General features: G+C 31.1%; 9 protein-coding genes across 12 annotated transcripts; 2 read left to right on the top strand and 7 right to left on the bottom strand.

Moving 5' to 3' along the window:
- The first annotated feature begins 1595 nt into the window (after positions 1-1595).
- On the top strand, positions 1596-7849 carry LOC114185941 (peptidyl-prolyl cis-trans isomerase CYP71). Of its 3 annotated transcripts, XR_003604937.1 has the most exons (14): positions 1596-1877; positions 2009-2094; positions 2397-2485; positions 2715-2954; positions 3071-3192; positions 3846-3921; positions 4058-4165; positions 4247-4423; positions 4592-4809; positions 4953-5085; positions 5544-5767; positions 6738-6891; positions 7123-7463; positions 7555-7849. XR_003604937.1 is itself a non-coding variant. In XM_028073909.1 (13 exons), the coding sequence occupies exons 1-13, from the start codon at positions 1741-1743 to the stop codon at positions 7204-7206; spliced, it is 1848 nt and encodes a 615-aa protein (XP_027929710.1). In that variant the 5' UTR covers positions 1596-1740; the 3' UTR covers positions 7207-7547. The 3 variants fall into 3 exon arrangements, 2 of the variants coding, with proteins under 2 accessions (XP_027929710.1, XP_027929711.1); XM_028073909.1 differs by lacking the exon at positions 7555-7849 and having other exon boundaries at positions 7123-7547; XM_028073910.1 differs by lacking the exon at positions 7555-7849 and having other exon boundaries at positions 1605-1877; positions 2707-2954; positions 7123-7547.
- Positions 7850-9415: 1566 nt separating this feature from the next.
- Positions 9416-10837, bottom strand: LOC114183481 (60S acidic ribosomal protein P2B-like). The gene is made up of 4 exons (XM_028070510.1): positions 10703-10837; positions 10503-10592; positions 9742-9968; positions 9416-9650 (listed from the first exon to the last, which is right to left on the bottom strand). Exons 2-4 carry the CDS (start codon positions 10588-10590, stop codon positions 9624-9626), a joined length of 342 nt encoding a protein of 113 aa, XP_027926311.1. The 5' UTR covers positions 10591-10592; positions 10703-10837; the 3' UTR covers positions 9416-9623.
- A 4277-nt stretch (positions 10838-15114) lies between these two features.
- Positions 15115-18849, bottom strand: LOC114183770. The gene is made up of 7 exons (XM_028070898.1): positions 18637-18849; positions 18132-18233; positions 17821-17970; positions 17011-17084; positions 16700-16818; positions 15969-16052; positions 15115-15549 (listed from the first exon to the last, which is right to left on the bottom strand). Exons 2-7 carry the CDS (start codon positions 18136-18138, stop codon positions 15495-15497), a joined length of 489 nt encoding a protein of 162 aa, XP_027926699.1. The 5' UTR covers positions 18139-18233; positions 18637-18849; the 3' UTR covers positions 15115-15494.
- A 1721-nt stretch (positions 18850-20570) lies between these two features.
- Positions 20571-24961, bottom strand: LOC114183134 (aldo-keto reductase YhdN). Of its 2 annotated transcripts, none has more exons than XM_028070034.1 (9): positions 24559-24961; positions 22701-22785; positions 22405-22521; positions 22056-22120; positions 21867-21955; positions 21703-21782; positions 21466-21577; positions 21101-21220; positions 20571-20999 (listed from the first exon to the last, which is right to left on the bottom strand). In XM_028070034.1, the coding sequence occupies exons 1-9, from the start codon at positions 24869-24871 to the stop codon at positions 20814-20816; spliced, it is 1167 nt and encodes a 388-aa protein (XP_027925835.1). In that variant the 5' UTR covers positions 24872-24961; the 3' UTR covers positions 20571-20813. The 2 variants fall into 2 exon arrangements, with proteins under 2 accessions (XP_027925835.1, XP_027925836.1); XM_028070035.1 differs by lacking the exon at positions 24559-24961 and adding an exon at positions 23048-23492.
- A 748-nt stretch (positions 24962-25709) lies between these two features.
- Positions 25710-27570, bottom strand: LOC114186303. Its single transcript, XM_028074358.1, has 4 exons — positions 26888-27570; positions 26501-26572; positions 25975-26047; positions 25710-25883 (listed from the first exon to the last, which is right to left on the bottom strand). The coding sequence occupies exons 1-4, from the start codon at positions 27208-27210 to the stop codon at positions 25815-25817; spliced, it is 537 nt and encodes a 178-aa protein (XP_027930159.1). The 5' UTR covers positions 27211-27570; the 3' UTR covers positions 25710-25814.
- A 5409-nt stretch (positions 27571-32979) lies between these two features.
- On the top strand, positions 32980-36888 carry LOC114183199 (proteinaceous RNase P 2-like). Its single transcript, XM_028070128.1, has 6 exons — positions 32980-33991; positions 34286-34387; positions 34527-34702; positions 35258-35378; positions 35778-35846; positions 36341-36888. Exons 1-6 carry the CDS (start codon positions 33083-33085, stop codon positions 36548-36550), a joined length of 1587 nt encoding a protein of 528 aa, XP_027925929.1. The 5' UTR covers positions 32980-33082; the 3' UTR covers positions 36551-36888.
- A 764-nt stretch (positions 36889-37652) lies between these two features.
- LOC114183689 (fatty acyl-CoA reductase 3-like) lies at positions 37653-41260 on the bottom strand. The gene is made up of 10 exons (XM_028070801.1): positions 41025-41260; positions 40811-40914; positions 40527-40729; positions 39706-39806; positions 39326-39518; positions 39022-39183; positions 38816-38897; positions 38269-38535; positions 38041-38168; positions 37653-37953 (listed from the first exon to the last, which is right to left on the bottom strand). Exons 1-10 carry the CDS (start codon positions 41101-41103, stop codon positions 37800-37802), a joined length of 1473 nt encoding a protein of 490 aa, XP_027926602.1. The 5' UTR covers positions 41104-41260; the 3' UTR covers positions 37653-37799.
- A 3900-nt stretch (positions 41261-45160) lies between these two features.
- On the bottom strand, positions 45161-51162 carry LOC114184753. The gene is made up of 12 exons (XM_028072064.1): positions 51075-51162; positions 50917-50973; positions 50564-50620; positions 50367-50480; positions 50228-50284; positions 49963-50139; positions 49817-49873; positions 49300-49738; positions 48282-49210; positions 47481-48192; positions 46892-47397; positions 45161-46821 (listed from the first exon to the last, which is right to left on the bottom strand). The coding sequence occupies exons 1-12, from the start codon at positions 51160-51162 to the stop codon at positions 45161-45163; spliced, it is 4854 nt and encodes a 1617-aa protein (XP_027927865.1).
- A 766-nt stretch (positions 51163-51928) lies between these two features.
- On the bottom strand, positions 51929-56459 carry LOC114184752 (replication factor A protein 1-like). The gene is made up of 13 exons (XM_028072063.1): positions 56295-56459; positions 55935-56202; positions 55740-55836; positions 55536-55657; positions 55364-55448; positions 55144-55276; positions 54909-55063; positions 54697-54817; positions 54253-54330; positions 54016-54171; positions 52814-52903; positions 52301-52666; positions 51929-52180 (listed from the first exon to the last, which is right to left on the bottom strand). Exons 1-13 carry the CDS (start codon positions 56457-56459, stop codon positions 51929-51931), a joined length of 2088 nt encoding a protein of 695 aa, XP_027927864.1.
- Between the last annotated feature and the right edge of the window lie 4389 nt (positions 56460-60848).

The following is a 60848-nucleotide window of genomic DNA, read 5'->3' as shown; positions in this document are numbered from 1 at the left end:
GGTCAATGGACAAATTCACATTAAAATGGAAAAAAAAATTAATGTTAGTTGGTAAATAATCTCTAAGTATTACATTGGTTAAAAACTAACTTAGATGACCAAATATAATTCAGATGCCATAAAAAATACATAATTAATTTCAACTAAGAAATAACGTGTTCAATACAGAGAAATAACATGTTCAACACAGAGAGAAAGAATACACAGTAAATAAAAATATTCTTTATAATATAAGATAAGAATAATATTATCATAGATCAAAATAATAACTTCAAAATGTTTAATTAGAAAATAAAACAATTAATTTTGGTACGAAAGAAATTCTAATGACATTACTTAAAAGAAATGACATTATAGATAATACTTCGACTTTAAATAACCTGATGAAATTTCAATTAAGTTTAAGTCATCAATATTTGAAATTTGATTAAATTATAAATATCACGTGTATGATTGAGTCAAATGAAAGAATATAAAGAAAAAGAAAAATATATGTAAAACAAATTCTTAAATATTTTATTAGATTAATTTTTGGAATAAGGTTGAGCAAGAGATATGGAGTATTTTAAGGATGATGACTTTATATGTATTAAGTCTAATAGTGTGGCAACCTTATTGAAATGTGTTTGAAGGGGAGAGTAACCTTATTGATTCACTTTTAATTAAATATAAAATTCAAAGTAATTTAATATATTGTGATTTTATTATATCAAATTGTTTTTAATAAATAATGACTATAATATTATTGACATTTTAAAATGAAAATTTGTCAAATAAAAAATATTTTTCTTAATTTCTTTTGCACAATTATTTTTATTCATAATTGAAATTTTATTTCATAATCACAAATAAATTGTATAATTTTTTAGTTAAGAACTACAAAATGTTATCATGTTTTGGTGAATATAATATATTGCTGGTATAATGTAAAATAAAGGTAAAATATGGCCTTCAATAATCTCACTTGTCAACCATGTAAGTTTGTCGGATCCAATTAATTTAAAACATATAACATTATATTTTATATATAAATAAAGTAAATGGTTTAGTTTAACAACTAATTTTAAATTCGAATCAAATTGGCTGTTTGAGAAAATAAATGTATTAAAAAATATTGAGAAAATTAATTATTTTCTAAAATAATTCGTTTTTGAACATATTAATGATACCTGTAAATTGTCTGTTTTTTTTAACATAAATACTTGACATTCTCGTAACAAACAAAATTTTGATTTTATAATATTAAATATTAAAGGAAATTTTGCGTTTCTATCTACACATATTAGTTCCATAATTCTCTTCTCAATTTCAAAGTTATAGTCTGTTTAATTTATAAGTTTAATTTTCATACACCTATATGATAAAATATTTTTTATCAACCGGATAAACATAAACTCATCTTAGAGTAATTACAATAAAATATTTAATTTTCATACACCTATGAATACATCGATTACATTATTTTGATTGGGCCAGCTACCAAGAAGTAGGTGGTGACGAAGAGTTTTTTTGGTGGTGCAGAAAGAAAACATCCCAACCCAACGTGGGTTATCCGTTAGAATTAAACGACGTACCGTTTTAGGGTTTAGATTGCTTCGGTCTTTTTTCACTCTTTCACTAGTGTTTCAACTCTTCCGAACAAGATTTCGCTCCCTCACTTTGAAATTTCTACATTTAGAGAAAGATACTAAGCTTTGTTGTTCTACCTCATTCAATTACATCTAAGTACTGGTTTTGAAGATGGAAGAACACGAGAATGGTGCCAACGCTGGCGAAGAGGAACCGATGATAGGCCCGGGCCCGGCCCCTCGGGCTCGGCCCAAGCGACCCCTTCAGTTCGAGCATGCCTACCTCAACGCTTTACCCTCCGCCAACATGTCTGTTTCCGCGCCAATATCGTAGTTTTTGAATTAGGGTTTCTTCAATCGAGAAATTGCGCAACTCCAAAAGTGAAAATCTCGTGAATGCTTTGGATTCCTTCAGTTTCTTATTGTTGTTTTCGATGCAGGTACGAGAAAAGTTATATGCACCGTGACGTGGTTACGCATGTCGCTGTCTCAGCTGCGGATTTCTTCATCACTGGAAGTTCCGATGGTATTCCGAATTTCAATTTATGATTAATTTTTACTGTTTTGCTAGTTGTAAGTAGCATACTGAAAATTTGAAGCTATTCATTTGAATAGAGTGATCCTATTAGTTGTAACCTTACCGCTACTTTTGTCCCTGTGTTTTTTTTTTTTTTTTTTTGTAAAATTATCGGTGTCGTGTAACTGTGGAAGCATCGATACAGGGGCAACGTTATACTTATGATAGAATAAAAGTCTTATTTGAATTAGCTTAATCTTTGGAATAGTTTATATGTCTGGAATGACATTGTGGGTACTTCTTGTTGTCAGGGCATTTGAAGTTTTGGAAGAAAAAGCCTATTGGTATTGAGTTTGCCAAACACTTCAGATCTCATCTTGGTCCAATTGAAGGTCTAGCTGTAAGTTTGTTAACCTCACGCGACACTTTTGCTATAAATTTTATATAATTTGTTAAATTAATGTATTCTTGCCTGACTTCTCTGATATATTATATTATTAAACTGTATAGTATGATTTTTGCTGGGCATAGAAAGTATTATTGCGATTATTTTCTTGCTGTATTATGTATTTATATTTTCAGAGTCTCCTTATGCTTGTCATCAACCGTGACTTATTTCAGCTATGCAGGTTAGTCTTGATGGTCTGCTCTGCTGCACAATATCAGATGACCGCTCTGTAAAAATATACGATGTAGTCAACTATGACATGATGGTCATGATTCGTTTGCCATATACTCCTGGTGCTGTTGAATGGGTTTACAAACAAGGGGATGTCAAAGCCAGGCTTGCTATTAGTGATAGGAATTCATCTTTTGTGCACATATATGATGCACGAGCTGGTTCAAATGATCCCATTGTCTCCAAAGAGGTTCAATTCTAAACTAACTTTAATATAAGTTATTCTTTCGAAAAGAATTACTATTATTTTGGTGATGTTGTGCTTAATTTAATTGCATATCTGTCTCATTTCCCTCTTTTGTTCAGATACATATGTGTCCTATCAAAGTTATGAAGTACAACGCCGTATATGATTCCGTACTTTCAGCAGATGCGAAGGGGATAATTGAATACTGGAGTCCTGTAACACTTCAATTCCCAGAGGATGAGTATGTGCTTACTTTTTTCTTATTGTAGTTCTGCCTCTGTCCATTTTTATAAATGAATATCATCATATTAAAACCTGTGAATTCAGAAGCTGCATTTTAACTTTTTTTCAATGAATTATTATAAACACCAGCTGTAATAGCCAATGATATGATTAAGATTATCTCCCAAACTATTAATAGATTTAGGCATCCTTAAAAAAGGCTACTGCATATTCAATAAGATCATTAGATCTTCCACCATAAGATGTTTCACTGAAATCTTGACGGGCAATAACATTTGCTATTCTGTTCAAAGGTGGCATTTTTTCTTAACTTCTGGCTCATGGTTTATATCCTCCTGTTGGCACCATTGTCGACCACTTATAGCCAATGATCTAAGGCTTTTTAATTTTTCTACCTAGAAGTTGTCTTACAGGCCTAACCTATACAAAATGAATCAGTATTGAAATCAGCAATCCCATGGAAGTGCTGATATTTCAAACATTTTGTGGTTATCATACATTGTCATTTTGTGATTGTATTAGTATTTATTATTTATTATACTACTATATAGTGAATAACAGTTCTGGAAATTCTCAATTACACAAGTTTTGATGTTGGAATTTGTGCAGTTACTTATGCTCTTTAATGGTTTCCTCGGGTTGTTGTTGTAGGGTCAATTTTAAACTGAAAAGTGATACTGACCTCTTTGAAATTGCAAAATGCAAGACTTCTGTTTCGGCTATTGAGGTACTTCAATTATATGAACATATTTCTGAACTCATAGTTGATGATTCAACATTATGTTATTTGGGTGGTTTTTGAAAGCTAGATATCTGGTGTTTAACTTTGATGGGTTTTATTTACCACATTGCATCTTTTTTAGGTAAGTCCAGATGGTAAACAATTTTCCATTACATCACCTGATCGAAGGATACGTGTGTTTTGGTTCAGAACGGGGAAATTAAGGCGAGTTTATGATGAATCTTTAGAGGTAACACTTTTATCATAATTTCTGCCTTTCTTTTGTCATTTGTGGACATAATAATATGGTAAATGAATTGCTTTATTAAAGGTTGCTCAAGATCTCCAAAGAAGTGATGCTCCATTATATCGGTTGGAAGCTATTGATTTTGGTCGAAGAATGGCTGTTGAGAAGGAAATAGAAAAAACAGAAAGTGCACCACTTCCAAATGCAGTCTTTGATGAAAGTTCCAATTTTCTTATATATGCAACCTTGCTTGGGATAAAAGTAAGATTTTTTTTTCCTTACTCAAGATTTACAAACAATCAGAAGGACGTTCCTTCTGTAATACTACCTTTCTATGTTATTACTTTTGCTTCATTGTTCACGAATACATGAGGTGGCTACATGGTCTTCCTTTGCCCTTATTTGTTTACATCTTCCATATGCTTGTAGATTGTTAATCTGCACACCAATAAAGTTAGTCGAATACTTGGAAAGGTGGAGAATAATGATAGGTTCTTAAGAATAGCTTTATATCAAGGTGATCGGAGTAGCAAAAGAGTAAGAAAGATTCCTTCAGCAGCTGCAAATGTTAATGAGAGTAAGGAGCCTTTGACAGATCCCACTCTCTTGTGTTGTGCCTTTAAAAAGCACAGAATCTATTTATTCAGGTAAGAATGTACACTCTACTGACCATTTTATCTCTGTTATGAAATCCAAAGTCATATAGTTTTGTTATTCAGGTAGCATTTTTTACCTTGGTACATTTTTTTAAAGTCACGTTATCTAAGTTGTGAAATCTATCATGTATCAGTCGAAGAGAGCCGGAGGAGCCTGAAGATGCAACTAAAGGAAGAGATGTGTTCAATGAAAAACCTCCTGCTGATGAACTTTTGGCAGTTTCAGACATTGGAAAGTCAGTTACAACATCACTTCCTGAGAATGTGGTGAGTCATATTTGTTTGCCTTTAAAAAGTAGGTTGAGAATTGAAACTTATATTCCAAAAGCTTACCTTTCTTATGTTATTGAAGGGGTTTGGATCTTCAAGTCTTAATGTTAATGGAATGATTAATTCCTATTCCTAAATTTTTCTATTTCCCTGTACTATAATTGTTGGAGTCTTGAATCACTCTTAATATAGGATCATAGATAGGTTGGTTCTATAATAGACTACTACAAGTGATCTTTCTTACTCTACTATTATTGTCTTCTTTAAAAGTCATATGATGGTGTAACTCCTTCCATATTGTGGAGGAAAGCATATTGAACACAAAATAGTCATCTCTTCTAAGTGCTTGATCCTTATATCTGAGTTGGTTTTCTTATATATTTTTCTTTTACAATCACAGGGTTATCTCTCTGTTCCCAAAAGTAGCTTTACAATACCAATTCTTCTTTTTGCAGATTCTACACACCACAATGGGTGATATTCACATGAAATTATACCCTGAGGAATGTCCAAAAACTGTGGAGAATTTCACAACACACTGCCGAAATGGCTATTATGACAATCTTATTTTTCATAGGGTCATCAAAGGCTTCATGATTCAAACAGGAGATCCTCTGGGAGATGGCACTGGTGGGCAATCTATTTGGGGGAGAGAATTTGAGGATGAATTTCATAAAAGGTAATTATGTTTGTTTTTAAACATACTATCATATGCAAGAAATATCATCGCAATTTCAGACTCCAAGCTGATGATTATTTGGGGGTTATGAAGCATGGACTAGGAGACAGACACTACACGCTCACAGGGATATGACTACATTAAAAATTGTAGGACATAGGGTCACGGTATATTCACACAGATATACTGTTTGTATGATCAAATATCACAATAAGATATTTACAGTCATATATGATAATTAGTCTCAACCAAAGTACTAAGACATCTTATTTGATAATTAAAAATTTGAAGGAATTTGAGAAACCATTGTTGTAAAGAAAAATCCAGAAAAAGTATCAACCTCCTAAACTACCATGGGGAAGAACCAATACCGTACTTCTAAAGAGTCATACAAAGAATTGCATAAATATCAAATTCCTAAGAATTATAAAATTCATCTTTAACCAGCATGAAAATTTAATCATTTTAAGCAGATCAACTCAAGCAAAACATTAATCAAAATTGAATCGGAAAAGGAAAACATGGGGACATTTCCTGACGAAGAACGTGCAGTGGTTCAACACTGAAGGTGGATGATTCAACAATAGGAAACGGTGACTAGTTGGATGGTTTGATGGCGGTTGGTTCATTGATATAATGTTTGCATATGTAAAGAAGATAACATATTAAGATAGCTTAGGTGGTTCAGAGGCAGATAGTGACTGGTTCAATGTGTGATAGTTTGATGGCAGAGGGTAGCTGGTTGGATAGAATTGTGTGTTTTGGAAAAGAAAACAAAAAGTAAATTTCATACGTTTGGGAGTGGGCTGGCTGAGTCCATTTTATTGGACCACATTGGGCATGTGGACACAGTTTCAAAAGTGGTGCTTCTTAGTTTGGGGAATATGCTAATGGCAAGTGGAAACTTCCTGGGGTATGATTTTTATTCAGATGGAATTTGAGTAATAATTTAATTTTTTTTCTCATACAGTTTGAGGCATGATAGACCGTTCACAGTTTCAATGGCAAATGCTGGCCCAAATACAAATGGCTCTCAGTTCTTTATCACCACAGTGGCTACTCCATGGTTGGACAACAAGCACACTGTATTTGGTAGAGTTGCAAAGGGAATGGATGTTGTACAGGTAAATTGCCTTCTATTTTTGCTTAACCATTTAGGAGAATCATGTTATTCAAAATAACTCGGCAAATACTTTCCATATTTGTAGTGTGGGCATTTTGAAATCAGAACTCAATTTCCTTTTCCCTAATATGGAAATTTTGATAAATGTTGCTCTTATAGGTTTTCTTCTATGTTAAAATATGTTTTTGGTCATGTTGATTAAAGTCCATTTGAGAACTTCTAATGTTGGCAGGCCATAGAGAAAGTGAAAACAGACAAGACAGACAAGCCATATCAAGATGTTAAAATTCTAAACGTCACTGTGCCGAAGTCTTGAAGGTCTTTGGTCTTTTTGGCTGGTGCAGTCATCAGTCATACATTTACCGGTGGTACTTGGCCGAAGAAGATTGAAATAGATATCTTGAAGCTTCTTCCTTTAGCTTCATAGATTTCCTACGAACAGTATGGGTTCATGCTTACACTTCCGTTACAGGTTCCATCTTCTTTTATGTGACTAATGGCTCAAGCTTACTGATGCTGTCTTCTGTCCTCTGCTCTGCCATTATAATGTGCTTTGCACGTCAAAGGAATTAGGTCTGCCAATATCACTTGACATGTAATTTTTAACCTTATTAAAACTGTTTTTAAGTGTGGTATAAATTGTTTTACCCTTTGTTATTTCCAGGCTAATAATTTAACTCACGTAAAACATGGACACCTCTGTTCCCATCCATCTTAATTTGACCTGCAATTTATTAAAGCAGTCTGCAGCAATCCTGGGGCTCTGGCGTACCTGTGTATCTAAAACCTTATAGTAATTATTTTTAAGCTAAAGCCTGTAATAACAACTTAACAAGCCAGTGTTTAGACAAGGTGCAACGCAGTAATTGTTGTTTGTGACATCTTAGTGTTATCGGTTATGCTGCGTGCATTATTAGTGTTAAGAATTTAAGTTATGAAAGCACAAAAGCTTGGTGATATTTGAATAGAAAATGTCTAGGTAGTAGAACAATGCTATCGATCTTTTAAAGAGGTTATGTTTTTCTAGTTAATGAAATTATCATTTTGTTGAAGATGAAAAAAACATGTATACAAAAGAAAATTTAGTATATATTTAATGCGCTAAAATTATCTTTGATGACTAGAGACAAGTTGAACCAGAATTAAGAGTTCAATTTAGGTTGATTTTTTTTTAAATGAATCCATAGCCTAAAACTATTTTTGATGCCTAAAAAAAATCCTTAAATGTTTAAAATACCAATACCAATAACATCAGTATTAAAAAAAAATAAACTTCCTAAGTGATATGTGTTGAGAGCCATTAAATGACGCTAAATGTTTAGCTTTACAAAAATTATAGCTTTTAGGGAGTAAATGCTATACACTTACGGTTCGAAATAGTATTACCCCGGGTCGCCAAGATATTCTCCCTTCTCTCTTCGTTTTACAATTTGAAGTTGAGATATTCTGTCCTCTCAATTGAAACTTACTTTTAAAATGGTCAATTTTAATTTTATTTTCGAATGATGATACATTCAGTTCAAGTTTATTTTAGTTTTAAACAATAATATTAAAACTAAAAAGCAGACAGTGATTAGGCCCTGAAGGAATCAACTAATATAAATACGCGTATGGTAATGGTTAAACAGTGACCTATGATAATGAAAATGGCAACAATAAAAAAGGTTTATTACTTCTCAAATACTGACAACTACATATACAAAAATATAATATCACTGGAAGATCTTAAACAAACTTTTTATCTGGTAATGCGATGTATAGAACAGGAACTATGACAGATAACAGAAATTCCGGATAAAGCAAACTTAAAACATTTCCAGGAAAAGAGTAAAATAAATCTTCATAAAAAATACATTCTATCAAAAGATTTCATACCAACTTCAAAATTTAATTTCGTAAGCTGAGTTATTTTAAATTTTAATTAACGAAGATATACATCCTTTTTCCTTTTTACCTTCCTCAGGGACTCGAGGAAAATGAAGTTAAAAACGCAATTATAATTTGTAACCATACTACAACAATTTCTAGGCAACTTCTTTTGAGAAGAATGATACCTAAGTGCGAATAGTTAAATGTGAAAAAACATGGTTACATGGGAATTATAGAAAGCATCATTTCATTGGTTAATGAAAAGAATAAATAATTGATCATTATATCACCAAGATTGATTAACAAAAGGAACTAGTACGAGGCCGATGGACAAGCCATACTTATATGCTACCCTGCTGCTAATCTATTTCAATAGGTAATTCAAATTATTGAATTTGGTAATCAAGATAAGCAAGAACATGATTAATGAATTCAACGAGTACCCATTGAGAAACACGATTTTAAGGTGTAAACAAGTGATTTTACCTCAGATATTCCTTAGTATTCTAACTTCCGATTTTCATTAGATGATAGAAAACATAGTCAAAATTGATTATATTTTCAGGTTCTTGTCGCTCTTAAAAATTTAAATAAACATATTATGAGTTACTTTTTCCAAATAACATAAGTTACTTTCATATGAAGAAACAAGATAATGTTCAACTTAATAACCGATCAAACAAATTAAATCCAAACGTTACTAAATTATATCAGACAGTTTGATAACATTACATTGTCTCCAATGTGAAAAGGCAAATCTCAAAAACCTAAAAACAATATGTAACTCGAGTAACAAAACCTTGGGATTGAGCTAAAATACTAAATGGAACAGCAAATGTAAGACATAAAAACACCTCAGACCTTTTAGTCAAACAAACTGAAACCCATATCCTGCGAATCAAAGAAAGTAAAAACACATTTATCAGAAGAGAACTATAATTTATCAAACAAACGAAATTAGAGACACAAGTTTAAAACTTACATCATCGGACTCCTCCTTCTCTTCCACTTTCTTTTCTTCCTTTGCTTCGGCGGCAGGTGCGGCACCACCGCCACCGGCAGCTGGCGCAGCAGCAACAGCCACCGCACCACCACCGCCAGACACAGCAGACATCTTTTCCCTTCCGCTGGCGAGTAGCTCGTTGAAGTCTTTGCCCTTAACTTCAGTCAAGAGCAATTTAATCAACTCATCGTCAGCTTCAGCTCCAACTAAAACATTGGAAAGAATATTCAGAGTCAGTATTGCACAACTATATAGGAATCACCAAACATTAAACAAAATATTGCATTCTCATAGTCATTCCCTGGTTAATTCCACAAACCAAATCACACTAAACTTAAAATTAGTAAAAAAAAAAATTCTCAACGTTCTAATCTTCAATACAAATAATGTGACATTGCATCTCATAGTATGATTTCAGTATTCTGATAACTAATTCTACAAACCAAACAACACGAACATTAACATTGAAAAAGAAAAACCCTTTAGCAACATTCTAGTATTGAATACAGAAATTTGTGACATTACAAATCCACATCATAAATCTAGCGAGCAAGAGTACAAATTACTGGATTCAACCACCGCAGAAAACAATCCCAATAACAACAATTAAAAGTAATAATATTGATAAAAAACCACTGTGGTAGATGAAAATAAAGCATAAAACAACTACGGCGAGTGAAAAATGATAAAAGATAGTGTAAAAGTAAAAAGGAATGAAAAATTGGGACTGAGAAAAATACCTGCACCAAGGATGTGTTTGATATCACTTGCAGAAGGGTCTGGGTTCCCTCCCAACACTGCAAGCAAATATGCACCCACAACCTTCATATCTGAATTCAAAATCACAAAACACATTACATTTGTTAGTAACACAGATCAACAACATAGCACAACACAACACGTGCAAAATTAGATTGGGTGCGAGAGAGGGAAAACCCACTTTCTGAATTACGTGATTTCGCTTCTGAGCTTGGGATTAGGGTTTGAGCAGAGCGAGAGGCGCAGAAGTGAAGAGCGGAAACCTAATATATAACTAGGGTTTTCAGCTCTTGCGGTTCCATCTTTCTTATTTCCAGTAATGCCCCTATTAACAATTAAGTAAAAAGATTCTTAAAAAAAAATTAAAAGAAAAGATAAAACATAATTCTACATTCTACATTATTCTATAAAAATAAGATTTAGTATTGTTCTCTGTAAATTTTAATTTTTTTATTCTTTAGATATTTCTTTCTCTTTTTTATGCTACATACATATGTTTGAAGTCCTATAAAACTAGTGATTCTTTTCTTTTTGTAACAGATTTTTGCTTTCATTTCTCAAGAAACGAACTAAAATTTTGTATACTATCTCTATAATATTCGTGGTAGGAGGTGTAATCTAAACGTCTCATGCTTAAAAAATAAATAAATTCTAAAACATTTTTTTCTCATCTACAAAACTTCACGTACCAAAGATATTAATTTTAAATTTTAAAGAATTAAAATTAGAGAAATGAAAATTTAAAATATCAAAATTCTATAAAAGTTAAAATCAATTACATTATTTTTAAGGAATAAAAAAAATGCAACAACCAAAAGTAAAATTCGTCAATAGTAACTATAAATATAACTAAATATATTATTTTAATTATTTAGTTTAAGTTTAAATTAGGATGTCGACAAGGCGGGTAGGATATGAATATGGGTAGTAGTTTTTCTGTACTCTATCCACTGGATAAATATGTGTGCTGTATCCCGTACCCATATCCGTTATGCGGGTACCCGCATAATTTTTTAGTATACACGGACGGGTACTGCGGGTATTTACAAAAAAATAAAAATAAATATTTGACAACATATTTTAATCGTAAATTCAAATAAAATACAATATATAACATTCATAAATTTTAAACAGAGTCCAAATAACCTATTTAAATAGTGTTGAATGACAGTTTACAAATAAATGAATTTTTTTAAACTAATTGATAAAAAAATAACTCATTCAAAATCAATATATTAATATTTTAATCATATTTTTTTATTTATTTTTAATTTAAAGTAGAGTATAGATATTATGATACTCGTCGTCGTCAACATGCGGATATTAAAAATACTTATACCCGTTTTCCAGGTACCTATTTACAATATTTATTTTCTACCCCATTACGAGTTTCACCCATAAATACCTGTGAGTACGGACTTTTTTGACATCCTTAGTTTTAACAAATAATTATTTATATTATAATCCCATGTTTTATATTTCTTTACGATTAACTTTGTAAAGTAAGTTTCTATTTTTATTTTATTTGAAATAAACATAAAATACTGATAAAATGGTTTGTTTAATAAATTTAGTATTTGCAAATGCGATTCTGATTCAAACAACCCTAACATCATATATAGAGTGATTGAATGATACATAACTAGTATTTTAGACTTAGTAATGCACACGACGGGACTTATTTTAGAAAATTAAAATTCTAAAATAAAATATATGTCTAAATATACAATTATGTTGTAATTAAAAGTTTTTTAAAAATATTGTAAACATATAAATTATATTTTATATTTATAATAAATAATTTATATTTTGAGATAATACTATTTTAAATATTAATAATTTATTTTGAAAATATTATAATTTTATTTTAATTAAATATAAAAAAGATAGAAAATAAAGATAAGAAAAATAAATAAACAACCTTATATGAGTATTAAAAAAACTAAATAAAATCCCACAATACATAATTAGCTAAATTATATATAAGATTATATTTTGAAAATATGATAAAAGAAGAAATATTTTTCTATTCAATAGTTTGGTAAATTTATATATCATTCCTTGTATTATGAACTTCCCTGTAATTACGAGGTTAATAAATCATATAAGCAGGTTGTCAGGCTTTTCCATGATTTTTACATCATTACTTAATTAAAAAAAAATTTATATTAAATCAAATATTATATTAATGTGTATCATATATATATATATATATATATATATATATAATTTTTTTCTATCAAAATTATAACAAAAAGTTATATAATTTGAAAGGATAACTAAATAAAAGTTAGAACTTAAGTTAACAGTACTTAAAGCATGCCTCTACATAAGAGTAATTTAAAAATAAATCTTATAATTACTTTAAAAGATGTGTAAGTTGTAGTCATTATTTGTGTACAATAAATATTTATTTAACTTTGTATTTTGATATGAAAAGTTTGACGTGAACTTAAAATGCAAACTTATGAAATTTCAAGTGTTACATAATTATCATACGAAATAGTATGAAATATTAATTTCAAGTGTTATATAATTACAATATAAAATAGTATGAAATATTATGAGTATTGAGAATTTTAGAAATTATAAAATATAAATAGATATGTTATATAGAAAAACTTGTGATTCTATTTTATTTATATACTCTTTATATATATATATATATATATATATATATATATATATATATATATATATGATATATGATATGATATGATGTAAGAGAGTATAAAATATAAAATATTTTCTAATTTTTCTAATTTTAAAATTAAAAAATATTTTAAAAAACAAAAATACTTTATAAAAACTAATTTAAATAAAAAATATTAAGTAAATATTTTCAATAAAATAAATTATTTATTTTCTGAAAAAATATTTGTTTTAATGCAAATGATGAACAATCGAGAAGATACAAAATGGAAAAATCAAAATTTACATTTTGAGTTATTATCGATGTTTGGTGGAGATTATTAATTTGTTAAAACAATCAAAAACGCATTCATGTGAAGTATTATTTATCGAATCAGTTAAATAAAATTAAGGTACGCTCTTTCCTTTTTATTGCATTTTATAAAATAATCAATTAACAATAACACATACGCTCTTTCCCTTTTATTGTATTTTATAAAATAATCAATCAACAATAACACATAAACAAATGAAAAATGTCATAAAATTTGACGCCATAAAGCATAATACGAGGATTTTAAACAAAATGTCGCAACACTCACCATTTTATACACGTTATAAAATAACATTTAAAAAAAATAATGATAGTTAAAAATGATGTAATTTTTGCAAAACCATATCCAATGACACATAAAACTGTTATTATTCATGTAGTTTTTTTTAAATAAAATAAATAATTATATAACTTTTTTGTATTTTAACAATCTTATAATTTGATATTTTTTATTTTTTATTTACACCAATATTTTTAGTTAAAACATAAAATTGCTTTATAAAAAACTTTTGAAATGTAATTCTCATTGTATCAAATACTTTCTTTCATTATTTATTTACAGACCATGGGTTCATGATCTGTCTTTCCCTCTTTGGATGATTCTGTCAACAACTCAAACAAGAAACAATTTAAGAAAGGTAATTGGACCTTGGAGAAGCCCATTCCACATGTGATTGTTCATCCGTTGTTAACAATAATAGAACATGACTATGCCACATTTTTAGAATATTTGAATACCTTGTATAAGACAACATTTAAGAAATAATGATATTTTGGAGAAAATGTCTAGAGAGACCTTCCCAAGTGTGTAATGAATTCTTTGACCTTATTTTTATTTTCATATTATTTTGTAATTTGTTATCTTTTGTAATATGTATATAGAAGTAATTAAAATGACTGAGTTAAAGTAAGAACTTAATAGATATTTTACATGTTTCCTTTGATAACTTGACAACTTTCTTTCAAATATAAACACAAGTTTTGCACATAACATTGTTCCCTATGTATGATTTGAGAAATTAAATATCTTCAACTCCAGTAAAGAGTATTAAAGGTTTACTCAACCATCATTTATAACTTTAAAATAATTTTAAGATACCTTCAATACATATATTATATATGAAGAGATGTCATGTGCTAATATCATTCTTTTATACACTTTTTCTTTCTTTCTAATTTTATCCTTAAGTAAAATTTAAATAATTATATTTTCACTTTTTTTAATGACTGTTAATTTAATTATTTTATCATTTTATTCTTTTAAATTAATATTTATTTAAATTTAATTACTTTTTTTAAAATTAAAACAATTATCTACAATAAAAAAATACGCATGTGTCATGTATTTCCACTAGTGTTGAATAATATTAATTAATATTCAAATAAATTAATTTTCAATGAATTAGATTTTAAAATATCTAAACTAAATCATATTCAATCAATTAAATTCAATTGTATGCAAATATATCAAATTATCACTTAAGAAAAAGAAAAAAATGCATGTTTTTTTAAAAAAAAAAAACTCAGCTCATTGTTTTATCATTTGAAGATATAAAATTTTTGTATCTTAATTAACTTAGACCAGCAAAAACATGATGCATAATAATTAATAAAAAATATACCATTTGTTTTATTCAAATATAAAGGATTTGTAGATTGCAAATGCAATATCTAAACCATTTGAACCAATTCAATTCATCTGTTTTACATTCGTAGGTTGGTCGAATTGATCCAACTAATTAACACTCCTAGCAAACACAACAATGGTCAAATCCAATATTTTATCAATCGATCTCTGTGTAAATGCAGAATACAGACTTAAAATCCCAAACTCTTGGTTGATTTATCACTTGGAATATTAGATAAAGAAAAACATCCTAGCTAAAAAAAGTAAAAGAAAAGTTGAAACTGTAAAGTATTGGGAGGACAAACAAAACATTGTGCAATCCTCATGCCGGTTCAATCTTCACATCAAGAGTCAATTTTTGGTAGTTGATTCTCCAATGGACTAATCCTTTTTTTTTCTGCTATCTATGCCCTGCTTTAAGAACTGCAACCTATTTCTGCATAAATTTTACATTACCAGAAATCAAGGACAAGGAAATAAAACAATTAACGAAAGAAGGGCATTAACAAATACCAAGACCACTGCACAACTGCGAAGCCCTGAATCCACTAATCAGACTACTGCTATAGTTTCATAAGGATATTTACACGGTAAGGGCAGGTCAAAATCATTTAATAATCCAATAACCGTACTTGACAGCAAAAATTTGATGAAAAGATATTTAAAAATTGATATTGTAATTCATGCACACCGGTATTCTGGACCATCCAAACTGCACACCTGGATAGCCTAGAACACCGGTTCACTTGAATTACAGATAAAATGACAAAGGCTTTTCATGTATGGACACAAGATCAAAATATTGGCAATCAAGTGACGTGTCACAAAAACACAATTATGGATTATAAACCTTACTTGGAATCAGTAAGGCGGCCATGTAGGCTCCATCTTTGGCGGAAACCTTCAATGCCCTCAACTCCACTAGCAAGAATTAGGCGCCTATACATATGAAACCAAGGTACATAAGATTTCTACAGATTGAAAATTCTAAACATCACATTCACACACCCAAATGTCACACGATATCCAATACACAAATATTATCAAAAGTTTGAGTGTCAAAGTGAGGAAATAAGGTCAACCAATAGAAGTATATAAGGTCAACCAATAGATGTATATAAGGCAATCCAAGAGCCCTTATGAATTTAGTTTCTAGTTATTAGAGCCTAAAGAGAGTTTATATTATGCAAATTCACTACCAACTTCAATAAAATAAATTATGTACTTTAGATATTGGAGACCAGTTTGAAAAACAAAATAAAACCTAGTCCCAGATTTTGATTTATTTTTTAAATAGATATTAGAAGTTCAAATAAGAACAAATATTCTTCTCTACCATCATAAATTTTGGGATAAGTACAGTAATATCTTTAAAAGAGTAAGATACAGCAGCACCTTCCTTAAAATAAATGTTAGTTATAAAAGATAATCATGCCTACAGAAGCTGGAGTTTCCGTAGTTTGAAATCTTGGGAAAAATCATTCTTCAACGATTTATTAAAAGCTTGCTTTATGCTCCTTTAGGATATATTAAATCAAAGAAACATTCTAGACAATAAACCACATTATAGGACTACTTGAACATACCTCTCCAATGATGTAACTTCTGCCTCAAGCTGAGAGGCCCTCCCCTTGGCTTCATCTAGAGGCATTGATAAACCCAACTTCAATTCACTATCTTGAAGTCGCTTCCGTATCTCCTTATCCTGTGGTTTATTTATTTTTTTTCCAAAAAAAAAAAGTAAAGGTGAAGATAATCTAACAAACTGAATTGTCACATATTAAAGATCATTCAAAGAAGATTACATATGATTTAGTGGTAAAATGGAAGAGATGGAGTAAGGAGGAAGAGAAATAAACGGATATTCATAAATGATATATGATAACAATGGTCTCACCCTTCGTTCAGCACATTCCTTATATAAAGCAATTTGGTCTTGACAAAACGGTTCAATGTCATTGATTTGCAAGCCTGAAAAAGCTCATAAAACGTTCAGATAAAAAAAGGCTGGAATAGACAAACATCTAATATTAAAAACAATGATCTCGTTAACATATTGCACTATTGCTGAACCTTGTTGAAGTTAATCCTTTAACTTCTCCAATCTGGTCATACAAAAATAGTGTAACCACTCTTTTTACAAGTAAAGTCGGAAAAATCAAGTGACTCATGTCCCTACATAACCCTAATCCTAATTACAAACAAAGCAAAATAACTGCTTAATGCATGTCATTGCATCTACTTAGAATTATCAAATGAAAATAAACACGTAGATCCAAGGGCTTATTTTTCTTAAAAGTAAATCTTATGATACAATTTCCAGAATATAATATGTTACTATAATTAAACTAGAAAAAAAAAAACAAGTATATAAATAAATTAGTCTTATTTTCTTTTTGCGCCGCTAATTTCCTTACTTTTTATACACATTAATTATCAGGATTTTAGACGTTCTTCCTTCTCTATACAACTGTATTAGAATTCAGACAGAAGAATTCACTACATTTATTCACTTAAAGGAAAGGTTTATATATACATACTATACCGCAAGAAGAAAAACAGAAATACAACTAAAAACTATATAAAAAACAAACTAACAACCCAAAACAAATACCAAAGATGCCTAATAAATTGTTCCCTGATTTTATGCAAGCAAAGGAATTAAGGGAAAGAACAGTTGCACCTGCTTAATGAAAACGAGACTTACAGAGAAATAGATTCCTGAGAAGTCCATCACACAAATCAACACCTTGGAGTACATGGGAGGCTATTTCCGGTGGGACTACAGGCGATGGAGGACCAGTCATTAAATCATCACCAACCAAAATTGTTTCATCCATCGTTGGCTGCGAATCAACTGAACCCCACACACAAGTTTATCAGCATTATTCATCTTCCAAACATTTGAACCTTTTCATTTTTTATTTCAAGTTTTTTATTGTAAGGCATGTGATCTAAAGCAAAACAATTTAACATGCCAGTAAAGACAATATAGTCAGTATGCAAGAGATGACGTACCATCCATGGTTGCTTTCTGGTAATCCTTCCGCAAAGAAACCACAACAATTCTGTTTTTTTCTGTTCTTTTTCTTTTCTATAGCAGCTCACAAGACACGACAGCTGAAACAAAAATAAGCACGAATTACAATATAATAGTATAGTTCGTATTGCTATTGGTTGGATAGTGGTGATCGGTGAGCTAAGGCTGTACAAGGGAACGGTTGATGGGTTTCCTGTGGCCTTCACGATTGTTTTCCTTCGTAAGTGTGCCTATCTTTTTAAATTTAATTCACAAGCTAATGGAGCTAATGGAGGTGAATGCAGGAATAAGTGAGTGAAAAAGAAAGAAACAAACCAAGTAATGTGATTAATTTTTTTTTTAAATATACCAAACTACTTGGCAAGTATTTCACCCTTACGGACTTTGTTTCAACATTTCTACAAACACCTTATGGGCACATATAACTTCTAATGATAATGACACAAAATTCTTAAGTGAGAAAAGTGAAATCGGAGCACGCACCGGAATCGGAGGAGAAGGCGATGCCACCGGCGAGTTGCAATCGCAGAAGAAGTTTGATGGCTGGCGTCAGCACAAGTCTTCCTGAATTGGGCTGGTGGAGGTCTGGAGAAGGGTTGAGCGAGCCTTGATAATTTTAAAATAATATTGTATGCAAAAATGAAATTAAGTTATTACTTAACAAATTTAATGAGATCAATACGTGTTTTTGAATTAAATAAATTTAGTAAATGTTCACATGTAGGTGTATTTATTTTTTATATTTTTTATAAGAGACAGAATTCAATTTAGAAAATAGTGATATAATGAATCTTATCTATCTTACGTAGGGATGTAATGAAAATGACTTGGGGGAAAAAAGCTTTTTAGGTTTAAAAAAAAAGACACATATAAATAATAAAAACAAGGGAAAAATATGTTTTTAGTTCCTTTAATTTCGGCTCATTTTGGAAATGGTCCCTGCTCGAAATTTGTTAACCGTTTGGTCCCTGCACTTTTTAAATGTCTGGTTTTCGTCCCTATTTTTGAACGGCATTAAAAACGTGTTGTCGTGGCAAACGACGTTCCACATCAGTGATAGATATTTTGACACCTGTGCAGAGATTTCAGTGACACGTGTCTTAGGAATATATATATATATATTCCTAATACACGTGCGTTTTACTTACTAAAACGTAAAAAAAAATATATATTCCTAATACACGTGTCACTGCAATCTCTGCACAGATGTCAAAATATCTATCACTGATGTGGAACGCCGTTTGCCACGACAGAACGTTTTTAACGCCGTCCAAAAATAGGGACGAAAACCATACATTTAAAAAGTGCAAAGACCAAACAATTAACAAGTTTCGAGCAGTGACCATTTCCAAAATCAGCCGAAACTATAGGGACTAAAAACATATTTTCCCTAAAAACAAAAGCCTGTTTCTGTTTTGTGTATCTCTCAATATATTAATCCCGTATTCCTTCCGTCTTTATTGTTTCTCTGCCAACCCTATAATATCAATCATTTAAAGACGAGATGAAACAATTTTCCTTCGACTATTCATTTTCTTTTTGACTTAAATTTTCTACTGTACAGAGAACTAAAATATCATATTTCACTACATACAACCCTAATAAATACATTAGTCAGCCAAATGAATCAAGAAATAGAATTATCTTACCCAAATGTTCCATTGAAGATGAATTGTGCATAAATAAAGTATCAAGAGTAAAATAAATATAATTGTACAAAATTAAACTTACAATACTAAACCTACAAAATTTAACAATACAAGTTCATACTTAAAAATATTAGTTAAAAGGCTAAGATTATAAAAAACATACAATATTATACACACTAATACATACACTATTATACTGCATAAAATATAAATAAAATAAACAATATATACTATTAAATACACTAATACTAATACAAATATATATACATATACAAAGATGAGAATTGGAGCCGGTGATAACAATTTGTTCGGTCTTCCTCTTCCACCTAGTGGCCTCTTTCTATGCATGTTTTACCCTAGATGCCAAGAAAAAGAATGATCCAAGAAGCTCAACATTACCAAACTGAACATAAAAAGTTCCTTGAGAAAGCCAAAGCAATGAATGATTTGGATCAGAGATGCTTTAAGGAGGTACCAACTCAGAGCTTTCCAAATTAGAAATGTATGCCGACTGTGTTTTGTATGTGACAAACGCATACTCTCATTATGGATCTTAATACAAAATTAGACCATCCTACCACTGATAAATGTCATATATTGTAAAAGTTAATTTGTTTCACAAATCGTGTATTAATAACGAAGTCTTTGAATTTATTCGATAATGCTTTGTAAAACATTATATTATTTCTGAGGCAAAAAGATCACACACACTGCCAGAATCAGTTTAAACAGAGCCAAGTGTGACACCAAAGTTTCCATACTTCGACATAGCCAATGCGTGAAAAGAGTTTGCATAAATCTGACAAAATATATTAGAGAATTCATTACTTTCTCTTTTCATGTATATTGTTTTTTTACCAGTCGGAGTAATCCATAAAAGTATTACATACAGATCTTCAACTGTCAAAAAATTGGGCTTTGAACACTTTCCTCTGTCGCCAACCCCTTTTCATGCTCTTGTACCATGTAAAATAAACACAGCATTTCACCAGCTTGATAACCCAACATGACTCATGCACGCCTGTATTCATCTCCACAATCACCAATCACTTTTAGTAGATCCTTTCCTTTCGCCGTGGCTTCTCTTATGCTGCTCACATCGTCCTCATCAAGAGCAAGAGAAAATATAGCATTGGCGTCTTGAATATGTTCTGACAAGCCAAGTCTCACACCAATCATTGATCCTGCTACACCAGGCTGCATGTTTGACAAGAGGCAGAATGAAAGGGATATATATCATAGCTCATCCAATGTAACATGAGAATCAGACTTTATAGTAATAAGCACATCAAATTCACCTGATCTAATATATACTTCACAGCAACCGTTGCAATTGAAACACCATGTTTAGTAGCTACTTGTTTCAGAGTCCTAAGCAATCCCTGGAACAAATTCCATCCTCCCCAAGCATCTACCATCTGTCAACAGATTCAAAGTATAGAAAAATATATGAATATAACTAAGTTATGTGGACAAAAATCAAAATCATCAACTTCAATTGTTTGTCACTAATAACCCTTTGCCAGACCATCTACCTAAAAAACTTATCTTAGTTTTACAAGGTCGCATATTTACATGTGACAGAACCTTTTAAAGAGGACAAAAGATGCTAAATATTTCTTAAACTACCCACAAATAACGAAAGGTGGTCATGAAATCGTACCCTTTTGTACTTTTGGAGGGAGGGAGTGTTTATTGCAGGACCAGCAAAAGGAATAGCTATGTTGGTGTCAAGGAACTTCTCAGACAATAGACCACCCATTACCGTTCCATACCTGCATCAGAAATTGATCTACTAAGTGGAAATTCTTTTAGATAACTTGTACTAAACTTTCATCTAGTATTTGGAAGAACTATTTTCTATGCTGAAAATTCTTTATCTTCTAAGAAAGAGAGAGACGTTATAAGTTTGACTCCTGTATGCCGACAAAGCTCTGCCATTCTTTGTTGAGGACGCATATCGACGAGTGAGTGTTGCACCTGTGACATCGAAGATACCACTAAGGTTCCCGAGGTATAAAGAATTATTAAAAAACTCAAAAAAATTAAAGCAAGTGGATTTACCTGATTGCTTACAACAGGAATCTCATTTTCAAGAATAATTTGTAACCTCTCTGTATCAAAATTTGTCAGAGCCACAGTCTTGATTTTACCTGTATCAAATTTTAAATTTTAACTTAACGTAGTTTGATCAAAGCAAGAAATGTGAACTTATATATGAATTCGTAACCGTTAATCAGAAACAAAACTAACCTTCTTCTTTCAAGTCTGTAAGGTGTTTTAGCGCATCCAAGTAGCCTGGATTTGAATAATCCCACCTAAATCCATTAGAGATGGAGGTGAATTGTCATAAGAATCCTGAACTTCAGATAGCTATAACTATTTATAGAAGTAGTTTGGCTAGATAATGGGAATCCAGTACTCATTTATTCACTATTTCAGTACAGAAGAAAAAATGTATGATCTTATGGTCATGGATGATGGTAATGGTTATGATTTTCCCTAAAAGTTTCAAGAATTGCAAAATTTGGATAAATAAGTATGCTGCTTGAACCATGATAGTTTTTAGATCAAATAAACACAATACAGAGGGATTAACTACCAATGGAACTGAAGCATGTCCAAGGATTCTACATCCATCCTCTTCCTTGAAACATTGATGCTGTCTTTTACAAAACTAGCAGTCATCTTAACTGGCGGAGGCACCCACTTAGTGAGACTGCACCAGATGATACAATGGATAATAAGAAAATACTTTCCTTTATACTTTCAATAACAATTTAGAAATATATGGTAGGACTCTTACCAGCCAAATACTATAAAAGTAGCTGCATCTTCTTCAAATCTTCAAATAGAAGAAAAATTATAAAAGAATAGGAAGTTACTTGATCAACTCACCCTCTGACCTGTTCCAATAATTCTGGAGGACGCTCACGACGAACTCGGTTGATGAAAATCCCATATAGATCTTCAGCAGGTCCATCTGCAAAGCCCGAAGAACACAACAATGAGAACAATCCTCAAAAGGCATAACCTCTAAGAAGACTTGCAAAAAGCTCATGTTGGGAAGAATCCACATCTGAAGCATCCAACAATCACATAACACTCAAATTTGAACACATCAAATCTACTATCACCTTCTATTCCTCTAACGAATAACTTCAGCGTGTAGTCAAGAAATTTCCTCAAAGGGGTACATTATTTTAAACAGAAAGCAAGTAGAAGCAGTTAATTAAGTTGCATACATATATCAGCCATATCAAAAGTGGTGAGTCCAGCATCAGCATATTTAAGCATAGCATCAACAGCATCATTCCTATCAATTCTGCCCCACCCACCACTGGTTTGCCACATCCCATTCACAACCCGACATATATCCAAAGAATCATTGCCATTCTTCACGACAATGCTTCGATTATCCTGTGTGTACACACATTGGAATGGCCTCAGATGCCTATATTTTGGTGTTACTACTATTCCTCTCCTAGTTGGTGCTCCATTTGGACTGAAAGTGAATTTGCCCAAAGAATGCCGCAATAACTCTGACATTTCCAAATTGCTCAAGAACCTATAGTGACTGTAGGAAATACACGAAATAAGACAGCTCCTTTTAGCAAATTTACGTGTTGCTCTAACAAGAGAAAGAATAGAGTCATGGTCACAGTGCAGCGTCGTCACTGCTTTATCCTATATCAGCACTCTGTTGCTCTCCACCATTCGTTTTTATCATTTTATTGGTATAAATAATTTTTTTAAGGGAACGGATATTTGTAATTGAGTTTCGATATAAAACTTTTGTTTTATTAAATATCTAAAATTTTGTTATTTTTGGCCAAGGTTCTTCCTATTTAAAATTTATGTATTGTTTTCAATTGTTGTTTTGCACGGTGAAGTGGACGTGTTTATGTATGGTTAGTTCATTCGCGTTTAATTTTGAAAAAAACAAAGGGCAATGTCGTGGATTGCTTCGGTCCACGTCAAACGACATCGTTTCAGCCTAACGTCAACAATTCACGACAGTGTTTATAAACCTTATTAAATACTTTGTTTTAAAAATAAATACAATTTGCTAAAAATATAAATAATTATTAATTGGGAATCACAAATTAAGAATAATTATAAATCAAATGTTAAATAATCCTTTAATTTAATAAACAAAGAAAAATTAATATTTTTATATTTCGAATTTAAAAAACAAAACTTATGCCAACCATGTATTTGACATGTAAAATAAAATAAAAAATAAAAACAAAAGCACAGGATCTAACCAATCTGAAAGAAATACAAAAGAAACTACCTAAAAACTATATTTAATATCTCTACAATATAAAACACTTATTACACTTTCATTTAATTGTTTTATAAAGTGTATTGGAAAATTAATAAAATTAATAATATTTTTCAATAATAATAAACTCTTAACATAAAAGAAAATTCAATATTACATCTATATGTATAATAATAAGAGATAATAAGAGTACAGAAAAACTAAGCTTATTTTTAATCATGGAAAACATTTTCTGTTATAAAATATATTTAATGTTTTTTAATACCGTGTATAAAGAAGTCTGGTAAAAAAAAAAATGTGAACTTCGAATTAGGTATGTATAGTTGAAAATATCAAAGAAAATGAATATTACTAGGCGTCCAAGTAATTTCTAATCTATGAGAAAACTAACAAGCACCAATATCACAGCCAAGAGGAAATGTCCACATCAGCACAGAGTAGCAGCGAGTAGAAAGATTGTAAACCTACAGTGATCGGCCATGTCGAAGGTAGATAAGCCAGCATCGGCGTAACGAAGCATGGCCTCTACGGCGTCGTCTCTGTCGATTCGACCCCAACCTCCACTGGTCTGCCACATCCCATTCAGCACTCGGCATATCTCCAGTGAATCGCTCCGGTTACTCACTGTTACTCGCCGATTCTCATTTGTGGCTGTGCTCACGTCAGCGCACCGAACAGAGTTTGTGCCGCTCCCTCGCCGCCGCCGTGAGTCTCTGGTGGCAGAGTTTAAGCGCGTGGCAGTGGAGAATAGGCGGTGGTGGTGGCTTAATATTGCTGTCATTTCTGGTGGATTGAATTTGACACAGAAGACACAGGTAAGGATAACGAGAAGTATACTCAACGATTCAGAATGGATGGTTTGGTTCCTTCACCCATTTTTTCAAATGGGCCCAGATCCACAAGCCCATACATATTCTCAGACGAGTCCTTTTTTTTTATTTTTACAAAACCTATGTCATAAATTATTTTCATCTTCATATAAATTAGAATAATTATTTTATTTAATATATATCTATGATCGATAATTTATGTCTATCATTATATAATAATTAATAGAGAAAAAATATATTTTATAACAGTTTTCTAATATACCTATTTTATACCCACCGTTTACGTTTTCAACGGAACTCATTTTACATTTTATTATTTATAAAAAATGCTTACACTAATTACTAATTATATTCAAAGAAATAAAAAATATTTGTTTCAATAATTAACTTCTTATAACTTCAATGAATAGTTTTTTAATTGTATTTTTTTATTATAAGAAAGAGATACTATGCACTTATGTCTCACTAGCTTTTATATAACAAAAAGTACCATTTTTTTAGTGCCATTTTTCTAATTTTATCATTCATCACATTAAAAAAATGTTATTATTTAATAAAATACATAATTATATAATTTCTACATAAAAGAAAATGCTAACTCTTTAATAAAAAATAATCACGTAATATTTCATTATTTTTTTTTTTTCAAAATTGTTTATTTTATACATTTTAAAAATTATATTATTTAAGTAGAAATACAAAAGTGTTTCTACTTGTAAATAGAAGTTTTGTTTTTAATAATTGTGTCTTTATAATTATTTTAATTAATTATAATAAGATTGTCTACAATGAAAACTATTAGTATCATTCAGAAAGTTGATAAAAAACACACAATACAACAAAAGTATCATAAATGTACACAGTGTTAATTAAAATAAGAACATGATATAAACTCTACTTTGGTGATTGAGAAGTAGAGGCTGGTGATTGAGATTTCTCAAGTCTGATAATCCTTTGCTCCATCTGTGAATTAAACAACAAAGTAATTAAACATAATAAAGTGTGAAAAATGAACAAAAACTAAATTATCTAGAAAGAAAGATATTATATATACTTGAGCAAAGGAAGTCAACTTTTTCTTGGTACTGCTAAACTCCTTTCTTAATAACGTCAAACTTCGACCAAAACTGAACACCAGAATTTATACACAAAAATTAGTATCAAATTTAATAGTGAAATGAAATGTTATATCAAAATTATAGACTTTCAAAATCTAAGAATGATAAAAATTAGAAAGAAAAAAAAATAACACATTATAATAACATGTTGTGTAACTTGTTTATCTGTAGTACTATCCTACCAGAAACTAATTCATATCCCTTCTCTTCTTTTCTATATGTTCCCTCTGCTGTAACATTGATTTCTCTTTCTCTTATATGCAACTAAAGGGTTAACTATTGCATGTTCCAGTAGCACTTTGCTTCTAGCATAATCTTTGATATAAGATTGAACATGTATGCACATATTTGTATCCTAAGTCTTATTCAATAATTTCCTATAAAAATGTTTTAATAGATAGAAGAGTGTATTGTATAAATGATTGAAATACAAAATAAAGAATGAGAAAGGAAAAAAATTACTTTTCTTGGTTGTTGTCGTCACAAGCTTTGATGACATCATAGCATGCAGCCTTCACAAGCTCTGCACCAATTCTGCAACATCAATTACAAAAAAATATAAGTTTCACCAGTGCAGTAAGGGCTTTTGGCCCCGGTTGTTTTTGTTATTCTGCCTCGGTTTTAGAACCGAGGCATATTGGGGTGAGGTAAAAAGGAGATGACTTTTGGCCTCGGGTGTTAACCGAAGCCATAGATTCACAAAATTGGCAGCGCATTTGGCCTCGGTTATGGTAAGAACCGAGGCCATAGGGAACAATTTTTTTAAATTGCACTGCATTTTTTATCATCACTGTCCGCACACAGCAACATATTTCCCAATCACACATTCAAATCAGAAACAGAGGCAACCCTTTAAGCAATTTTTTTCTAAGCAATTTTTTTCTTCCGCAGCCATTGTGCCCTCTGAACCTATTTCCTCTCTGATAGTCCCCGCATTCACCAAACATTTTTTGCTCTCTGACAGTCCCCGCATTATCCAAACATTTTTTGCTCACTAGCAGCCGCTGCAACATCCTTCGAGCATTTTTTCCTCTCTTTCGCGTCGCTGATAGTGCTGGTAGTGAAGTGGCCCAGTTCTTTGCAGTGAAGTGGCCCTGTTCGCAGCAGTGGTGTCGGGATTCCCTCGATGGTGAAGGCAAGACAGTCGCGGGATGGCACGGTGAAGCAAACATGGAGGTTGGTGTTGTCGGCAGCGACGAGGAAGAAGAAGCGTCCCGTCTCGCGCAGGTGAGGAAACGAGGAAGATCTGCCAACGTGCCCAGATCCGCCAACGTGCCCAGATCTGCCAACGTTTGAGCCCCTGGAGGTGTAGGTTGCAGGGAGAGAGAAGAGAGAAATGGAGTTGTAGAGTGAAATGGAGAGCGCGGGGAAGAAGAAAAAGAAAAAGGAGAGGAGCTAGAGAGTGAGGATTCACTTTGCGAGAGTGAGTGGAAGAGAGAAGAGATGTGAAGCGGAAGGAGAGAAATGGAGGAGAGAAATGGAGGAGCTGCGGCGCGCGCGAGGAAGAAAGGGGCTGCAGTTTTGAGCCCTAATTAAACACTACGGCCTCGGTTCAATTTAGAACCGAGGCATATAACCCCTTTTGGCCTCGGGTCTCCACCACCCGAGGCCTAAAACCACTTTTGGCACCGGCTATTCGCACAACCGAGGCCTATAAGTCAAAACGAGAATGACATTTTTGAAATTTTGGGCATCCTTTTTGGCTTCGGGCCTTCTTAACCGAGGCCTAACAAGGCTTTTGGCTTCGGGATTTTTACAACCGAGGCCTATAACTGGTTTTGGCTTCGGGTTGTAGGGGAACCGAGGCATAAAAGTTGCCAATAATTGCAAAATTGCCACCGCGCCATTATAGGCTTCGGTTCCTGACCAACCGAGGCCTATAAGGCGAGGTAAAAATCCAATTCTGCACTAGTGTTTAAATAATAAAAGATACAATATCAATGAGAAAAAAATGAGAAGTGATATCATACTTAACTTAAAAACTCAAGTATGTTTGAGTGTTTACTTAAAGGTTATGTGATGTTTATGTGTTGGCTTAAAACCATGTTTATATATATCTATATATATATATATATATATATATATATATATATATATATATATATATATATATATATATATATATAACATTACATACCAACTTTCATGTAGATTTTGTTCTCTTACTTGCTTAGAATTAAGCAATGTTATATAAAAGTATAACCTTTTTGGGAAACTGTGTCTTTAATACTCACAATAGCCATTTTAATATGTATGATAAAATAAAAACAATGCACTTATTAGTAGTGTAAAAATGGAAATAATATTGTATATGCTACTTTGGTTATTGTAAAAATGTCATAAAAATAATGTAATACCATTTGTATAAATTATTAGAGTTAGTTGAGTTAGTTTTTGTTGTTAGGGTTTGTTTTCTTTTATTTTTTCTCTACAAAGCTTAGCCTTGTATAAATTAAGTCTCTATCTTTGTATCAGTTGAGTTGATCAATCAAGTATTAAGACTTCTATCTCTGGTTTTTATCTTCTGTTACCCTTTATACACTAATATGATATCAGTTTGGTAATTACCCTTCTTCGTTTCTGTTTTTCCAATCTTTTGCTTCTTCTCTTTGATCCACAATGGCTCACCCAAGCCAAAACCCTCCGGATCATGTCATAAATCCGGCAAACCCCTTATACCTCTACCCTGGAGGAAACCCTGCATTCGTCCTTGTTTCACCCCTTCTCACCGAAAACAACTTCCATCAATGACAAAGAGAAATGATGGTGGCTCTTGAAACCAAGAACAAGAAAGGGTTTATCAATGGCAGTCTTCCATGTCTTCCCATCACTTATTCCCTACATGATGCTTGGTGTCGTTGCAATCGCATGGTGATGTCTTGGCTTATACGCTCATTGAGTGTTTTGATCAAACAATCAGTAATGTGGATGGATACAGCTCGTGACATATGGATCGATCTTAAGGACCGATTCTCTCATTCAAATATATTCAGGGTGGTGGATCTTCAAGATCAAATCTTGCACTGTAAACAAGGTGACTCATGCCATATTGTGTTCTTGTTTGCACTTGTTTCGTATCATGTTCGTGTGGTCTGCTTGCAAAGTTACATAAAAAAAAGGAAGAATGACTGTGTTATTTGTTTTCTAAGAGGGTTGAATGATGATTACTCTCAAGTTCGTTCTCAAATCATGATCATGGATCTCATGCCATCTATTATTAGATTGTTTTTCATGATTATACAGCATGAAAGAGAATTCCTTTAACGGTCACCATTAATTCCTCTCAAGATTTAGTTGTTTTTTCTGTTCAATCGGGTAAGATTTCCGATATAGTATTTTCTGTAATACATTAATTCCTATTATAACCATGAGTTACAATAAGATTTAATGCATTGGATTGGCTTTATTAAGGTATAAATAAGTGTGTCTTTTCTTACTTTGCTCTTTTAAATCCACCAATGTGAAGTCACCCACCTCACTGTGCCAAACAACAACCTTTGCTCTCCTTTTCTTGCCGTGATGTTTCCTCATTTAATAACGTAAAACCAACATTCCACACAAAAGTCACCATTCAACACCACCACCTAGTGCCCATCGGAGGACCTTCTTGTTGACATAGGAGACCCATAGCTTCCCAAATTTTTTTTATTTCATTTTTTGTATTTTAAAATTATATTTGTATATTTATATATTTATATTAATTTTCTTAAAACCTTGCGTATATATAATTCATTTTTTTTTCTTTTTTTTGTATTTCTATTTCTTTTTCATCTCTCTTTTTCTTCTTGAATTTTCATCTTTGATCTCTTTAACTTTTCAAAATAAAATTACAAAACGGTAAAATTGATGAGTTAAAGAATATTTTGAATTAATTAATTTCTTTTTTTGAATAAATTTATTTTTACCTCTTTTTAAGGATTTTTCTCTTGTATGTGATAAATTTGTTTAGTGAGTATCATAGGACAATAATAAATTTATCTTTTTTTTAAATAGGTGAGAGCTGCTAAATTAATATTAGAAAAATTATAATAAAAAAATAAAAAAAATTAATTTTTTTTTAAGAGAAAGACTTGAGATGAAAATAAAAAAAAGTACATTTATGTTAATTAAACTTAATAAATTTCATGAAAATCCAAAAAAAAAAAAAACAATTACATGAAGTTCTAAAATTACATGAATTCGAAAAAAATATACCCCTAAATTTTTTTGTCTATGTTCCCTTATTGCTAGTGCCACCTCCTTTCATAATATACTAATAATTGCATTTAGTATATTTAACTTCTTGGTTTGCATTTGACAATTAATTCATACTTCCCTGAATAAATGGTTAATGTTTTCTACATATATGTGTATTGTTTGAATTCAAGTCTTTCACTTTGTTTATGATCTTATTGTGCTAATACAATTTCTCATGCAAATTAAGTCTTATGATTTATATTTGGCTAATGTAGTCACTCAAAATTGTTTATGCTTCATGATTGAATGAATACTTATGAAACTTTTGCATCCATCGTGTCACATAATCAACATGAAAGTATCATTTTGCTTCTAATTTTTGTCAAAAAAAGTTGACATATAACATCATCTCATTGTGTAGCCAATATTATATGTAAAACTTTTTCCACAAATTATCAATTAATTTGAGAACTCCACAATTTTTTACATGTGTTTATTTATCTATCTATCTATATCTCTATATAAATGAAAGTTGTACAACCAATATAAAATGTCCAAATATCTGATGAAAATGATTCATATATATAAATATATATCTAAATAATGCATATATAATTTAAAGTTTCAATCGGTAATAACCCAAGACCCAATATTGAATAAACAAGCAAAAAAAAAAAACTTTCACACTCTACAGTTTTTTTTTTTATAATAACAAACATTTACTCACACTTGCATGTTTTTGTATGAAGATTATTAAGATAAACTGTTTTTGTATGTTGTTGAATACAAAGGGAAAAATATAGTGACTAAATGTAATTAGTAAATAGAGTAATTAAACAGGTGTGGCTTATAATGGATAAATTAAAATTTGTAATACTTTAAATCAATATGTTACTTAAAAGGATAGGTTTAATGTTCAACCAAATTAACTATATTAATGAGAACTGATATAATGTTTCCTTTTGCATAATTTTACTTGATATTCTAAAATTTATTTTGAACTATTACAACATTTGTAAGTCCTGGCTTAACAACATCAATTGGTTTTTTTCTATCAATATTTATTTTTTTCACAACCAAAGTAAAAAGAACAACAAATGTATCAAAATGCATAGTAATAAGTAAACAAACAAGCTACCTTGTGCTTTTATCCTCTATTTCACGAGCAAGAGATGTCAACTTTTGTAACTCGATTTTTTTATCTTCTCTACAAATGTAAAAAAAAAAAAATACAAAATGAAAAATAGGCAAATATTTATAATATGAACATAAAGCGAATCATAGAATGACCAATAACATTACTCATGACGTAAAAGTTCAGATAAGATCCTTTCAACATCTGCAATATATGTTTCTATCAACTGCACAACATGATTTGGTTCTCCGATGCGCTTCAAAGCCACCATCACATTAAATTCATCATTCACTACCCCCTGCATATATAAAAACAAGAAATAAACAAAAATTATTTTCAAGATTGTATTATTTGATTGAAAATAATAAATAAAATGTTAGAAATAGAGCAATGATTCATCATAAGTTTTTTTTTTTGTTCTTTCTTTCTCCTATGTACTAACTAAACAGTCAAATTCTCTCCCTTTTCATTTTTTTTCTCTAATGCACCAAGTACATTCTAAAATAATAGTTTATTATATATATAGATTTAGATTTGTATAAAAATCATCATTTACTAAATGTTATGTATCCAATAACCACAATCGGATGGTGGAATAAAAAAAAAAGCTAATTTTTTCTGGAGATTGAAAATTCTAAACAAATCACCAACAAATAGTTAAATGCATGTGGAATCTAAATTAATTTGGAGTAGAATTTTCTTACCTCGTCAAGCAAGGATTTGGTGTATCCTTGCAAAAGTCCTCTGAGAATTGACAGAGACATTTTTTTTTCTTTCTTTTAGAAGAAGTGAAACTATCTCGTTTGGAGAAGTAAAGTTGATACTTTTTGATTGCATAACCCAGATGGATACAGACAAAAAATAACGTTGTAAAATAAATTAACTAAATACAGGTTGAAATTAACTGTCAGTTACCCTAAACTCAGCATAGAAATATGTAAAAATGTTGCAGGTTGTAAGGGACCGTTTCTTTTCCTTGTCTTCGTCAGAATGCATTTATTCAAGCAAATGTTAGCTTATTTATGAAAATAATGAATGAATAAATATATTATAAGCTATAAATATAATTGTGGTATAAAATGGGGGGAGTTTTTTTTTTTTTTTTTTTTTTTTTTTTTTTTTTAAATATTAAATACTAACCAAGAAGATTTCAAAATTGGGAAATATAACATTTTTAATCATTGAAATAATTTTGGTCAATGTATTCATTAATTTTTTTAGAAAAATATTAAATTTGTAATAAAGAAATGTATTCAGTTAATTTAAGAATATCATCTAAAGTCTTTAAAAAACATACCTAATATGTTTAATACTAAATGTATTAAATTAATGAAATAGTAAGTAAAACATGTATGGTAAGTATAATCATATTTTAATTATAAAAAAGAGAGTTAAATATGTTCTTTTCTCCTCAAACTATTAATTAAAATTCTATATATTTTTTTATTGCACTTATCACAATCTCTAATTATTTTTAAAACTAGAGATAATATTTCATAATAAAGGAGTTAAATAAAAATATCATTTAATATAACAGTGTAAAAGAGTTAAAAGTATAGACCAAAGACAGGCCCATGGGTTAAGGGTCCAATGAGTTAAGGGCCCGATCGTGAGTAACCGCCATCTCTTTGGAACGAACGAACCCAAGAAAAAACCGCCATCTAGGGTTTTAAACTAAACCCTGCAACTTGAAACTGTTAATTCCTGGACCAATTTCTCAGTCTTGCGCTTCAATGGAGAATCCAAAGAAGAAGAAGAAAACCAGTCAAAATCCTGAGGCAAAGTTCCAATTTGAGCTCAACTCATGTTCCAAGGCTAAGGACCTGCGAGGCGCCATATCCCTCTACGACGACGCCGTTTTGAACAACACGCGCCTCAACCAGCACCACTTCAATGCCCTCCTCTACCTCTGCTCCAACTCCGTCGCCGACCACTCGCTTAAAACCACCGCACTCGATTACGGTTTCCGCGCCTTCCGTCACATGTCCGCTCTCGGCGTCGTTCCCAACGAGGCCACCGTCACCGCCGTCGCGCGCCTCGCTGCGGCCAAGGGCGACGCCGATTATGCCTTCGAGTTGGTGAAGGGCATTGGCAAGTACAACAACGCTACCCCGAGGCTGCGAACCTACGATCCCGCGTTGTTCTGTTTCTGTGAAATGCTAGACGCGGATAAGGCCTACGAGGTGGAGGAGCATATGAATGGCGTTGGGGTGAGTTTGGAGGAGGCGGAACTCGCCGCGCTTTTGAAGGTGAGTGCGCGGAGTGGTAGAGCGGACAAGGTGTATGAGTATTTGCATAAGCTTAGAAGCTGTGTGAGGTGTGTTAGTGAGTCCACTGCGGTGGTTATTGAGGAGTGGTTTCGTGGTGCCAAGGCCTCTGAGGTTGGTGAGGTGGAATTTGATGTGGGGCGGGTCAAAGAGGGGGTTTTGCGGAATGGGGGAGGGTGGCATGGTCAGGGATGGGTTGGTAAAGGGGATTGGGCCGTCAGCAGAACGAGTGTTGGTGCTGATGGACATTGTTGTTGTTGTGGCGGGCAATTGGTTTGTGTTGATATTGATGATGCGGAGACGGAGAAGTTTGCAGGGTCTGTTGCTGGCTTGGCCTTGGAACGAGAGGTCAAAGCCAATTTTAGTGAATTTCAGGTGTTCTTGATCTCTCCATTCATTGCAATGCAACACAATTTTAAATGAGATGAATGATGGTATATTATTGTTAGAGTTTAGTTTCTGTGCTATGTATGTATCAATCAGGAATCTTGATAGGTATGACTTTTAGGGTAGTTATTGTTAAAGTCAACAAACTTAATATGCATCACAATTTGGGATTGGATTACTTTCGTATAAAAACCCTTTGCAATATTGATGCATCCATTATTTACTATTGATATTGTTAGTCTGGCTATAATAGCTTGGTTTTGATACTTCTATCCCTTACAGGCCTGGCTTGAAAAACATGACTCTTATGAAGCTATAGTGGATGGAGCAAATGTTGGGCTCTACCAACAAAATTTTGCTGATGGTGGATTTAGCATTTCTCAGGTTGTATGCCTAAGTTATAGAGTTCCTTTAATTTTACTGTCTGAACAAGTTATGTAAGTTTATTGCTCTTGCCTGATAGTTTCGCTTGATTGCTTTTGCAGCTAATTGTGTTTGTATTGTTGATTTTGTAATAGTGCAGCTTGATGGTGTTGTGAAAGAACTGTACAATCGGAGTGGGAAGAAATGGCCGCTCGTTGTACTGCACAACAAGCGCCTAAGAGGGCTGATGGAAAATCCTTCCAGCAGGAAACTGGTGGAGGAGTGGATGAATAATGGTGCACTGTATACAACTCCAAATGGGTCCAATGATGATTGGTAAATTTCCAAATAAATATCTTAAACATTGCATCTGCTTTTGTTCACTGCTAATCTTTGGACAACAATATCATTTCTTGATCTGTTTGACTGTTTTCAGAAATGATTATTTACTATTTGGTCCTAAACTGTCATTACATTATTTTTTGGCATTCAGTTTGGTGTGTATGCATTTAGAACTTGAATTTATCATGTTATCTATGCAATACATATAATTTTGCGTGGGACTTAATTCACATTCGATGTCCCATACATGATACTTTTCTGCATTAAGCTGAAGCTCTTGGTGAAACTAAAGTGGATAGAGACTTGAATAACCGAGAAGGTCTAAATGAAAGTTATTTTTTTTAAGGACTAAAATGTAACCGATGGTAACTTTTTGAGGTTCAAATATTTAATAGTTAATTTAGTCAAGATTCTTTGTTGTGTTTTTCATGAATTTGTTATATTATTTTTTTTCTGTTTGGCACTGATTCATATGTATTTTTAAGACCTATTTTGAATTTGTTAAGTTTAATCACTGATTTACTATCATATTAATCTTTTGGGCTTCAGGTATTGGCTCTTTGCTGCAGTAAAACTTAGGTGCTTGCTTGTGACCAATGATGAAATGCGAGATCACATATTTGAACTCATAGGAAGCAACTTTTTTAACCAGTGGAAAGAAAGACATCAGGTAAGATATTTCTTTTTGTGGCTTTGCTTACTTTAGCAATACATGAGTGAGTTGTTGGCTGTTCACAATTTAAAATGGGTCTTCTATGGGAAGATATTTCATTTGGATATTATGATTTTATGTTAATTAAATGTTATTATACCCGTTTTATGTGGGATTACAATTTTTCTGGGAGGCCGTGTGTAGTTTTTGAGAAAACAAAAATGTTATGCATAATTTTTAGTTGTTTGTTATTCCCTTTAGGACATTTTCCTATGTTTGAGATAGGAGTAACTGATTCCGGTTGGAGCTGTTAAGGTTCATCTGTGTATAGTCCAACATGTGATATGTAGGTTATTCAAGATTTATATGGCTTACCCTTCTTTTTTCTTCTAGTTAACTTGTTTTCTTTGTGTACAGGTTCACTACACTTTTATTAAAGGAAACCTAAAGCTTCAGATGCCTCCATCATATTCATTGGTTATCCAGGTAATGCTTGGAGTGGCCACTCTATTGTTCCTTCTGGGATGCGCTTGCATTCTGTTCTGTGACAACTTGGTAGTTTTGATCTTTTGGTATTTGAGGGGATATGGGAGGAAGTTAGGACTTAGGTATCAAAGATTGAGGACTGAGGGTAAACAAACTGAGTGTGGGATGATGTGACACCCTTCCAAACCCATAGGAATGTCAAGATGCCTGAGCACGATTTTTCTACCCCTTTTTTATCAATTGCTTGTTTTTACCTCTTAATTTGTTTCATATTACAAAATAGCGTAGAAACTAGTGACGTTATATGTTTGGATATTGAAGTTGTATATCTGATGATTGTTATTAGTGAAACATAAAAATCTAAGCTCAGCTTGCAAACATAAAAATCCTAAATACTTCAGCATCCAACATGTTTGTATACCATGCCTCATCAAATTAGGAACCTTGTTTCTTGACCACTGTTTTTAAATGCCGTTCTTGAAATGTTGTTTCAGGAATCGGAAAAAGGTTATTGGCATGTACCTCTAGCACCAGGTACTAGCAGTGAGTCTTCAAGATGTTGGCTCTGCATTACCCGGCCAAGTGGTGATGATCCTGTCGCTACTGTTTCTAATGGTGCAAGTAGCTGCTTGGATTCCCAAGTCGATGAAAACAATGCCACTACCATCAGTGGTAAAAGAAAAGAGAGGTCTCCTCCTTCATGATAAATCTTTCCATGGGCAGGCTCTTTCTTTGACTTGTCCTTAGCAAACTTTGTCGTGGTTATTGAGCTTCTGCAAATGATTTTAAGCTAATTGAAAAAATATATTTTCAACCCTAAACAAGTGGAATCTAAAAATGCATTAGTTGCCGTTTAATCCCATTGTTGTAAGTATCTAAGGTGGTGCGGGGTTTCGGTCATGGTTCCAAAGAGTTAGTTAGTTAGTGGCTGATACACCTGTTGCTGGACCATACTGAATGAATGAAACATCATCAACTAGTCCAAATATGAAGTTGGTATTTTTTGTTCAAGAACTAAACGTTCAACAATTATACTTTTTTTTTTCTTTTTTTTTATATTAAACGATGATCACTAACTTAATTAGCATAAATTAATTTTCTTTTACTATTATTTGACATTTTGCCGGAGTAATTGTATAGAAAATTACTTCAATTGGTAGCGTGTTTTCATGGAACATTGATAATATAATTCAAATTAGAAGAGTTTTTTCCCATGTCCCAAAAAATATAGTATGATGATACATACACACGCAAAGTGTTGAATACTATTGATAGTTACGTTTTCAAAATTGATAAAGCTAAAATTGAAAATTTTAAATATAATGTTGGAAACCTAAATATAATTAATTAGCATAATATGTTGTTGTTTGTCTAAAGTTCGTGAATGAGGCACAAGTTTAATTTAAATTCGTCCACCTTACCGTGTTGATTAATAATATTTCCATTTTCAATATAAATTTGGAATTTTAGTAACGGAAACATAACTGTTAATATTTTTAAAAATTCAAACGCATCTATATAATATTAGTTTAATTATTTAACTTAATTTGTAACCTAAATTTTCAATTTTAACATTGTATCCTTTCAGTCACAATTAGATAACTTAAAACATTAATTATTTTTAAAATTGAACTTTGATTGTGAGAGTTTGCATTATAAGTTTATTCATGGAAATTCTTACGAGAAATTAAAGAGTTCTTTCTGATAAAGTTTACTAGAAATTGCTGTAGTTTTTTCTGTATTGAAATTTTAATGGCTTAATCAGTACCTGGTTATTATTATTATTTTACTACTACAGATAAGGGAAACACAGAAGAAACAAGCATACTCATTCTCTAACCCACTTACAAACACTTACAAACTCTGCAGCACTAATTTGAAAGCAACAAATTCAAGCTTCATAAGATAAACGCTAAAATTGAAACTGGAAGCACGTATTCACGTATTTACGCATCACTTGAAAGCATACTTTATGATTCCAGGAAAATGAACATTCATGAAATAGTCTTCCCAATCAATAATTTTGGGGTCAAAGTAAAACAATTCAGTCTCTACTCCACCTTCTCTTGCCATTGACAATAACTTTTCTGTGTTCAAATCATCAAATCTGTGTACAAAACATGCATTATCGTGAGTTAATAATCAATATCACTATCAAAACAAGTTTTCTGTTGGCCTCTAATAATTAACTTACATCCCATTGAAGAACAAGTAAGGCTTGTAAAGCTCGACCAATCGCATGATTGTGCGTATCTTCCTATTGAAGTCCACACACATTTCCTGAAAATAATGGCACGATGCTGCATTCACCAGCTCCAGTCCCTATCAAATGCACACAATATTACAACATTGTTAAGCTCAAGTAAAATTCACATGATGTGTTTACTTTGGATGAATTAGAGAAATTAGGATTTGAAGTAACCTTTAAGGGAAGCTGATAACGAATGTACATATATCTGTAGAAGCTATCGATGTTGCTCAATATGGTAACTTTGCCAACCTTGACGGGCTTTCCTTCCTTGTTTATCCATGGTTTTTCCCTGAAATATCTTACGCTGTAGTCTCGAAAATTAAGGTACCTCACTGGATTTGCAACAGAGGAACCAACATGGTATATGATGTCACTAGGTTGATTTGCATGAGCCACCATGCTCACCAGGATTGCATTCACCACCATGTCTGCTGGTATCTGTTTCATGGTTTATTTGAACCAAAACAATGGCCTCAAACTCATCAACATTATATAGTTATCAACTTATCAACCTTTTTTAAAAGAACTACATAAAAGAGTGATGAGTTTTTAGAAGAAAAATTAATGAGAAAAGTTAACGATAGTCCAATCCACATAAGATATTTATGTCATATGATGCTTAATTTTCTCAATGAGACCTAGACTCTAACTTTAACTTGAATTTCTCAACTAAGGGTTCACAAAAACCAATAAAAGAAGGGTTTGGTTACTGGCATACCACATCAAAAACAGCCTTAAGATCTGCAAGGAAGCAAGTTAACTTTCCTTTACCATAAGCAACAATCAAGCTGTCTATGGTTCTGCAAAGAAACTCCCCACCAGATAAGAAAATTTGTGTTACTATGTGTTTCCATTTCTTTGTACCACCTTCTTGGAAAGAAAAAACAAAAAGGAACGTATTGAAACCATATATATATGATGTACCTTAAACCTTCGATCCAACCAGGGAAAGGTTCTCTGTAAGTACTAGTAATGATTGTGGGACGTACAATTACCACGTTCATGTTTCCCTTTGTACTTCCTACAATCATTTCTCCCATTGCCTTTGTGAAAACATACGTGTTTGGCCATCCATACCTCGTTGCTCTAATCATGTTAGACAGCAAAATTTTACAAGATATCACATATATTTTGGAATACACATGAAATTAGACAAACTTCTGGTAGTTATTTAAACTGTTAAACATGAAAGTGGTACCATTAGAGTAGTGGTAGAATTGGAACAAACCTTTTACTTCCCAAGTCCTTCATGGCCAATTCAATATCATGTTCTGTGGCACCCTCCTCTTTCAGCTCATTCAGTTTCTCCTCTACCTTCTTCTTTTCCATTTCAATGTCTAGTCCTCTCACTCCATTTAGTGACACACCAAACTCATGTGGATCCTCTACTATCAGTCCTCCTCTTTCTCCACATACATAAGCTGCAACATCACAGCAAAGAAATTCTCCGAATAGTTCTCAACATATTGCACATACTGGTTTTTTAGAATGATTTTCTGTATATTTTATAACCATTTTTTTCATCAAGAGTGTAAGATATAGTACAAACTGCAACCACCTTGGAAGATTGAATGCAAGATAAAGTTTTAATCATGCATTTATACTAACCTGTTGATACGTGTACAAACACCTTCAGATTTACACAGTTTTTGGCAAAGCTCATCACATGCTTAACTCCTAATGTATTTATACCCAGTGCAACATCGTATCTGAATATTCAAAAGACATAAGAAGACACAAATTTATAGATTTCATCAACCCGAAAAAAAAGAAACTTTAATCTATCAGAAAATGTGACATGGATTTTAAAATGATTGCCACAGTTGAAAAACTTACCATACAAGCACTGATATTTTTACAAAAATGGACAAGTGACCTTCTAAACTGAAATTGTATGTGGAATGAGCGACTTCTAAACTATTCCTCAAGCATATTACATATATGTAATGCATAAAGAAACATTTCTGAAATACGTGAAATGCATGCTTTTTCTAATACCATTACCAATAAAATCACCATGCATGGTCCCACTTTCCCAGTCCAATCCCACATTTCTTCCTTCTCGAGACTACCCAACATGTACCCACAGCACAGTTATACGTGTCATTTTCTCCTTCCTTCTCTCTTCATGTTGCCTACCTCTCATTGGTCAGCTCAATACCTCAGTGCCACCAAACAAAAATCGTCTCCTCACACCAACATTGTAATTCAAAGTTGATATAACTATTGTTCGTAGAAAATGAAAATCCAAACGGTGCACAATTAAAGTTGTCATAATCGAGAACTCGACTTTAGTTAAATTCAAAAATTAGAAGTTATCTTCTCTGACGACTTCAGTTTAAAAGTTCGTTAAAGAAGTCTATACAACGTCACCTTTAAATGGTCTCAACCAATTTATTCCAAAAAAATAAAAAAACCTTGAACATTACCTCTCATCGAAGTTAGTTGTTGCAGCTAGATTAACTATAACATCTGTTTGGTTACAAATTTCTTCCCTCAGAATGGAGTTCTTCAAATTCAAGTCCTCATGTGAAATGTCTCCAGCTACCACAGTGAGCTTTTCTGAGACAAAGGAACTGAATCTTGTTCCCAGTTTTTCCTTCAGCAATCTAAACAAATCCTTCCCTATGATCTACGTACAAAAGAAAGAGATTTAAATACATTGGATAGGTTATGATATAAGTTAAAGAAAGTTATATGATGAATCATTCACCTCATTATCTAAGCGTTGAGTAGCGGATTCAGTATCTTTAACTCTCAAAAGCAGATAAAGTTTCTTCACATTTGGTTGAACCCTCAATATTTTTTCCACAAAAACTGCAAAATCATACAAGGAAACACACACATATATATAGCTTAGTATCAGTAGTAGAAAAGCACTACATAAAACAAGCTTAGAAGGATAAATATAACAGAAAGAGAGAGACTTTTTGCAAGAAAACCAGTGGCACCAGTGACTAAGATGGTCTTATCCTGAAAGAAGTGAATTATGCTTCCCAGTTCCATTTGAGAGAAATTATGAGATAGATAGATATATAGAGAGAGGGATTTGAAATGTTGATCATTAAACAGTAAGACACAACACAAACACAATGTTGTTGTCTAAATGTAATGCCACAACCCAAACATGCATCTATATATATATATATATATAGTATTAAACGACAAAAGGAAAGACCATGTTACACATGTATTGCAATAACTTGTTGTGGCACAGTAAGTAAGCATTAATTGTTGGTAACACTGAAATGTGAATTAGAAGCTTTTCCACCTCGCTCACGGTTTTCAACATATCAACAGTACTTTGAGACAAAACATTAGTGTATATATCTGCAAATGCATACATTAACACTATTGAATTGTATTAATGCGCATTTTCTGCAACACTGTTCTTGACTTCTGGATCGGTCCTGAATCCTCAAGCTCAACGGTTCGGGATTTCAAGGGGTATGTGTGAATATACAAAAGATAGCACTGACAGTGATGGATAATGAATTTGCTTCCATCTTTAGAAATAAAAATCAATATATATATATATATATATATATATATATATTTTAGTTTAAGAATTAAATTTTAAATTTAACTCAATAAAATTAAATTAACATTTTATCTATTGTAAATATGTCTTATCAATTTAGTTGATGTAGATTTTCAATTCACTTATTTTGTCGAACATAGATATTTTTTAAATAATTATAATACTATTTTAAAAATTATATTTAAATTTAATTCAACCCTACAAGTTTATATATGACGATGAGATCTATACATTAAAACTTTATAATCTTTAATGTATAGTTGACTAGAAATGTCCCATAATCTTAAAGTGAAGAATGTTATCTTAATTAATGTCTTAATATATATGACGTGGACTTTACGTTTGAATAATACTTTTTTAATTTAACTTGTAATCTCATCCAAATTAAACTTGGTAAATAGCTTACCTACTGTCCAGTCTCACTAACATCATGACTTTAATAAAAAGTGTGGTCCTTAATTTAACATTTTGTTTTAAACAAGGTATATATGAGACTTTTAGGTACATGCACAATTAAGAAAACATTAGTAATATGTTGCGTATGATTTTCACTATAATTTAATTCAGGAAAAAACGGTGGAATAACATGACGACGACGATAACTAATACCATTATCACCAACGTTGTAATGGTTAATTAGTTCTTCAGCCACGATAAATGTTGAACAAGCTTCATGATTTTTTGTTGCTTATGGATTTGTCTCCTTCTGAAGAAGTTTGGTCTTATTTCCTACTCTTGTTTAAAAGAAAACGTAGAGCTTTTTTACCTGCTCATTATTTTTTCATTTCATATTCATACTCAAGAAACTTGTTACACCAAGTGTATCTTTGCATGGGGTAATAGAAAACAAGACCTTCTTTCTCCTTAGATTGTGCCATAAATTCATACTTGACAAAAATAAGATTCAATGAACTTCATTATAAACATTTATATGAGAATTAGAAAAAAAAACAAACAAACTAAAAGAGTATTTTAATTGTTTACTAACTTAAAAGTATTTTTGAGTTAGTTTTCTTATTAATCTGAATAAGAGAAAAGTAAAAGAAAATGAGTTCTAACACCTAAAATTAACTATTACATACATCAAAAATAATATTTTAAAAATAGTTATCTATAAGAATATATAGATGATTCTCTATTTTGTGTCCACATTTTAAAATACCAATTTTATCCTTTAAAATATAATTATTTATTAAATTTTTAAAAATTAACCATTACTTTTATAAGCTTTTTTTCTAAAATGGTCTATCTCTGTTTCTTTTCTTTTTTTATATTTATTAACAGTTATTCTCTCATCTTTTCTAATATATTTTACTTTATTTCTAATAAATAATTTATTTTATATATTAATTTAATAACATTACATTATCACTATTTACTAACATAATATTATACATATTTAAAAAATGCGTCCAAGCACGTTAGTGTAAGAGAACTTTGATTGAAAATTTTATCTTTCATGTATGGTAAAATGTGATGTCCTTTTACTTGCTTTTAAGAAGTTTTTCTAAGAAAAAACAACGGTGTGAAGTGAACTTAGATTACATCTTCATTGATGCCAAACTCTAAACGTAAAGCTTTCCACAAAATTAGATTGTCAAACCAAACAAGTTATTTACGTTGCCGGCTTTGAAAAACGTAGTTTTTGACGTTTTAAAGCACTTTTCGATTGGTCTCGCTTCTTCTAAAACCCTCCAATCCACTTCTTGTTCACCAATTTTGATTTTGATAGCAATCTTAAATCATTTTTCATCACAAAAAGATCTTCTTAACGAAACGTTTGTTTGCCTTTTTTTTCAAGAAACTATTTTTACAAGAAAAAGTGCTTTTAGAACGACGATTGTCTTCTTGCGTAAAAAAGAATAACTTCTAAAAAAGACGTTATAAAAGATTTTTCATTTTAAGTTGAGTTTCATCCGGATAAGTTAGTTTTTAAAATAATAATTTTTACAATTTGAATCAATTAAAATCTGTCCATGTCTTTTCAATGTACTTAATCACACCTCGTGAAATATATAACTCATAATTAAATAACTATATAAATAAATCGCACTATCAATGCTTACATATATTTTGTTCTTTTAATTCTATTCGAACGTTCATTAAACGCTTTTATGAGTTATTGGAACAATGTACATAGTTGATTAAATAATTATTTATTTTAACACGATGATGTGACCTAAGTATAAATTACGACACCAAATTGTAGATGAAAATGTTATAGAATTTATAACATTGTTAATGTAAAAACGTACATAAAAAACTTAATCACTTGAAAGTAATATGTTTATTGCTGTTTTTATGTTAATAATTTAAGTGTCGTTTTCGAGCGTTGTAGTTGGCACCACCAACAAGCCATATTCTATGCTTATTTTTCTTCTTTGTCTTTCTTCAATTCTTTCACCTTCTTCAACCCAAATATTACTTGTTTGAACGAAAGTTAGAAAATTTTTGAAAAATTTCTATTACAAATATAATTTTTAAACATGAAAACTTTTTAAATAACACTCTTAACTTTTGTGTCTTCCTATTATAATAGCATTTATGCTTACTCTTTAAACTTTGGAAAAAAAATGTGTTGTATGGTTGACTTTTTCCTACTCATCAAATTAATTTCATCATGTTGATAACTTACCAAACCAACAAAATTAATCATACAAAATTTATGCACGACTAGTATATCACTTAATTCTTAAGATCATGAATACATGTGAATTTAATTTTCAATAGGAAAAAAACATATTTTAGTGTTCCAAATTGTAAGACATAATATTTTAATAGGAATAGATTTTAAATGGATAAAGAATAGATTTTAAATGGATAAAGAATAGAAAATTTACAAATGTATTATAAGTGCTTATTTCTTATTTCATTAGAAATTGTATCTTTCTACAATTCAATTTCTCCGAATTCTCTAAAATCATAAAATAAGTTGATTATTAATTGTTGTGGTATCAAATTATATCTATGAAGAGTTAGTAATATGAAGATCATGTTGAGCCTATTATGCTTTTTATCCCGGTAAATAAGGATTTAATTTCTTTTCTTCTTTTCTTTTGGACGTTTTGTAGAAAGGAGGAAAAGGAATTTAATTACCAGTATCTATTTCAATTGAGCATTGATTTAAATATGTAAAATACTAGTCTTTCTACCCGTGCAACGCACAGGTTTTTTTAAATGTAATATTTTTGATAATAGGAATTAATTTTGTAATATTTATTAACTTCTAAGGTTATAATATAATTTCTTTAAAAAAATAACAATAAAAGAAGACCAAATTACATACCTATAATCTGTTTTTGGTTAATCAACTTGATAACTTCCTTTGGTACACAAATTTGATTACTTCTTAAATCAGCATGATGTTCATTGTAAGCCTTGGACTTTACGCAATACATCCTGCATTGAACAACAAAATTATAAAAAATATTTTAATTACAACAATAGATCATGCATCTATATTTATACAAACTTTCAAATTAAAAGAAAATTAGAAATGACATACCTATAATGTGTTCATTGTCAAAGAGTTTCAAAAATTTCTTTGTAGACAACATTTTTAGTTGTGTTTGTGATATTTCCATTTTCATCCAATATAAGTATTTTCAATCCTCTCTTGGTTTTCACTCTAGAAATAGCAACATATAGTTGGCCATGTGTGAATACAGGTTGTGGAAGATAAAGTCCCACTCTAGAAAGTGTTTGTCCTTGACTTTTGTTAATTGTCATTGCAAAGCATAATGAAATTGGAAACTGTCTTCTTTGGAATTTGAAAGGCAATCCTGAATCAGATGGCACTAAATCCATTCTTGGAATAAAAATTTTGTCACCAATGTTTTTTCCAGTAATTACAGTTGCAGAGATTACATTTTTACCCAAATGCTTGACTTGCAATCTTGTGCCATTGCAAAGACCTTTTGCTTGATCAATATTTCTCAAGAGCATAATTGGCACACCTGTTTTGAGCTTGAGTTTATGATTTGGTATCCCTGAACATTTGATATCATTTAAAAATTCAGATGTAAACCATTCAGATTGAACTTCATCTTGTTCATCAGATTGGCAAGGTGTATCTGAACTTAAATAAGTCACCTCTTCACCACCTAATAAAGATAACATGAAATCATTGACTTGCTCTACAGAATCATTAGTTGGGCACAAGATTGCTCCATCATCAAAATAATTTGGATTCATCATGTTAACCACAAATTGAGGATAGACAAATTCAACCAATGACAATAAAGGTACATCTGTATTTATAATAAGCAGCTCTTCTGGAATTTCTACCATGCACTCACCATTCTCATTCACATCCATTTGGCCATCTCCAATTTTCAATATCCAATCAGCAAATTCTTTGATATCATTGGCTGTTTGATTATTTGTTGTAGTACTTAATCTCATGTTCTTGGACAGTTTGAGCACTTTACAACAATTCCATAACTCTGAATAGTTGATGGCTGATTTGATGATATCAAACCTAGATCCTTTCTTTATAACGGGTAGAATTTGTCTGAAGTCACCTCCCAAGACAACTGCTTTGCCACCAAATGGTTTGTCATTATTGGCATCATCAACATTTCGCATAATATCTCTTAGTGTTCTATCAAATGCCTCAAAGCACATTCTATTCATCATTGGTGCTTCATCCCAGATAATTAAATTGGTTGCCATCAGAAGTTTAGCACGGAGAGTACCTTGCGCTATGTTGCAAGTTGATTCATCATTAATTAACAGTGGGATGCAGAAGGTAGAGTGTGTTGTTTTTCCACCAGGAAGTAGTAAAGAAGCAATTCCACTTGATGCTACGTTCAAAACAATCATGCCCTTACTTCTTAGAGCAGCTGACAATGTCTTCCACATAAACGTTTTACCTGTACCACCATAGCCATATAAAAAGAAGAATCCTCCCTTGTTTGAAACAACTGCTGTCATGATATCCTGATATACATGCATTTGTTCATCATTCAGTGCTTTAAGCAAAATATCATGTTCTTTTGCCATGTCTTCTTTATTGTATTGCAGCTCATCAACAATAAATCTGTTATTGAATGTATGTACATCTGAAATATCAAGTTGAGGTAATGAAGGATAATCTTTCAAACATCTACCATTTGACATTAGCATTTCTTGTAATTCCATGAGACATATTTTTTGTAATTCAGCAGTCTCAATTTGAAGACCTGCATGAACAAAATAATGCAATTAAAAGATATATTTTTATTGAATTACAAAAATAACAATATAAAATACCTGGTAATCTCATTTCCTTTCTCTTTTGGTACAAAATTCCATCACACAAGATACTCCATGTAGAATTCCAAACTATATCTGGTTTAGAAATTGTATTCATGGACAACAAAGTAACAAATAATCTTCTAAGTTCATACCCCGAAGCAAATTCACTTGCTTCTTTGATTGCATCAATATATTCTTTATCGTCTGCCAACAATCCCAAAGCATAGCAAGCATCTTGGTATGTTTCATAAAATTTCCCATCAATGGTCTTTATGCTTTCATAATCAATACAACCTTTTTGAATTGTCAGTAATATCCTCAAATAATAAAGTTCTCCAGAGCCCGGAGGAATATAAGTAAGTCTACCAATGTTGTAGCCTTTCTTCCTTGGTTTCCATTCTTTTTCTTTAGCAAACCACACAAATTTGCTTGGAAATTCAGAATAAGTCAATTCTTTTCCTTCTGTATAAACTTTGTTAGCCTCAAACCAAGCTAGAAACATTGTGTTAGCATTTTCGTACCTGTTGCAAATCACATTAATATCATGATATAAACTTTGTTAGTCTCAAACCAAGCTAGAAACATTGTGTTAGCATTTTCGTACCTGTTGCAGATCACATTAATATCATCATTATCTTTAAACAAAGTTGATTGTTGTCCAGGAAGATGGAATGTCAATCTCTGAACAGGAGGCCATCTGTGATGGATGTCAAAAGCAAATATTCGCCAAGCTGCTTCACATGGTGATAGATACCTACAATCATAATACCTCTTGATCTCATCAATAATGGTTTCTTTGTCACATTGTGCAGAGTTGTTGCTTATTTTAAGAGTAGCTCTGTCAGGACCCTTGTTGACATATTTGAACAAATATTTTATTGAATTGGTCTTGTTGCAATACTCTGTATTCACGTGAGCTTGATACCTCATTAGAAGTGGTGGATTGTAAGGAACAACACTTCTGTTGTCCAGCTTAATTCCATTCTTCTCAACAAATCTACCATTATCAAGTCTTCTATAGCATGGATATCCATCTTCATCAATAGAAGTTGAAGATGTGAATTTTTTAGGATAAAATTTGGAACATCTTCCTTCTTTCATGCATGGTGAAGTATATCTCGCAGGTCCGCATGGTCCATGAATCATGTAACTTGCTACAACTTTTTCCAATTTTGGATACAAATCCGCATTGGGCAATTCAGCTGATATTACTTTATCAATATCAGTTGAATTTTTCAATTTGCTTTCTCCATCCAACCATAAAAGTATATGTGCATGAGGTAAACCTCTCTTTTGAAATTCTACTGTGTACATTCCTGCATATATAACAGAACAAATTAAATAGTTTAAAAAATGAAATTTAAAAAATATTCAAAAAGTCTATACTAATGCTTATAGAACATACCTGCAGTGGTTTTTCCAAAGAAGTCCTTTTTTCTGAAATCTGTCATCATTTCATCCAGCTTCATTTTGAATACTCTACATACAATATCAGGTCTATCTGATGGTGACAACCCTTTTGCTAAAACAAAGTCTCTTATTTCGCTCCAATTGACATTGCATGTTATAGTAATGAACAAATCAGGATAGCCAAATTTTTTACAAATAGCCATAGCATCTTGACAATTGTTGAACATGTATCTTGTACCACCAGTGAATGAAGCAGGCAGTACAATACGTCTTCCAATTAAAGAAGGATCTGTCTCTCCTCTATTAACAGCCTCTTGTAATCCATTAAGAATATCACAACGAATTAACTTTTGATTAGCTCTAATGAACGACAGTCGTTGTGCTTCTACCATTGTATAACAATCAACCAAAAACTGTTGGAATAATCTACATGCATTCACAATATTTCCAGGTTCTATAGATCTTTGTTGTATTCTAAATGCAATAAATTCGCGCAACGAAATTCTAATTCTGACCCTGGATTGACTTCTTGAATGAGACTCTCTGATTGGAATATCTTCTTGATAACCATCTTCTCCATATGGAAACATTAGAGGATACTGAAGTGGAATGAAAGTTGTGTGAGTTTCATGCAGTCTTGTTAATTCACCAGAAAATTTCTTGACAATGATATCTCTGCCTACATCCAGATTGCCAAAATCACCAACTATTAGAGCAACTATTTCATCACATGAAGGTGTGTTGTATACTCTAGGGTCTTTGTTTCTGCCTCTAAATAGTCTTAGTGTGAAATTTGATTCCATATGTTGCAGTGACAATTCTCTTACTCTTCTAAAAGATTTCGCAAGAACATTGTGAGTGTCAATCATTTGAATCAAATCAGCAACCAATGATTGATCTAGATCAGATTCCTTGCCGTTAGACCTAAAACATAATAAAGAAAAGAAATAACTTAATAAACAGATGTATTTCAGCAAATAACTTGAGCATATATGTTACTCATTTCAACTAACCTGAAATGCTTTAGTCTGTTACTCAATTCATTTTCGGTGTCATATATGTAAAGTTGTGCAAACTTTGGCTTTGATCCACGTTCTGGCAATAAACTTCCAATACGATGATAGTTCTGACCATTAAGAATAAATTGTGGTGGAGCAGAACCATTGTTCATTGAAGTATCTATCTTACCACCAATTGAAGTAAATGAAAACATGCTATTGTAGAGTCTTATATTCTGTAAAAATGATTTGCTTCTACGATCTACACCATTTAACAAACCTTCAAGAAGATCAGGTGGTTTTTTTAGTAGTGGAATTTGTACTTTTCCCTTTTGACAACATAATGAAAATTGAACTTCCTTTGATGTGTTACTTTTTTCTGCTCTTTCTTCATACCACAGTTGAGCTTGACAGTATTGGCATTCCAAGCAAGGATCTCCAATATTGAGTAGTTCTGAACAAAAACATAAAGCATTAGCACCTCAAGTAATATTTTATGTATGAAATTATGTACAATTTTGTGTGACTTTACCTTGTAACTCTCCTTTGCAATACAATTCGTTTGTAATTGTAGTACTTGTACTATCTCCTACAATATTAGCAAAATGAAAAGTAATTACTAATTTAAAAAAGAAATTTATTGGAATCAATAAGTTAGCAATTCAAGATCTGAATTACCTTCATATGTTGTTCTTGTTGAATCATCATTTCTTGTGTCTGAACAATGTTGTTCTGTTGTTGTTTCATCATGAAGATTGAATCTGTTTTGAAGTGATTGTATGACTTGAAAAGGATATTTGACAACTTTATTGTTAGAGACAGAATATGAATGATTTTGAACTCCAGATGTGGCACCTATGGAAAAGAATTATTAAAACAATTATGTTATATTCAAAGTCATTATCAGTATGAACTTTTGTATATATGAGTCAAACCTACTTACTTGCACTGCAATTGTAATTATTTTGTACATAACTTCTGTGAATGCTATTGCTGAGAACTGAAATCATTAAAAAAATGAATAGAATGATTAGAAATCATTAAAGATCAATGTAGAAATACAGCTAAATGTAGAAATTTACCACAAGGAGTATTGTATGTTATAGTAGTAGCGTCGGATTGTGAAGTCATTAAGTTTATTTGAATTGGATCTTCAACTAAAGTAGTTGAAGAATTTGATATATTGTTTCCAGAAACTGCATTAAAATAAACAATTGTTTATAATTTGTTAAAGTGATATTGCAATAGTAATCTTAAAAAACAAACAAATATAACTTACCAATTGTTGACTGAAATCTTGATTTAATACTGTGAAAATTGTTGTTGTTTTCCAAATCTGAAAAATGTTTATTGTAGCAGCATTTTATGTCCAACAATACAAAACCATACATATGGCATTCATGTAACAACACTGTAACAACACTGTTTAAAGAAAGAGGTAAGAAGAAGAAAACTTACTAAGATGCAACTCTTGTAATGGCTTCCTTTGGATACTGTTATGTAATTTATCAGATTCACTTCTTCTATCTATTATCAAAACAGCAAAGATATTTGATTATCAATCTATGTTGTGAAGTTGAAATCAAAATATATTTATTCAAATAGAGAAAAAATGAACTGATATTTTTATACTTTGAGAACAATGGTTGGCGATTTTTGTTTTTTTCCTTGCATTCTGTTCTTTGTAATCTGCAAAGAAGATATAAACATAGAAATACAGAATTTGTAAATAAATGTTTGATGAAGAGATTGTGCAGTGAAATGATTCAAGGTATATGTTAGAAGATTACCTGCATGTTGATTACTTCTTGCATTAAACCTTTGTTGTAGCACCAACTTCCTCCTCAGCCTTGCATTTTTACAATCGTTTTCCTCCATTTCAGCAGAAAACATATGGAATACTTTCAAAGGTGTCAATGGAATAAACAAAAAGAAAGATAAGTTGACTCAATGGATGAAAAAGTGTTCTCTGTTTTATTACTATATTGGTGAATGATTTTTATAAACTTTTTTTTGCAGATTGTACCTCTAATCACAATTCTGGAAACAAAAATATTTGTAATTGTAATAGGAAGCAATTGTAAGACTACCAAAAGTATTTAGCAGTAGACTAAGATTATAAATAGTAAGAGCATGCAGTGGTGACTGGTAATAGATCAGAAACATTCATATATATAGTAATTCTTTGATATTTGATTTGTTCTTACAGGGAACAAAAAATCTGCTTTTTATGTAGGTACTACAACACGTATTTTTTATGCAGTACTATATATAGTAGAACAAAAAGTACAGTTTCATACCAAGTATGTGCCATTCTTTTTTCATCATGTCTGCAAAATTATAACATGTATCCATACATGTATGTTTAGTTATGACATAGTAAACCAAGATATATCCATACATGTAATATTTAATTATGTTTAATTATAACTCATTTCAATATGTTAAATTAAATTCTATATATGCATTGCTGAATAGAACAAAATATGTTATAACTCATTTCATTAATAACAAAATAGAACAATACATATGCATTGCTGAATATATATGAACTTGTAGCTTGAAAACTACCTAAGTAGCAGACATGAAAACAAAACTAATTATAATTAAAAGTTTCAAATAACACCATAAAAGAAACTGTAAATTAAAGATTACAATATGTAAGCACTTTGACATTCTGATTGCTTTTCATCTGATCAACTTCAAACACCAAGTCAATAGGTTGATCAAATCCATGAGCAGTACAAAATTCCTTCCACCCACTTCCTATTTTGTTAGACTTCTTTGGATGATTTCTCAAGAGTAGTTTGCACTTGACTATTTCGCGAGGTCCATGAAGAAGAATGTATTTAAATCTTCCTTGACGAAGATAATTGCCAAAATCAGAAGGCAAATCCTAACACATAGAATGTAATTAAAGAAATCAATAAAAATTATTTATCCGTTTAAGATATCGATTAAATTTTTTTAAGAAATTAAAATACATTAATATAAATATAAATGAAATGAATCTCACCAGATGGCTAGCATGGCATTGGTTTGGATTCAGAAATATGCAAAAATGCAACTTCGGTCCATTGAAAAGTGGTTCATCTGCTTGAAGTCTTTTAAGAAAACGTCCAATAGATAAAGGTTTGCATTTACTTGGAAAAACAGTGATGTGGAAGCAAGAATGACCAACATATCCAAAATAAATACTGTGGTTATCGTGTAGTTCATAAAATTCCCTTAAATCATTCCATCCTCCTATTACCATTGGTTTCTGTAAATTCTTGTTATAAGTGACGACATGTCTATTGCCTTCTTCATCTGTTAAAGTCCATTGACGTTGAAGATCGTGATCATAAAGAATGGCGAATGCACGATCCACAAACCCAACAACCTCCAAGGATATAATTTATTTGAACAACGACATACATTAGTTGAAGAAAAAATGATAATATAATTTCAAATCCGTGAAAAAAAATAAGAAGAGTAGAAGAATTTTTTTAAAACCAAAACTGTATATAAAAATATACCAAAGACGTACCTCATCCTCAAGGTGGATAATACAGAACTGGTACCTACTCATTCTATTAACAACTTGTTCTTGGTTGAAGTTGTTCTCCATTTGGTAGGACTTTCAGAATGGAAGTAGAAATAGAGTAGTAAAAATGGAGAATATGACGGAACTTATGTTCAAGTGTGGTTGTGATGGTAGAATGAAGATCAACATTTATAGAGGAAAAATCCACCATGAAAAGACGGGACGATTACAAATACATTTCAAAACAGTAATGTAATTATTACTTTGGAAAACGGGAAGACCATTAAAAGAACAATATAAAATATTACGTTATAAATTATTTTAAAAATATAATAATATCATAATATAATATAATATATAATAAAATAAAGAGTTATTTTTACAAAAATGTAACAACCAAAATCCATATATATATATATATAACATATAGATATAAATATTAATATATATATCTATATATTATATTAACACAAATGGAATCGAAATTGACGTAGTAGGTTAAAATATAATAATTGGTTCTAAATTTATGATATATTAAATTTTTGTTTTTTAGATATATGAGAATGAAAATGGAATTTATTTAATAAACTTGGTAACCATAACAAAGAAAAATGATTCAAATATGTGTATGGCAGCCAATTGTGTTGCCATAACTTAAAATGTGACAACATTTAATTAGTTTGCCAAATATATATTATTTATGAAAACCAATGTAAATAAGAATTTCTAAATTAGGTTGTTTAAGAAAAATATATGATGCATTTATGAAAATAAATATAACTAATAAATTTGAATTTCTAAATAAGTTTTTGATAAAAGTTATTTTTTATTATAAGAAATAATTGATAAATAATTGATGGTAAAACATAATATCACTTTTAAAACGTTTTGATGTAGCTGGCAGTCAAGTTTGTTGACAATAATTGAAAAATGTCAACAATATTTTACAAACCAGCGGATGGAAGAAATAAAATTATACAATTTGTAACAAATAAAACCATAATAAAAGCATAACATAGTTATAATCAAATTAAACATCAAAGTTATAGTTTAAAGGAAATTGAAGACATAACCATGCGTACACATATTACAGTCCCAAATTGTCAGACATAAAAGAAATTGTCTTCAAATATTAAAACTAAAATCATCTATTGTTTGACTATTTTTTCCTTCTTAATATTTCTTTTTAGCAGCTTCAGTGGAACAGTGTCTTCTTCGATGGATTCAAGTGATAAGGTCTTATTTGCAGATTCTCTCTTAAGTGAAGTGTTACCATCCTCATTCGTAGCAGTATCTTTGATTAAGTCAGCAGATTGGGATGCACAGTCAATTGTTTCTTTGGTAAATCTGACTAATAAATCCTATAGTACAGTTTAAAAACAAATAGAATTAATAAAATCACACGTCATTAACAAAAAATGAAATTTATTAAATTTGTATACCTCGGCAATATCAACAGTAGACTCATTGACTACACGCTGTTTTTCTCTGCTAAACTCACCATTGCCAGCATAAACATCCTTTAAGAAGGTTAAGAAAAATAAATGATTAAGAAGTTAAATATATGTAAATTGTAAAATGTAAACTATATATTTAAAGTTATATATTACCACAGATTTCAACGAAGAATCATTGAACTTCTCAATTATATCATCATCAAGACATATTTTCTTCACTCTGAAAGATTGTTCAAGTTTGAAAGTTTGATCGTTCCTACTTTCAACTTTAAACAGCAGACTTTTATTAATTAATTCTTCAAACTCCTTAGGAAAATTCCCACAACCATTCATCTACGATAACAAAGTAATTTAAAATCATATTCAGAGAGATATATCGCACTGTCCTTATTACTGTATATATATAAGTTGATATATTCAATAGTATACCTTATCATGAGACTCTAACATATCAGCACAGGTTTTTTTGAAAAGGGTGGTTGCATCCCTATCAAACAGAACAAATGTGGTGGAATCGGATGAGTCAATAACTCGAACCTTAATCCTATATCTGTAAAATATATAAAAGTATTAATTCCCAAAAGTGAAAATTATAATCATATATGTAAATTGGCATGAAGTTTAATAAAGTTAAAGTTAACCTTGGAAAGACTTTTATAACATGCTTGTTACACTTCTCGCAAAAGAACATCTTTGAATCTGGATAAACAGCTTTGTTGCAAACACAAGCCGTATACCACCAGTCATCCTCATCCAAGATATGGTTAATGGTTCCAAACAATATGAAAGTTGCAACCTTTGAATATATAAAAGATTAATGTAAAAAGGTATTGACAACAACAAAATGACATGAAATAATTTAGAAGTCATTCTAACCTCTTTACAATCTTTAAGACCTTGAATAGTTGTCCTAGGTGTAACAGTTAAAAAGTCTTCTTCCACAGTATTTTTGGAAGTCTGAGACAGCTGCGTTAATCCTTGAGAGGGAGATTCATTGTTCTCAATCATCCTGGGCAATACAAATTAAAGTTAAAAAAATGGATTAACTAAAAAATTAGAAAGTATTGCAATAAATGAATAACAATTTGAACATTACCTTGATTTAAGTTCAGATGCCTCCTTGAAGTTAACATTGTACTTAATCCTAGTGCAGAACTTGCAATTTTGAAGTTGAACCTTATCTAAATTTAAAAACATAGTGCATGTGAAAGTACCATGGTAATAAAAATTGTAATATAACAAAAGTAAAAGAAGTCACAGAAGTTTACCTTGAAAAGTTTTGACTTTCGCAAATTCTATACTTATAGCACAATTTTGTACTTCTCCACTTGAAAGAAATACATTCAGTTCATCGACATAAATACCAAACAAAGTACATTCTATTCGAAACCTAAACATTCAATAAATGTTATGTCAAATCATTATTTAAACAAAAATAAAAAGGTATGTAGTATATCATAGAAATAAAATACCCATCAGCTTCTATTGCAATGACATTTAATTTTGTTGTCTTTCCATCAACTTGCAATTCTCTTTCAGTACCCACTCCGACCAGTAATCCCAATACATCTAAAGAAAAAATAATAGAAGTCATAACATAAAATGACGAAATAATTGTTGATAACTAAAATATATGAATGGTAGAAAAACAAAAAATATTAAGTTACCAACTAAATAATCAGTATCGAATCCAGTGGTTGTCAATAATGACAAAGGTATGTATTGTGGTTTCACATCAGGAACCAAGTTACCATCAAGCAAACTAACTTTGGTACCAAACTGGAAATTAATCTTATAAGGGTGGTGCGTAGTTCTGTAAATTCCAGAATTTGGAGCAACACTGAAATTTTGTATGGCATAAACATCACCTTCAGAAATTTCAGTCTGGAATTTGTAAATTAGAGTACGTCTGATGGAAGCATGTATTTTAGAACCCTGAAATACATCAATATAATAAAGATAAAGATGTTTAACATACAGATATTTTGTTGATAACAATGATGGTAAATAATTAGACGAATAATAACCTCTTTGTCTTGAATAACCAACTTCATGGAAAAAGGACACCTTTGTTTAGTGAAATCTGGAACGAACCATGAACATATCACCCTAACAATGATATTCCAGTTCTCCTTTTCTGGAGTAACTTGGCTTACATTTTGAGTTTGCTTTTGCACTTCAGAGAGAGACATGTTGATCTCAAAACAAAGATATTCAACAAATGGAAGTAAAAAAGTAAGTACTACATTGGTTAAATATTTAAACTCACATAAAAAAGATAATAATGAATTATAAAATATTTTAGTAAGGAAATTAAAAAAAAATAATAAAAGGTTCAAAGCAGCTATAGAGTAATATATATCTGTTTGGTCAAGGATAGTAAGAAAAAGATAACATGGATTTGGCAAATTTTGAAAAAGTAAAGGTTCATACGTGATTGGATTGTAAAATTTGAAATGGTTAAAGAAACCAAGAGGTACAAAAGCATTAAGTAATCTGCAAACATGGAGTAATAGACATGACATGTTAATAGAAAAAAAAATTTTGACCTAGGTTTACAGAAATCATACTATCATTTTCTTGTGAAAACTGCGAAAAACAGCTATTGATGTCAGAAACCAGTAATGTGTTGCAATGGTTTTTTTGACAGGTTTCATATAAAAGGAAAATAAAGGAAAAAAAGCTTTCTGATGAAGATGAACCATTAAAAGCTTACTTTGAAATGAAAACATTACCTCTTGGCGTGATGTATTGAGCAGTGAACCATTAATTGAATCACTAATATGGAAACAATGAAGATCTGCAAAAAAGTATGGCTGCATAAACAAATAATTTTAAGAAAAAAGCCATGTGCGAAGATGTTTTTTCAGGATTTGTTAACAAATGAACAAAATGTACAACTGTACAAAAGAACATATGAACTACTACGCTTCATGTCGAACTATATTTGTTATCAAAAACAAATGAAGGACATACCTTTCGTGGAATATGGTTTGTATGAATCCAGACTTGGCAGAGAAAAGAGAACAGTACTTTGGATGAATAATAATTAAATAAAGTTTAGAAAAAGAGAACAAAACAGTGTTATACACAATATACAATAGTGCTAGAAACTTGCTGGAGAAGACAAAACGGTTGGATAAATTAAAATAATAATATATAAATAACAAATATTCAAAAAAACTAAATTCGTATAAAGAATTAATAAAGTAATAAATATCAGAGATTGGTACGGAATACAAAGATGTGGAAAGAATTAAGAAATTTCTCGAGCAGTGCAAAAATCATATCAATCTACTTTTTGAAAATCATATTATTTTTTAGTTATAATATTTAAAAATGAGATGTATCTGAAATAAACCATGGTCATATGTTGTCAAATATAAAATTTAATTGAAAAAGAATGATATGACATTTGGGGTTCTGACATGAATTAAATGGCAAAGATATTCGAGATTATATCAGATTTGTAGATATGGAAGAAGATATGTAGCAGTTAAAATTATAGCAGATTTAAACAGTTGTATTTACCAAAATATATATATATATATATATATATATATATATATATATATGTAATGTAAAAAAAGTCTATAATAATTGCTACAAAATATTACATTGGCCATACAAAAAAAGTAATACGTTAAAATAATATTGTTCAGGGATGATTTCAGAGGCCATGATAATAGTCAAATATATTAAGAAGCACATTGACATGGCTGCTTGGTTCTTCACCGTCAACCTCAAGAAGTATTATATCTCCTTCCTGTAGTCCATGTAGTTCACAAAAGTTTTTCCATCCACTGCCAATCTTCACCGATCTTGCTCTAATTAACAATTTGCATTGAACTTGTGCTTTTGGACCATAAAGCACAATTTCTGAGAAATTACTATTGCGAAAATACTTACATAGGTCTGAATTCAAATCCTGCGGAGACCAAAAAAATATTATTACAAAACAAAATTATATATAAATTAAAACGAAGATTAGAAACAAACAAAATTAATGGTAAACAGATTACAAAAAAAAGGTAAGAAAGATCACCAGAGAGCTTGATTTCCAGTTGTTTTTAGAAAGGCGGAACTCAAAGTGAATTAATTTTGACGTTGTGAGTGGAAGATTTGATAGAACATGACTTTGAAATTTTTGCAAAGTAGTTTCTGAACACTGATCATAAAGGTGTATTTCAAAAACAGAATTTCCAGTATGCCTTAAGTAACATACTCTGGGTGGTTTTATATCATAGAATTTTCTTATATCACACCACCCATGAGTAATCCTCGGATTATAAATATCCATGTTGAAGGTAACATGGTGCATATTACCATTGTTATCAGAAATTGTCCAAACTGGACCCAATTCACGGCCTAATGTAATGACAAACTTTCGGTTCACGTCACCAAAATCCTTCAGAAAAAAGAGTTCATGAAAAATATATTATTTAAATTCAACAGAGAATAATAATGATGAATAATTTATAAGTGATGAATTAAAAAAAAACTTGTTCTTCGATGAACATAGTGAAGAATCCACCCTTCCACTTAGTTGCAAGTATGGATTGATCACCCAATATGCACTGTTTCGTCGTCATCTAAGAAGATGGTATAAAATATTTAAAAAACATTGAAAAACAGAAAACATCATCATCTGAGAAGTGTAGTTCATAAAAAGGTAAAACTTTAACATGGTTATGATGAAAAACAGAAAATCACGAAACAAATTTTTTGATGTGGACTGTCAAGAGAAGTGTAGTTCATAAAAAAGTTAAAAGTTTAACATGAATACGTTAAAAAAATTTGTAGAAGTGGTTGATGATCAAAAAGAGAATATGACAAATAAAGAAAATGATGATGATGATGGAACAGAGAAAATGATGAAACATTGAAGATGACGAAACATCAAAGTTGCTGAAACACAAAAGATGATGAAACATAAAAGACGATCATGTACAACTTGTCGTTCATAAAAATAATAGTTAAACATGCATACCTTTGTGTAATGGAAAGCGCTTTGGTATCAGAAAGATTAGCCCAGATGAGTATGAGAAAAAGAAGATAAGTTGTAAATTGTAGAGGAAGGTGCGGTTTTTGACTGTGAAGAGAGGTCTTACTAATCAAATGTGTTTGTGATATGGAAAAGAAGATGGTGAGGATAGAGCAGTTTAAAAATGTTTGTGCAATAGAAAAGAAAATGGTGATGATGAAACGGAGAAGATGATAAAGAAAAAAGATGATGAACAGAAGCCTAGGTAATAAAAGTGTAATAATTATGCATACATACATTCCGTGTAATGGAGAAGCACTTCTGAAAATCTGATTTAAACAGATGAACACAAATGAGTATACTTGAAAGAAGAGTTCTTTGAATGTGAAGAGATGCAACGATAATCAAAGAGTTTTAGTTTTTATTGGGCAGTGCAATCATGATTTTCGTCTTGAAAAGTGTTTGAATGTGAAGAGATGCAACGATAATCAAAGAGTTTTAGTGTTTATTGCGCAGTGCAATCATGATTTTCGTGTTCAAAAGTGTTTGAATGTGAAGAGATGTAGCTGATTGCGTAGTCCAGTCATGATTTTCGTCTTCAGAAGTGTTTGAAGGTGAAGAGATGTAGCGGTAATCAAAGAGTTTTAGTGTTGATTACATAGAGCAGTCATTATTAGCGTCTTGAAAATTGTTTGAATGTGAAGAGATGTAGCGGTAATCAAAGCGTTTTAGTGTTGATTACATAGACCAGTCATTATTAGCGTCTTGAAAATCGTTTGAATGTGAAGAGATGAAGCGGTAATCAAAGCGTTTTAGTGTTGATTACGGTAATCTGGTCAGTGCATTTAATTTGATCTTGAGAAATGAAAAGAAATTTAAAAAAATGAAACGTTTGTTGGCTTCTGATTTATTATTTAATAAATATAACGTGTAGCAGAGGAGATCCACAGTTTAGTAATCATTATCTCGAGCAATGCGATATTTAATGGATTTGAAAACTGATTGACAGGTTGATTTGAAGACAATTAAAACCACTTTTTGAAGGCGGTGGAATACAAAAACCTTTCTAAACAGTCATTTCAAATTTCTATTTCAATTAATATTAAAAAATGGTTAAACAGATTATAATTCATTTATAACTTAAAAGATTCTAATAATAATAATTAATGATAGTTCATTTTGTGTTATGGTCATTATTGTTAAGTAAAAATTAAATTAAGAATAAATTATAATTACTAAAATGAAGACGAACCAAAAATAATACAAAATAATAAAATACATATAATAAAAGAGAACAAAATTTAACTTATATATTGAGATATATAATAACTGAATAGAAAGTAAGAGTGCAATATAAAAAGTTCAAACTAAATAAAATCAAAAATTACAACTTTAAAACCAAAAAAGTGGATAAAGAACTTTGATATCTCTGCTTGTTCTTTGACTTTCAACTTCAAAAAATAATTCAGGGTGATCCTGTACAGAGAGTTGATGAAGAGCACAAAAGTCTTTCCAGCCAGATCCTATCTTAACAGACCTACGTCTTATTATCAATTTACACTCGACCTTGCCCCAGGGTCCATGTAAAACAACAGAA

This window comes from Vigna unguiculata, chromosome 5 (assembly GCF_004118075.2).
Source record: "Vigna unguiculata cultivar IT97K-499-35 chromosome 5, ASM411807v1, whole genome shotgun sequence".
NCBI classification, from domain to species: Eukaryota; Viridiplantae; Streptophyta; class Magnoliopsida; order Fabales; family Fabaceae; genus Vigna; species Vigna unguiculata.
The sequence above is the reverse complement of the archived record's forward strand: the minus strand, read 5'-3'. Positions and strand labels throughout refer to the sequence as shown.

Excerpts from the sequence above, each read along its gene's own strand:
- LOC114183689 (XM_028070801.1), bottom strand. The coding sequence starts at position 41,103 with ATGGAACTGGGAAGCATAATTCACTTCTTTCAGGATAAGACCATCTTA. Across the intron at positions 38,898-39,021 it reads GGTTGGATCGAAGGTTTAAG|AACCATAGACAGCTTGATTG; the intron begins GTACATCATATA and ends GTTTCTTTGCAG. Across the intron at positions 37,954-38,040 it reads TACTTGTTCTTCAATGGGAT|ATTTGATGATTTGAACACAG; the intron begins GTAAGTTAATTA and ends TTTTGTACACAG.
- LOC114185941 (XM_028073909.1), top strand. The coding sequence starts at position 1,741 with ATGGAAGAACACGAGAATGGTGCCAACGCTGGCGAAGAGGAACCGATG. Across the intron at positions 2,095-2,396 it reads CATCACTGGAAGTTCCGATG|GGCATTTGAAGTTTTGGAAG; the intron begins GTATTCCGAATT and ends TCTTGTTGTCAG. Across the intron at positions 2,955-3,070 it reads ATCCCATTGTCTCCAAAGAG|ATACATATGTGTCCTATCAA; the intron begins GTTCAATTCTAA and ends TCTTTTGTTCAG.
- LOC114183481 (XM_028070510.1), bottom strand. The coding sequence starts at position 10,590 with ATGAAGGTTGTGGGTGCATATTTGCTTGCAGTGTTGGGAGGGAACCCA. Across the intron at positions 9,969-10,502 it reads CAAACACATCCTTGGTGCAG|TTGGAGCTGAAGCTGACGAT; the intron begins GTATTTTTCTCA and ends CCAATGTTTTAG. Across the intron at positions 9,651-9,741 it reads AGAAGGAGGAGTCCGATGAT|GATATGGGTTTCAGTTTGTT; the intron begins GTAAGTTTTAAA and ends TTTGATTCGCAG.
- LOC114184753 (XM_028072064.1), bottom strand. The coding sequence starts at position 51,162 with ATGGAGGAAAACGATTGTAAAAATGCAAGGCTGAGGAGGAAGTTGGTG. Across the intron at positions 50,621-50,916 it reads CGCCAACCATTGTTCTCAAA|ATTTGGAAAACAACAACAAT; the intron begins GTATAAAAATAT and ends AACATTTTTCAG. Across the intron at positions 48,193-48,281 it reads CTTTGGAAAAACCACTGCAG|GAATGTACACAGTAGAATTT; the intron begins GTATGTTCTATA and ends TTATATATGCAG.
- LOC114183134 (XM_028070034.1), bottom strand. The coding sequence starts at position 24,871 with ATGACAGCAATATTAAGCCACCACCACCGCCTATTCTCCACTGCCACG. Across the intron at positions 22,522-22,700 it reads TTATTGGAACAGGTCAGAGG|TCTCACTAAGTGGGTGCCTC; the intron begins GTGAGTTGATCA and ends CATCTGGTGCAG. Across the intron at positions 21,956-22,055 it reads TACAGACTTGAAAGAAGAAG|GTAAAATCAAGACTGTGGCT; the intron begins GTTAGTTTTGTT and ends AATTTGATACAG.
- LOC114184752 (XM_028072063.1), bottom strand. The coding sequence starts at position 56,459 with ATGTCTCTCTCTGAAGTGCAAAAGCAAACTCAAAATGTAAGCCAAGTT. Across the intron at positions 56,203-56,294 it reads TGGTTATTCAAGACAAAGAG|GGTTCTAAAATACATGCTTC; the intron begins GTTATTATTCGT and ends GATGTATTTCAG. Across the intron at positions 55,449-55,535 it reads GAAAGTCAAAACTTTTCAAG|ATAAGGTTCAACTTCAAAAT; the intron begins GTAAACTTCTGT and ends TTTTAAATTTAG.
- LOC114186303 (XM_028074358.1), bottom strand. The coding sequence starts at position 27,210 with ATGTTTGCTTCACCGTGCCATCCCGCGACTGTCTTGCCTTCACCATCG. Across the intron at positions 26,573-26,887 it reads AGAAAAAAATTGCTTAAAGG|AATTGGTGCAGAGCTTGTGA; the intron begins GTTGCCTCTGTT and ends TTGATGTTGCAG. Across the intron at positions 26,048-26,500 it reads GACGACAACAACCAAGAAAA|TTTTGGTCGAAGTTTGACGT; the intron begins GTAATTTTTTTC and ends TCTGGTGTTCAG.
- LOC114183770 (XM_028070898.1), bottom strand. Across the intron at positions 17,085-17,820 it reads TCTCAGGAATCTATTTCTCT|GCTTGCAAATCAATGACATT; the intron begins GTAAGTCTCGTT and ends GAGCTTTTTCAG. Across the intron at positions 15,550-15,968 it reads GGCCGCCTTACTGATTCCAA|AAATAGGTTGCAGTTCTTAA; the intron begins GTAAGGTTTATA and ends AAATTTATGCAG.
- LOC114183199 (XM_028070128.1), top strand. The coding sequence starts at position 33,083 with ATGGAGAATCCAAAGAAGAAGAAGAAAACCAGTCAAAATCCTGAGGCA. Across the intron at positions 33,992-34,285 it reads CCAATTTTAGTGAATTTCAG|GCCTGGCTTGAAAAACATGA; the intron begins GTGTTCTTGATC and ends TATCCCTTACAG. Across the intron at positions 34,388-34,526 it reads GTGGATTTAGCATTTCTCAG|CTTGATGGTGTTGTGAAAGA; the intron begins GTTGTATGCCTA and ends GTAATAGTGCAG.